General features: G+C 30.3%; 6 protein-coding genes and 1 long non-coding RNA gene across 11 annotated transcripts in view; 4 read left to right on the top strand and 3 right to left on the bottom strand.

The window, feature by feature from the left end:
• Positions 1-3,871: 3,871 nt before the first annotated feature.
• On the bottom strand, positions 3,872-5,372 carry LOC112705464 (uncharacterized; the record flags this gene model as incomplete). The annotated part of the gene is made up of 3 exons (XM_029288776.2): positions 3,872-4,455; positions 4,585-4,736; positions 5,159-5,372. Coding segments are annotated over 3 exons (705 nt in total), but the record flags the coding sequence as incomplete, so codon positions are not given.
• A 9,723-nt stretch (positions 5,373-15,095) lies between these two features.
• Positions 15,096-20,795, top strand: LOC112708000 (MACPF domain-containing protein At4g24290). Of its 2 annotated transcripts, none has more exons than XM_025760080.3 (7): positions 15,096-15,591; positions 16,713-16,951; positions 17,556-17,757; positions 17,851-17,904; positions 18,162-18,354; positions 18,621-18,787; positions 19,773-20,795. In XM_025760080.3, exons 1-7 carry the CDS (start codon positions 15,322-15,324, stop codon positions 20,457-20,459), a joined length of 1,812 nt encoding a protein of 603 aa, XP_025615865.1. In that variant the 5' UTR covers positions 15,096-15,321; the 3' UTR covers positions 20,460-20,795. The 2 variants fall into 2 exon arrangements, with proteins under 2 accessions (XP_025615865.1, XP_072057668.1); XM_072201567.1 differs by having other exon boundaries at positions 15,097-15,591; positions 17,556-17,733.
• An 8,048-nt stretch (positions 20,796-28,843) lies between these two features.
• Positions 28,844-30,810, top strand: LOC112707999 (large ribosomal subunit protein uL10). The gene is made up of 3 exons (XM_025760079.2): positions 28,844-29,360; positions 29,452-29,520; positions 30,266-30,810. Exons 1-3 carry the CDS (start codon positions 29,124-29,126, stop codon positions 30,512-30,514), a joined length of 555 nt encoding a protein of 184 aa, XP_025615864.1. The 5' UTR covers positions 28,844-29,123; the 3' UTR covers positions 30,515-30,810.
• Positions 30,811-43,835: 13,025 nt separating this feature from the next.
• LOC112707997 (isoeugenol synthase 1) lies at positions 43,836-47,099 on the top strand. Its single transcript, XM_025760078.2, has 5 exons — positions 43,836-44,197; positions 45,173-45,307; positions 45,848-46,082; positions 46,194-46,397; positions 46,761-47,099. Exons 1-5 carry the CDS (start codon positions 43,988-43,990, stop codon positions 46,958-46,960), a joined length of 984 nt encoding a protein of 327 aa, XP_025615863.1. The 5' UTR covers positions 43,836-43,987; the 3' UTR covers positions 46,961-47,099.
• Positions 47,100-51,606: 4,507 nt separating this feature from the next.
• Positions 51,607-57,681, bottom strand: LOC112707996 (protein PSK SIMULATOR 1). The gene is made up of 12 exons (XM_025760077.3): positions 57,236-57,681; positions 56,276-56,601; positions 56,076-56,168; positions 55,876-55,957; positions 55,284-55,362; positions 54,623-54,720; positions 54,420-54,489; positions 54,158-54,261; positions 53,241-53,357; positions 52,997-53,073; positions 52,442-52,486; positions 51,607-52,336 (listed from the first exon to the last, which is right to left on the bottom strand). The coding sequence occupies exons 1-12, from the start codon at positions 57,608-57,610 to the stop codon at positions 51,844-51,846; spliced, it is 1,959 nt and encodes a 652-aa protein (XP_025615862.1). The 5' UTR covers positions 57,611-57,681; the 3' UTR covers positions 51,607-51,843.
• Positions 57,682-63,001: 5,320 nt separating this feature from the next.
• LOC112707992 (probable magnesium transporter NIPA6) lies at positions 63,002-66,504 on the top strand. 2 transcript variants are annotated; one of them, XM_025760068.2, is made up of 9 exons: positions 63,002-63,489; positions 63,582-63,638; positions 63,732-63,822; positions 64,228-64,388; positions 64,518-64,645; positions 64,770-64,907; positions 65,420-65,512; positions 65,623-65,740; positions 65,839-66,504. In XM_025760068.2, exons 1-9 carry the CDS (start codon positions 63,369-63,371, stop codon positions 65,970-65,972), a joined length of 1,041 nt encoding a protein of 346 aa, XP_025615853.1. In that variant the 5' UTR covers positions 63,002-63,368; the 3' UTR covers positions 65,973-66,504. The 2 variants fall into 2 exon arrangements, with proteins under 2 accessions (XP_025615853.1, XP_025615855.1); XM_025760070.2 differs by lacking the exon at positions 65,420-65,512 and having other exon boundaries at positions 63,011-63,489.
• Positions 66,505-70,505: 4,001 nt separating this feature from the next.
• The window catches only part of LOC112707994 (uncharacterized), a 2,291-nt gene continuing 707 nt past the window's right edge, over positions 70,506-72,089 (bottom strand). The window contains exons 3-4 of one of the 3 annotated variants that reach the window (XR_003156183.2): positions 71,086-71,157; positions 70,506-70,838 (exon numbers count right to left, since the gene is read on the bottom strand). This is a non-coding gene — a long non-coding RNA (uncharacterized lncRNA). Of the gene's footprint in view, positions 70,839-71,085; positions 71,158-71,605; positions 71,925-72,089 lie in introns of those variants that run through there. The other 2 variants (XR_011864959.1, XR_011864958.1) reach the window with 2 other exon arrangements.

Genomic DNA, 72,089 nt, shown 5'->3' with positions numbered 1-72,089 from the left:
TTATAAATTATATATAGAGTGGGAAGGATAAAGAGAAATAGAAAAAAAAAAGAGAGGGTAAATAAAAAAATATAAGAAGAATTTTTACTAATTTTAGAAAAAAATATTTTCTCTATATTTTAATAAGAAACTGTCATGTGACACATTTTAGTTATTAAATTAGTTTGTAATATATAAATATAATATATAATATAGCTATATTTCAATTTTAGTATTTTAATTTTAATTTTAATTTAATTTAAATAATTTATCATCCGATTTATAAATGAATTAAATCGATAATAGGAGGACTAATACCAAAAAAGTAGATAATAGGACTAGAGACTTACAAAATCTTTTTTAAGTTCACAAAAAAATATTTACATTTGTGTAACATATAAAATAATTACCATATTATTATTATTATTATTATTATTATTATTATTATTATTATTATTATTATTATATGGGTAAAAAAAGTCCAACTGATTTAAAGTAAAATTATTTTTAATATTTGATTAAATTGTTCTTGTATTTAGTACATTTTTTTGGGACCTCCTATTAATCAAAAGTATAATCATTATAATTTTTGCAATTATTATTGTTAGGGCTGTTTCTAAATTAGATATAGTTAAAATTTTAATATAATCTACACTAAATTCATCGGATCGAATTCGATATCTGCATTTTTTATGTTTAGATCTAATATCTAATATATCCGTAAAATAAACAAAATTATTTTTAAATATATTTACTTCTATGAACACTTTTTATATTTATTTTTTTCAAATTTTTTAGAATTTTTTTAGAAAATTTCAATTTTTTTTAAATTAATTAATATTATATATATTTTATTACATTACATCTAATTATAAAAATTTTATTTATTTTTAGTGCTTATATTAAAAATAAAAACAAATTTAAATTAGTTAATTTTAATCTATAATGTAATAATAATATAATAATTATTTTATATATCGCACGAATATAAATTAATTATTTTTTTATTTGTAAAAATTTAAGAGATTTAAGCTTATTTTATATATATATATATATATATATATATATATTGATAAATATGACATATTTTTTTATATAAACAATTTTAGAAAAAATTTAATAGATAATCTATTATCTTTTTAGTTTTAGTCCAGTTTAAATATTTTTTATTATTTTTAAAAAGAAAATATTTTAAGAAATTTAATAATATATGATAAAGAACACTACTGAATAAATTATATAGAAATTAATTAAAACATAACACAAAAATATTTTTAGTAAAAAATGAAATAGACATCTTTATTTGAGTGATCTCCATACTATTTAAAATAGTTCTTAAAATTTTTAACTAGCATTAAATAAATTTTTTATTTTTTAAAATAACCAAATAGAGATCTCACTTTCAAAAATTAAATTTTTCTTGGTCTAAAAATCACCACAGTTAAATACCAAATTGACAGTCTGATATACATTGATATGAATACACAATAATTTCAACTTAAATTAGTATTTAAAATTTAATTAAAACATTTAAATTGATTCATTTACCCTTGAGAACAAAGAGTTATGGAGTTTCCCGTCATTGGATAACTTGAGTTATGGAGCTCCTGACGAGCTTTCTCCTTTGCCGGAATTTCCCGTCAATGTGCTTCCGCCGGAGTTTCCCGTCAATGGAGAACAAAGAGTTTGAGATGGTGATTGCTGAATGTCTTTCGGAAGCAATGCAGAACCGGTGGGAGGCTGTGGCTGCTTGTCTCACCGGAAAGACCCCATGCAGATACAGGAACGCTTCCAGAAGCTCATCACCGACATCAATCTCATCCATAAATCTTATATCAATCTGCATTACACCTCCATCGCACCTGCTGCACCTCCCACCACATTGGAACGCAACCTCCTCTCCGTCCTCATCAACAATGGAACAAGAGAACAAAACCAACCTGCCAACACCAACATAATCGAACACCAACCTTTACCTGAGACTAGTGATAGAAGAAACACAGGTCATTGGACTCAAGAAGAGCATGAGTATGTATTATTCTATTGCTTTTTCCTCCTCTTCTTTTTATTATTATTTATATCAACACAATTTTTTATTATTATTATATCAGCACAATTTTGTTAACAATTATTTCAAAAAATGTGTCTTGACAGCTTATTTCTTAGAGGGTATGAAGAATTAGGTTATAAATCTAAGTGGAAAAGAATTTCCCAAAATTATGTCAAGACAGGAACGAAAAAATAAGTTGTTAGCCATGCTCAGAAACATAAAGTGAAAGTAGCTAAAGAAAACAGAAGAAAAAATATTCTTAACGGATCATAATAAGTCATCTTCTCACTGTTAATTAGGTAGTGTAATCCAATTTCCACTAAATTAGAAAATATATAATTGATTATTTTAAACTTTTTAAATTATTTATGCACAATAGTTAAACTATTATAATTATTTTTCTTACAATCACGCTACGTTACCAACACCATTTCTACCAACATCTGCCAACTCTTATTTATAATTCTGTTTAATGGAAGTGTCTTTGTAGATGTGTCTAATAAAAATATATTTTTTATAGTTGTATTTTAATAGAAGTGTCTTTATAGATATATTTTTGGATGTGTCTCTTTATATATGTGTTTAAAATATAATAACTAATCATTATTGACAATAAGATAGCAGATAATATGTTGGTACCCTATACTTTTCCTTTTTCTTAATGTAGGAACTGTGCCATCATTTGAGTTTTTTAATGGATGAAGAATTTGTTTAAAGAAGGCTGCTCAAACAAGAAGAACACTTAAATGCATTGAAAATATTTTTTAAGTTGAATATATAGTAGGGTAATATATTTAGTTTGAATTAATTATTAGCTTAGTTTTCTTTAATTTTAAAGTATTATAATAGCGTAATAGATGACTTAACTAGGTTCGTAAAAAAAAATGTAGAAGTACGTGACAATAGAAAAATCGTAGATTTGGTTGTACTTGATATTTGTTTATTAATAATATTTATTTTTTAGTTTTTCAGTTTTGATGGCAGACTGGCAGTATTGAAGGAGACCGTGTCTTTCCTATCAGAATGAACACAAAATATACTAATTTAATGTCTCTAGACATATTATTTCTATTTATGTCTCTTTTCCTAAACACAATCCTATATTTTTGTGTTCCTATCTTAAATGTCTTGTTTTTATAAACAAATGCAGCCTAATAAACTATACCAAAAGAACTATGAATGGTGCTAATTAAATAAACTGAAAGAGCTTATTGAAAAGGGTTGAGTGCCACTATATGAAGAGTTTGATTAGTTCTTTTTAATATTTTATTTGATTAAATTAATTAGCAGCGAACCCGCACGTGGTGTGAAAATAATTTTTATAAAATAAACTTGATTATAAGGTTCAAAAAATCAGATTGGCTATCAAATCATTTTAGTTATTGGTTTATTAGTTTATTAGTCTAATCGATTCAATCGGTAATTTAATTAAAAAAACTGTTTTGAAATAAAATAATAAATAAATTATAAATAAATATTATAAAATATAATTATAATTTAATATAAATATTAAAATATTTTTTAAATTTAAAATATTACATAAAATGTCAACCAAACCTATATAATCTTATTAAAATACAATTTTAGAAATTAAATAATAAAAAAAAATATCTAAATATCATAAAAATTTATCGGTCATCAAAAATTAAAATTCATAAGAATTTGTTGTAGATTTGTTTTGGTAAGGTTATTTTCACTTTCATTTCTATTCTATTGAGCAGTTGAATCAAGAGATGCAGCATAAAGAGACGTTTGACAATTCCCATTGAAATTCGCTACTAATAATTATTCATAAGGAAGTTAAAAGACAATTAGTTAAAAGATTAGAATACACAAAGCATGAAAATTTAGAAGCATTATTTAAGTGAGAACTTCCTTTACATAGAAGACCGGGTATTTGTATATGTGCCCAAAAAGCAATGGCAAACAAATGAGAGATTATCTATTACATCATCAATCACACTCACTCTTAATGCTTAACAAATCTCTGCATCTGATTTCCCACATGCTTAACAAACAAACCGAATTCTTAGCAATATAATAAAAAATACAAACATAGAAAGAAAAAGATGAACCAAACTTTAAACCTAACATGATGAAAGAGGAGCACCATTCCACTCTGCAGTGCACTCTAGAAGAGGATCAATGATCTTCCCTTGGCACATTGCCGTGAACAATTTGTCACATTCTTCACCAGGTGACCTAACCTTCTCACCAGTTAGCATCTCAGTCCCCAACTCCTCCCTCACAAACTTGTACAATGGATAGGACCTGCACTCCTTGATCTTGTTTGGTAACACACTTTGTCCATTCTCATATGCAATTCTTGCACCCTTAACTTCTTTAGGCAAAAGGGTCTGCAATTCTTCGTCAAAGGTTGTTCCACCAAAACTTGCCTTAGCTTTTGCATCAAAGGGTATGTAGCACTGCAAGGATCGTCAATGTATGCAAAACAGTACTCCCAATTCAGCCAGATTCAGAAATCACAAATCACAGAGCATGCCATAACAAAACAGCAGCATAACAAAAGATGATGGAAATCACAAATCACAAACCCATATGACAAATTCTACAATTCCCCTCCCAGAATCATGAACAACAGCAGCAGCTTCAAGATCAGAGACACATGAGAAGCTGCAATCATCAAATGCTGAACCACCATCACCATGTGTTGAATAGAAATGAAAATGGATTGAACCACCGTCTTCTGCATCAGAGAAATACACGCTACCATCATCATCATCATCTATTTTTTGCAACAGCAAGAAAATTTCAACAAAACTTTAGGAAATTGAAAAAACAGTAGCATCATAAAATCAATGAGCAGAAGCACAAAATTTCAGTAATTATTTGATTTCCATGTTTAGCAGCTGCAACCAAATTTCAACAAAAATTTCAGAAATTAAAAACACAGCAAAAGCACAAAATCAATGAGTAGCAGGCTAGCAGCAAGAAGACCATCGAGCCATCAGCAACCAGCAAATACAAGACAGATCTATCAGCAACAGGCAATTACAAAACATTACAAAAAAAATGGAACAAAAATTGAACAACAATTTCAGAACTTTAAACGAAGAAGAAGACCGAAGCGGAGGCGAAGAATTGAAAGCACAAAGCAGGGCCACTAACCTGGGTTCCGTGCTGAGAAGCCAGCGAAGATGAAGACGACGTGCCGAACTACCTGGGTTCCGGACACGGGGAAGAAGAAGAAGCGGCGGCGCTGAGAACCTGGGGACGCCGGCGGCGCTGAAGGGCTAATCCGGCCGGTTACTAATCCGGTCCAACCGGCCGCCGATTCAACAGTTTTTTCTCCCGTGGTTATAAGCAGCAGATCGAACCGTTTTTATCCTTAGTTCCCGGTTCGACCGGCCGGTCCGATATTTAGAACCATGTTCATACGTATTTTTTATATATCATTACAATTTATATAAATTGTAACAAAACTAAATTGTAACATTTGTATTATATAAATTTCAAAGATACATAAAATAACTTTGTGTATATGTGTGTCATCTGTTTAATTAAAAAAATAAATTATATTTTCTTCTTCTCTTGCTCTTTTAATCTTAATTTGCATTAAGGTAAAAATGTTTAATTAATATTTTTTTAAAAATACTTAAAAAATTTAATTTAGAAAATATATATATATATATATATATGTATATATATTTGATAACTTTTATGTACTATTTCTTAATATAAAGCTTTTTCATTTTGCAAAATTCACGTAAAGAACATATATTATTTAAGACTATAAATTTGTTTATTATTAGTGCTGTTTCTATTATACAAAAATGTTATGTAATTCATCTAAATTACAATTTGAAGTCTTTGTTTTATTCATAGAACATAAAAATAAAAAAAATATATAAATAAAAAGTTAATACAGTTTCTTATTTTTTTAATAATTTATTGTATTACATGCTACCTAATAAGATATAGTCATGCTATGCTACTTGAAATAGTAGCATGAATTTTTTTTCTTTTTTCATTAGGAGCAACTTGTAAATTGATTCTAAATAAAAAGCAAACTTAATATAAGATATTATATAGCAAAAGGTTAAAAGATAAATATGACTACCCAAATTTTTTGTACTGGTCACCGATTCAATGAATAATTTCTAAAAATAAGAGAAAATAAAACTGTAAAAAATTACTATTAAATAATCAAAATAATAATTTTAAATTTATTAAAATGGGCTAGATTACTATTCTGAAAGTGACAAACCAATCAGTGCTAGGAGTAATATAATTTTCATCCAAATCATTCTTAACGATGTCAATTTCTTACAACTCAAATTAAAAAAGAATCTGCATAATTGATATAATTCTATGAATTTTTAAATAATAAAAAGAATGAATCCAATTTATAATGTTCTTTTATTTACATTGGCTAAATCTCCATCTCCAAACTTTTGCATCAAATTTTCATTGGTTGACACTGCTAATATATTGTATCTTATTATAACAGAATTAGATCAACAATAGGAATATTGATATACAACATGGACATTTCGCATCTCATAAAAATCTGGTTTAACAATTTCTGTTATCTGCAAATATCAAAGAATTGTATACTATTTACAATTGCTTGCATTGATCATGAAAAAGTCTTCATAAAAAAACCATTGCAAAAAAACCATGAATTACACGAAATTATGATGAAGTTACTTCATAATTATGGACCTGAACAACAACCAAAATCAAAGAGGTTTATCAGAATAACAAAAGGATCAAAAAGTCTTTTTTTTTTTTCTTGTACGTGCACATACCAAAAGATCAGAATTTCAAAATTTATTTAAAATAAAATAAAAAGTTTGACTTTTAATCACAATTTTTCGCCATCAATAAAGAGTAAATAACATGCTTCAATATTTGGATCTGTTACTTTGTCATTATATTTATCAGTTCTATCACAACAGTCTATACATTACGACAGTAGAGTAAAAAAAAAATTACTTCCTTCAGAAGCAGAGACCACTAATTTATCAATTTTAACTTTATTATGAAGCAGACAACACTTATAAACTAATATTAAAACAAAAGTAACAGAATCCTAGATGATGTACACTAAAATTAGAAATGATGACAAATTGCAATGAATTAGAGTGTTAGTGCACAATCAACCAATATATCATGCAAACATGCACTAGCAGCCATTATTCTTTATTACTTGGATTTATTTCGACAGTTATTACCACCAATGAACACAATGGAGATAGTAAACATGATGAGCACCTTCAATTTCTCCATAAGAAAGTTAGTCGAGTAAATACCTATAGTCGTCCCTGAGATTCACGTAATTACCCGATGTAATCCGTAAGATCCCGATTTCCTCAATGTAGTCCTCTAGATAGAGCTCCGAATACTCAAAGTGGTCCCTGGACATATTTCTAGTGATGAGTCATCACCGGAGCGCTGACGTGGACTCGGTTTGCCACGCTGTAGGGGCCAACGGCTAGCTGAGCTGGCTAATTTCCAGTTTGTACTCAAATTGGTCCATCTTATTATATGTAACCCTAAATCTCCAAATTCTCAGACACTTCATCTCTTCTTCTTCTTCTTCTTTTATATGCTTCTTCCTGTTCATACACTCATTGATAAATTAAAATCATTCATTCATAATTGAAATTCAGGACTTTATTCTAGTTCATTATTGGTATAGGGATATCGAACTAGTCTAAGGAATGAGGACTTACGAAATACCAAGATTAAGAATGTCCTCAACCCAGATGTCACCTTTCCTTTCAAAGCCACATCTATTCTGTATAACTCAGAATTAATCACAAAAAATGAGGTTAAACATGAAATGAATTTTTTGGCAATGTTAGATAATAAGCATAATAAGTTGTCATACAATCTTTTAACATGTTTAGATATGTGATGTATGTCCTAAGTGATGATTCTTGCTACACAGAAATTGGCAATTAAAGTGAACAAATTAAGAAATTACTGGATTGAACTTTGCGGCTATGGCTGTGACTCTATCAATATCTTCTTCTTCCAGGACTCCAACTTCCACTAGTTCCATAAGCTCCTTTCTTGATATGTAACCCCTTTTAATACATTCCTTTCTACAATTGCTACTCTAAGGCCTTTAGCACACAACACTGTTGCAATGAAGATTCCCAGAGTGCCTCCACACACCAACACATCATATGAGCCTTGTGCTTTGTCAGCCAGATCGGACTAGCGAAACGAGCTTGGAACAGTAGAGACAACTTGCTGAGGTTCTTGCACAACTGCAGTATATGTCACAAGCTAAAATCACCAATTATAGCTTCATTTCTTTTAATTAATGCAAGAATTTGAATGCCATGATGAAATGAACCTTCTTGAGCAGAGCATATGTTAGACCATAACTGGTCTAATCTTTTCAAAGCTTCACAAGAGTATACTTCCCCAGCACCACTAACCTCTCCACTCACTTAAACACTCTCCATTATCCGCTACAAAATAAACAAGTTTCCATATCAATTTTCAATTGGATTTCTTACAAAGAAAGCACAACATTTCATAACATCTAACGTAAAAAGTGTATGAAAATGTATGAACAAGAAAAAAATGTATGAAAGAAGAAGAAGAGATGAACAAGACGAAAAAATGAAGTGTAGGAGAATTTGGGATTTAGGGTTACATATAATAGGAGGGACCAATTTGGGTACAAACTGAAAATTAGCCAGCTCAGCTAGTTGTTGGCCCCTCCAGCGTGGCAAATCGAGTCTACATTAGCGCTCCGGTGATGACTCATCACTAGAAATATGTCCAGGAACCACTTTGAGTACTCAGAGCTCTATTTGAAGGACTACATTGGAAAAATCGGGATCTTAAATATTACATCGGGTAATTGCGTGAATCTCAGGGACGACTATGAGTATTTACTCAAAGTTAGCCTCACTGAAAACAACTCTAGGTTTTGAACTAGGTTTTCCCTCCAAATATTTAAAACAGGCATCATATGTTTCGATGTCTCTGTCAATATTTTCAATCTCCTTATCAAGAAGCTTATTAGACAATCATGCAGTCAAGACATAAAGGCTGTCCAACTTGGAATGGAACAATTTAATTACTTTTGACTTTTTTGGTCAATTTAAAAAAAAGTATATATGTATTTAAATAAGGATCATTTGATATGATAAATTTATAATTTATCAGATGAAATGAGAAATGTATCAATGACAATCACACAATACAAGACATTCTAAAATTAAATATTATTTATTCTTTATAAGTTTGAATAATTTCTAATTCATTTTTTTTTTCTTGGTGGAACTAATGAATTGGTACACTCACCTAATGATTGCATTTGAGAAAAGATCAAAATTATTCAGATGTTCAATTACAATAAACTAAGCTTTGAAGTTTGCAAACTTCTTGCAAAGAATCCAGTAAGACTCCCAATGATAGAAATGTAAGCTCTTATTTTCTAAAAAGCAAAAATCCCACCAAGTGTGCAGATTGCGACTGTATTTTTTATCACCAACATATTTAACGAAATCTAGATTTGGGGCAAAATTTTACTCTCTCTCTCTCTGGCACCCAAATATCTACACTATAAGAAAAATATTGAGTACCATCGGATTTAGCATTGTAGTGTAACGGCGAATTTACTATTGGATTTACCGGCAGTAACGGTATCAAATTCGTAAGGTTAAGTAATTACCGGCGAATTTTAGTTTCTGACGGTAAATCCGCCAGTAATATTTAAGGGAAACAAAAATAAAATGGCACGTTTTTTACCTTCGGATTTTTTCAACAATAAAGCCAATTAGTGAAACATTGCGTTTTGGTAACCCACAATGGTTTATCGTCGACACGATAACTGGGACGTAAATTCAAATCGCGAATTATTCGAGATTCTCTCTCTCTCTCTCACTAAACCATTTCCTCCCCTCTCCCCAAAACCACCATCTGCCACCACCGACATCGCCACCATCACAGCACCCTCTCCGTCGCCGTCAGCCCTTCCATTGTCGAGACCCCTCCATTCTTCTTCTCCTCCTCCCTCTTCTCTCCACAGAGCCACCACCGCTGTACCACAGCGCCACCACTGCTGCTGCTCAGCTTTGCCTCTCTCCCTCCTCACGTCTTTGCTCGACTTTACTTCCTGCTTGTGTCTCACCACGCCTCCTTCCGTCGTCATCCACCTTCTCGAATTGATTCTGCCTCTGCAACAATAGGTAATAGATTCATTCCGAATATTAAAATAGAAACATGTCTGCTTAACGTTGATACATGTTGAAATTCGATTAGATTCTACTTTGTTTTGTTAATTGAAATTTCTATATTGAGTTAATTGAAATATATCTATATTAAGTCAAAATGTTTTGTTGAAAATTGAAAAAATTATCAAGCTGTTCATTTTAACAGATCCAAAAATGATTGAGAAATTAAGTTATATGTTGCTTATTAAGGATGCATGTTTGAAAAAAAAAATTAGTTTAACCTTTTTTTGTTTGATGAAAGTAGAGATGGGTGTTTATGTTTGGTTGCTTATATCCAACTATTTTTCTTTTAATAGATTATATCCACATGTATGTAAACTATATATTGAATGAAATGTTATCCTAACATATTTTTTTTAGAGTGAAAAAATCTTTGTTTTTTATTTAATTGTCTTTTTTCTTTAGATGATGTATATGATGAGTATGAAGACTGTGTTTTTATATGTGTTTGAAGATGGCTGAATTTAAATTAATGAGAAAATCTAAAAATTGTATAGTTGTCATGGTTCTGAGAAATATTTGACTTAATTGCAGTATCACAATTTTCATTATCTTCTCCTTAGTTCTATTGCAGACTGTCTTTATATCTTGGAATGATAGATGTCAATTTGATGCATTGATTTTCGTTTACACAAGTGTCTTGGCATGGAGTGTTCAGAGATTTGATGAAAAGTGGAAGTTAAAAAAAATAGTAGATTTGATGTTATTGCTGTTAATTTTGTTGGTTTATGAATTTGTTTATGAATATGAATCTTCAGTAATTTTGTTGATTATGAATATGTTGAGGTTTTGTTGATTGCTAAATTGGTTTTTCTTATTTTGAATTTGAATTTCAACTTTGAAAGGTGTTTTAATTATTGAACTGAATTGCTGAATATTGTTGCTGAAGTTGTTTGAAATTGTTTGAAATATGTTGATTCACTGTGTTTACAGCTGGTTTTGATTTTTGCAGACATGACGATAGATAGAGGTGTTGCGGACCAGGCTACTGGTTGTGAACGTGGTCGTGTTCATGGTAGAAGGAGGATTTCTTCTAGTACCCCTGGGAATTCTAGATATTCTCCCTTTACTTCGACTACCCCGGTGATTTCACAGGTTGCGGATTTAGCGGATCAACCATTCATCATGGTCAATAACTCCAACTACGTGCCTCCGTCTATGGCAATGACGCTGCCTCCTACTGCTCAGCATCCCGCTGCCATGGGGACGCCGCCTCCAGCGACGAACGCTGCTACCCTAGAGTCCTCTCACGGAAGTGAGGCAACTGATGCCCCTCCACCACCTCCCATCGTACGGTTGACCATTTATCCTGATGGCGGCATGAGGTAAATATCACTTTGAGTCTTATATATTTCCTGTTTATTGTTAATGTTGAAATTGCCTGAAAATTGATTTTAGTTTAATGGGTTTAGGTTTGAACGGCTCAATGTATTTTCTGTTTACTGATTATGGTTATTGCTAAAAGTGCCTGATTATTGTTTCGTGTTTAGTGGATTTAGATTTGGTTTTCTGGTTAGTGTTTCTTGTTTACTGACTATCGTTATTGCTGAAAGTGCCTGGTTATTATTTCTTATTTAGGGGATTTAGGTTTGAATGGCTGAATGTGTTTCCTGCTTATTGATTATGGTTATTGCTGAAAGTGCCTGGTTATTGTTTTCTATTTAGTGGACTTAGGTTTGGTTGCCTGGTTAGTGTTTCTCGGTAACTAATTATGGTTATTGCTGAAAGTGCCTGATTATTATTTTTTATTTAGTGGATTTAGGTTTGAATGACTGAATATGTTTTTTGTTTACTGATTATAGTAATTACTAAAAGTGCCTGATTATTGTTTCTTGTTTAGTGGATTTAAATTTGGTTGCCTGGTTAGTGTTTCCTGTTTTATTGATTATGGTTATTGCGTCAAGAGCCTGATTATTGTTTCTTGTTTAGTGGATTTATGTTTGGTTGCTTGACTAATGTTTCCTGTTTACTGATTATGGAATTGCCTTATTGTGATGTTTGTGGATTGTTGTTGGGTTTGCAGCGAACAACAACGTGTGCTCAGGAGATGACCAATGTCATCAAATTGATGACGACTATCTCTGACCCAACTACAAGAAGATTCCCGCTGATCAAGCTGATGTACGACCATCCCTGGCCCAGCTACAAGAAGATCCCACTGAAACTAGAGAGCGATGGTTTCAGAAATGGGCGGTAAAATTTTTTTTTTAGTTTCAAGTCTTTTTAGCTAGTTTAATATATTCTATTTTAATTAACTAATTTTAATTTTTTTGTTGCAGCTGCACTTTTTTGGGACGTTGAGCACAATCTTACCAGCAGGAAGATATTCGACCATAGAATGGGTTGCGACTCCAGTAAATGTTGGAGGATGTTCGTGAAGAGCGGAATCACCTGACGACCTGGATTCAATTAGAAATAAAGAAGATTCTGTTAGTTCGTTGGGAGACCAATAAAGAGTTTAGACATCGTCATCTCACCATGCAACATGTATAGTTAAAGTCGTTGGATTTTTTGCAATTTAAATTTTGTTAATGGCCAAATTTTAAAATCGAAAAAATATAAAAATCAAATGGTTTGAATTTTTTATGTTGTACTTTCTAAAGAATTATATAAATATTTTAATAAAAATTTGGATTAGTCAAATATAAAATTTGTTTACCACTTAAAAATGAAAACAACATTTGAGTTTAATATTTTTATTATGTTTTTTAAAACTTTTCAAAATATTCCTATCATTTTGATTTTTTTAAATTATTTTTATCAATATCTAAATCTCTTCAGAAACGTTTTTAATAATTTATCCTTATTATCAGTACGAAAATATTATCACATAAATGAAACACGAGCACAACAGAACAAGTTGAAAACTCAAATCTGAAATCTCACATGCATTGGAAAAAAGGAGGAGAAAGAAAACTATTTTATGCAAAAATTAATTAAAAACAAATGCAGAAGGCGCGGACTATAACGACCAACTTGCTGTTCTGAGTTGCAGCACCCAACAGCCCTCAACGTTTGACTTTTTCTAGAAACTTCAATAAAAATTAAAAAAGAAGAAAGAAAACCACATTTCAATTAAATTTAAAATTGCTTACTAACCCTTGGATTGATTAAACAACCATGCTGCCAATATACGATTATAATTTTATATAGGACTTAGCCAAAAAAAAAAAAAACACATGTTAAATAAAAAAATTAATTTTTTATAATAATTTTAACATATATTAACTAAAAATAATATTATCTAAACTCTTATATATATGAATTTAATTTTAATATTTTCAGTATAAAATAATTTTATATGTATATCTAATTATGTAATATTATATCAATAAAAATAATTATTTTATATTAATTGTATAAACAATTATAAAAAATATGATCAAATAATTATATAAAATATTTTATATGATTAATATATTATTTTTATTCATAATACATGGATCATGATTTTCAATTCAAAATTACTCAACTATTCCAAAAAGAAAACATAAGTAAAAATGTACAACCAGGGACGGATCCAAAAATTTAGAAGTGAAGGAGAAGAAAATTAAAATATTGTATAATTAAATATAAATATTTGATAATAGATATAACTATAATTAATTTTTTAATTTAAAAATTAATAAATACTTGTCAAATAAAAGAATTATCTCAGTTTTTATAATTTTTTTATAATTTTTTATGGTTTTATATCTAATAAAATATAAAATTATATATTTTTAAATATTTTGTTAATTAATTTACTTTATTAAGTATTTATGTGACGGTAAGTTATATTTTATATTTTATATCATTAAGAAATATGACATAAAATAATATAAGTTAATTGCACTAACAATTTTGTTACGTGAATTTAAAATATATTAAAGTATTTTTACATAATAATAGGGTAAACATTAATTAAAAAAGAATAAAAACAACTAAATAAAATTAGAAAAAATATTATTATAAATAATATTAAAATATTTTTATATGATTATAAATATTAAAATTAATCTTAAGAAAAAAATATAAAAAAATTTGAATTAAATAAAAAATATAAATAATATAAATATATGTAGAAAAATTTAAACCTTATTACATAAAGAATAATAACTCTTTTTTTTTTACTAAAAATAGAGAGACTCGAACCCGCAACCTCTTAATTGAGTATGAAAAGATTATATCATTTAAACTATAATTCATTGACAAGAATAATAATTCTTTTTATTATCATTACATTATTAAATTTTATTCTATACAAAATATCTATTATAATAGTATATGAATTTTTAAAATTTATTGAGGGAGGAGTTTAGGTCACTACTTACCCCCTCAATCTGTTCCTGTGTACAACAATTAAAAATATCAATAATGACAAATAAGAGTTAATATTAAAATTAGCATATAAGATTCAAAAGATTTAAGATAAAGAAATGTTCAACAATAATAAAATTTATTGTTTTTGTTATTATTTTTAGCTGATTGATTCAGTTTTTAATTTAATAATTTAATAATATAATATTAATTAATATTTTTAAATATTAATAAATAATTATTAATCAAGATAATAAATTCTATTGGTTCTTACAATTTCTGATTAAGATATGTGTAGATTTTACCTTACACATCAATCATATGTCAACAAAAACGATAAAATATTCGGCAAACAAAGTAATTAAAAAAAAATGTACCCCAATGCAAGAAAACATACGAGAGTTGAAAGTTGAAACTCAGAAAGAGAAATGAAAACCTGACTTATTTGACCAGCACTCTAAATTCTAACACTATCATGTTCTACAATAATACTTTATTATTATTATTTTTTATATAATAATAATAATAATAATTAACTCATTAACTCATTTATTATTATTAACTCTTTCTTCTTGTTGCACTCTTTCCCTCCTTAAGACTGCGTTGTTTTTCTTCGTTCCTGAAAGCTTTCGCTTCCCTCCATTGAAGTTTTCCTTCGCCAAAGTCAAATAATAAAATTTTTTTTATTTTCCTCTTTATATTCTTCAGTTGTTCAGTTCTGGCTAAACCTAGAAGCTAGAGTTTGATTTGGTAATGAAATAGTGAACCATGGCTTTGTGGAAGGGTATGGATTCAAGAGAAGCCATAGAAGGTGCTGTGAAATCAATAGGGATGGGTTACGATCTCTGCAACTCTTTGAGGCTAAGACACTGCAAGAAGCAGAGATTGATAACAGGCATTGAAGAAAATGATGAACACGATGAGCTTCGAAGCGTTGAGGTTGCTCGTCGTGTTTTAATTCCAAATGTTCCGAAATCCATCAAGTGTGATAAAGGTGATCGCACCAGATTGTGTTCCGATGTTCTCTCTTTTCAGCAGGTTTGTATTTTTGTTTGTTCTTCATGCACCTTTCATTACTTGGAGTTAAGGTAATTATAAATTATTCAATTAACTTGGTTGAAGTTTTCTCCCTTTTGGAATGATGGATGTGTTTCTTTCCCTTAATCAATAGTTTCAAGTTTGAGTTTGGATAAAAATATCTTAGATTAGGAGAGCCATGATAATATGAGATTGCCACATATCTATATTTGATCCTAAAAATTTATGGAATTTGAACTAACTTATCCATTTTGTAGTTATTTAAAAAAAATGCTCCATGTACACAAAAAATCAGTCAGAGCATATATTTGTATATATATGTTCTTTCACTCATTTTCAACATGTATTTCGTATTTCTACATGTATTTTATAGCGGTGGCTGATTTGGTGACTTTTTTAGTGTACACGTGGCATGATTGTTTAAGCTAAAATAGAACATTAACAATGCTATGTGTACACTAAAACCAGTCACTAAAATCAGCTATCGTGTATTTGTGTATAAATACATGTGTTGTTTAATTCATTTTCAATATGTATTTTGTATTTCGACATGTATTTTATACTAGTAGCTAATTTTGGTTTACACCTAGCATGGTTGATAAACCATATATGATTGGAGAAGTTTCTAATGAAGGAGCTTTTAATAAAATCACCGTTGGATTGAATATTCATATTATGGATTATGTGTATAGAGTTTCATATTGATTTGAAATTGGTTCATACACTTTATACATTGCCTAGTTTGGTGTAATCGATACTTTTTACAGGTATGCAGATAAAAGTATTTGATGGTATCTATTTTTAATGTTTTCTAAATTTGCCACAAATGAGCACAATAATAGATAGTTCATACAACAGTTCAAAGAGTTGTATTTTAAAATGTTATCGAGTGGTGTAAGTGTACCGAGTCTTACATTTATGTTAACCCCTCTCCAATTGAAAAACATGAAAGTTATTTATGAATCCCATGATTGATTCAAGATGAAAGGTGAATGAATGGAGGGAGTAGCATCCTTGATTGGTTACAATTCAAGTGCTCTCGCTTTCTTTTCTGTGTAAATATTGTTTATTATATATAGAGTGTTGTTTGTCTAATGAAGAAGGGTTGTTTCAATGTGTAGATGTCAGAGCAGTTCAACCAAGATCTGTCACTTTCTGGTAAAATTCCGACCGGCCATTTCAATGATGCTTTTGAGTTTACAGGTGTTTGGCAGAAAGATGCAGCAAATACAAAAACTCTTGCTTTTGATGGTGTCTACATCACACTATGTGATATAGCACTTGAGAAAACCCAGGTTGTTCTTCAAGATTATGTAAAAAACGCAGTCCCTTCATCCTGGGATCCGGCTGCACTGGCGAGGTACTTCCTTGATTCTGCAAAATAATACTTCTTCTGTTCTCTTATATCTATCTGTGTCACTTTTTGGTATATCGTTGAATCAATGTATCTAAGTACAGTTTATCCGATGATATACCAAAATGTAACGGTGCTAATAAAAGAGAACAAAGGAAGTATCGTATTTGGAGATTCTTTTAGTGTTTGCATCTTTTGTTTACTAGTAACTATTGTTGGAGATTCTTGGACCCCTTGCCTTATATCTATGCAACCATTCAAGATGATGTTTATGTCTCAAAAGTATATCTAAGCTGCGAAGAATATGATAGGCAGTACTCAAGATGGTGCAATGTTGATGTGTCAAAACAAGTATCCCAAACCCCTAAATTCTAAACCGTAAAAACTAAAGATATCTTGAAAGCTAAATACAACAAGAACTAGAGTTTATGTTGTTGCATAGCAAGTTAGCACATCCTAGGCTTTTCATAGTTGCAATTTGCAAAACCTTATAAATAGTTGTTGGTTTTATTTAGCCAGCATCACCTATAGGATTCGGTGGGCTTAACATCTCAGCCAATGGTTGTGTTTCTTGTAGCTTAAGTAATGTTCTTTCATATTATAATTTCAGGTTCATTGAGAAGTATGGAACCCATGTTATAGTTGGTGTGAAAGTAGGTGGAACGGATATAATCTTTGCAAAGCAGCAGTACTCGTCTACTCTCCAGCCTGCTGATGTACAGAAAAAATTGAAGGAGATAGCAGACAAGTTTTTCAGTGATGGAGTTGGACATTATAGCACAAATAATGTGAGATTTCATGGGAAGGAAAAGGTTTGAAGTTTTCCAATATGTTTATTGTTCTTCTAATTTGCATCAAGCCACGTCTAATTTCTCTTCTCCATCGTTCTTTTTCTGATTATGAAGGAGAATGAGTTACCTCTCATGAACATTCGATCTCGTTCGTACTCCGAATTAGAGGTAAGTTTGTTTTATAACTTTGAATTTTTGCTGGGTTCAGAGTCTTCATGTTATATGACAAACATTTTTATGTTTCCTATATTACAGATTCTAATATCATTACCATGGATAATTTTCTTCCTTAATCAGCCACTTAAAGAACTTTTACACTCACTACTTATAAATTAACTTAATTTACTAACTAGAGCATATAGTTTGGCATTATGCTCATAATTCTCATTCTTTTTTAATTTATGGCTCTTCCTCAAACATTTTAGGTGCAAGATATAAAGTTCATGTGCAGGAGGAAAGGTGGAAGTGGGAAAAATAACTTGTCCCATAAGGAATGGTGTCAAAGTGTTTTATCTCAGCCTGATGTTATCTCAATGTCATTCATACCAATTACATCTCTACTTAATGGAATAAATGGGAGTGGATTTTTAACACATGCCATTAATCTATATCTTCGGTGTAAGCATGGCATGTTTAGTCGTCTACTTATTTAATTTTTGCTCAAAAGTCAAAATTTCATTTCAATAATGTCTTGAGATTAGGTGATATTATACATCACATTTTATAAAATAATAAAATACATGGTAGTGATGTCATATAACTTAAATCTCAGGAGAGGTTAAATCAAATTGATATATGCATCCCTTTTAATCCATACATATGGTAGGTCATAGAAAACATATAATAGTGAATTTAACCACATTGTGTGTTTCTTGTGAATGCAGATAAACCACAAGTTGAAGAACTGCATCAATTTCTAGAGTTCCAACTTCCAAGGCAATGGGCCCCTGTATTTGGTGAGCTTGCTCTTGGTCCTGAAAGGAAGCCAAGATCTACTGCATCTTTGCAATTCAGTTTCATGGGTCCAAAGCTTCATGTAAACACAGCAATGGTAATGCTTCTTCTATAATGTGGAACTTTTTCCATCCAAATGAATTAGGCAGATACTCCCATGAAGATGGCATTGCGAACCGTTAGATGGTTTGACATGTTTGGCTGAATTACCTAACGGTTCAAAATGACATCTTCATGTGAAGATGTCTTCATGGGATTATCTCACAATGAGTTATTGTCTGTCATCTATGGTTATTACTTGTTTATCTTCTTTACTACTATATAACTATTTGTAAACTGTAATACGACTATTTTCGGTAGACACAGAAACACAACTTTTCTGGCTTGTATCTATTTTAGTACTTGTTTGTTTTACTATCCCAAGACACTTACCAAACATAGTGGTTACAATTTTTAGTTTCCAATTCACTCATACTTTACTTGAGAGTTCCATCTTAAACACATGCATGTGGAACCACCTCCTCTCCTACCATGTTACTATTGCTGCATAGTTATTTGGAATTAGTTTTTGAATTGATTCTTTTATTTAAATTGCTGCTTCAGATTAAGTGCATGTTTTTTAATATTAGAAACATTTGAAAACTAGGCATAACGTGCCTGTCAATTTGCTAGTAGAGCCAGATGAACACCTGTTCCATATGTCTTTAAGATTAGTCAAATTAGGATCATGGAATTTTCTTATAATTTTCAAATTAAGACCTCTGAATTAAAGATAATGTAAACTGAAGTTGGAGGCCATGGTGTGGCCATTTATTTACAAATTGACTGAATTTACATATACATAGCACTTCAGCGGTACAATAGTTAAATATATAAAAAATTATTTGTTGTTTTTTTTCCCCCTTGTAGCACTGCCTAGAGAAAATCTCAGGAATAAAGGCCCTATATTTATGTAAAGGAATTGGCAAAACCCTTGTATAAAATTTATTTCTATTATATTGAGATGGTGGCAAGTCTCAGGTTTTGTGCGTTCTTGGATTAATGTGGTTAGTTTGAAAAGCTTTGAATTTTGCATCATGCAGGTTGATGTTGGCAAGAAGCCTGTGACAGGCCTTAGATTGTATTTAGAAGGAAAGAGAAGCAACCACTTGGCTATCCACTTGCAGCACCTTTCCTCCATGCCAAAGACCTTCCAACTTCAAGATGATCTCGATGGGAATGTATCCGATCACTCTGCGGAACGCAAGTACTATGAGAAGGTCCAGTGGAAGAGTTTCTCGCATGTTTGCACGGCCCCTGTCGAATCCTATGAAGACAATTCGGTAGTGACCGGAGCACATTTAGAAGTTAGAGAGACTGGTTTGAAGAAAGTTCTGTTCCTAAAGCTCCATTTCTCTAGAGTTATCGGAGCAACGCGCGTGAAAGCTCCAGAGTGGGAAGGATCTCCTGGTTTGAATCAGAAATCCGGAATAGTCTCTACTTTGATCAGTACTCATTTCTCAACCGTGCAAAAGCCGGCGCCACCACGACCGTCTGATGTAATAGTTAACTCTGCATTGTATCCTGGCGGCCCTCCAGTGCCTACGCAGATGCCAAAGCTTCTGAAGTTTGTTGACACAACAGAAATGACAAGAGGGCCACAAGACCCCCCTGGATACTGGGTTGTGTCTGGTGCAAGGCTTCTAGTGGAGAAGGGTAAAATATCACTCAAAGTGAAATATTCTCTTCTAACTGTGATATTACCTGATGAAGAGACTCCAAGTTATTGAAAATAAAATGACAAAGGAGAAAGATGTTTATATGATTGATGTAGTTTTTTATTCTTTTATATTGTACATGCATATTCTCTATTCATTAGAGCTTACTAGTTGATGTTTGCCATTATTTGTGCAAATCTTTGTTGGGAATCCTTGATGTGGTTTACTTTTGAGAGAAGCTTCTGTGGTGTCTTTGGCATTAAGGACTGCCTCACCATTTATTTGTTTGATCCTTATATTTGCTATATATGTAATGGTAGTTACTAGTTAGGTAAAGCATTTTTTTGAAGTGATTACTGATTATTCTAAGATTCAAATTTGTAATATTAGAAGTAAAGTTTAAGTTAAGTTCATGTCTTTTTGCCAGATTTATTACTAGTAGTCATAGCTATTCTTTTCTTACTATTACTACTATCACTAAGTCTCTACTTCAGTAAATATTCTCCGTTACTTAAATCATCATAGTTGAAGTTAAAAGATGGACATTCTTGTAAAATATAAGAATGTTAACCAACCTATTACTATAAGAGTGGCGAATTCAGTAGTGAGTGACTTATCAATATCTATTTATCTATTAGTAATATATTAAAAAAAAGTTAAAGGTAGTTCCATATTCATTTTTATTTTCTTAGGTTTCTAACATGATTTTACATCAATTTTAAGTGGTTTTAGATTCATTCTTAATTTTTTAGAATTATACTATTCCTTTTTAAGATTCTACTATTTTTAACCATTAAAGTGATCAAACGTTACAAAGAATAAAAACATCTATTACTATTTTTTATAATACCTTTTTAATATTATAGGATTTGTTTAATATTATTTTTCATATTCTCTTATTCTTTAATTTTATATAAATTATTCTATGGTTTCAATGTTTATAGGATTTTTTAAATATTATTTTTTATATTCTTTTATTCTTTGATTTTATATAGGTTACTATATTCTTTCAATGATAATAAATTCTTTTTAATAGGTATAAATTGAGTTAAATTCTAATTCATTTTCACATTTTATATTTACTCTTTTTTATATTACTATATAAATCAAACATTCACTTTACACACTTTTTTTATCCCTCCTCACATAATCTCATCTCTTTTTTCTTTCCTACCACTTTTGCTAAATATATATAGTAAGTAACTAAGTAATTGTATTTATTAGGAAAAAAGTAAAGAAAAAATGATAATGACTCAACCAACTATGAAAAAGAAGACTTGACTTAAATTACTTTTAATTCTTTTGTTTCTAATTGAATTATTTTTAACTATTTTATTTCTACTTCTCACGTGCCTCATTATTATAGCTTAAGATTTTTTTTTTCATTTTCCTTCTCACTCTCATGACATTTATTTTTCTTTAAGTTACTCTATAATTTCATATTCTCCTACTTTCTACTTTTATATAAGGTACTATATGTCTTCAATGTTAATATTATTTCTCTTTATTAGCTATAAACATAATTCATCCTCTTTTATACTCACTCTTTCTTAAGATTATTATATAGTGTTACAACTTAGAATTCTTTTTCATTTTTTTTACTTTTATATAAGATATTATATGGTTTTAATATTAATGTTATTTTTCTTTAATAAGTATAAATTAAGTAATAAAACATAATTCGTCATCTTCTTTCATACTTATTCCTTCTTATATTTTTTATATAAATCAACATTTACTTCATACATCTTTTTTATCTCCACTTTTCACATAATATCATGTCACTTATTCTTTTTCCTCTATTCTTACTAATATTTTGCACAAGTATTTGAAGATTTCGGTTAATGGCCACAATTTTTTTTTTTACTTTGATAAACATATGTATTAGGTAATATATTCCTAAAATACTATAGCTTTACAATTTTTTATTTTTTAAATTTTTTGTATAATTGTATTCATTAGTTATCTCATCTATATATTATTTTTTTATTTCAATAATTTATATTTTTTAATATCATTTAGTTGTAATATGTTAAAAATATATGGTATTATCGTGAGTCATGAAAAATAAAATTAGAAAATTGAATGTTAATTTCAATTATATATCATGTCTTTTACAATTTCTTTTTAGTTTTTCTATTTTTAGTTTAATTGTATTCATTAATTATATCATCCAAGTATTACTTCTTTTTTCTTTCGATTATTTATATTTTTTTAATATCATTTAGTTGTAACATTATTAAAAATATATAGTATTATCATGAGTCATAAAAAATAAAATTAAAAAATTTACCTACTACTTATCTAATTGAATTACTTTTAAATATTTTATCTCTACTTCTTATGTGTCTTATTATTATAGTTTAGAATTTTTTTCATTTTTCTTCTCACTCTCATGATATTTTTTTTAAGTTATTCTATAATTTTCATATTCTCTTATTTTTTACTTTTATATGGAATGCTACATGTCTTCATTATGTTCATATAATTTCTCTTTATTATTAGGTATAAACATAATTCGTCCTCTTTTATACTCACTCTTTCTTATGATTATTATATATAACATTACAACAACCTAGCATATTCTCTTTCATTTTTTTTCTCATTCTTAAATCAATTTTTTTTAATTATTCTATACTTTTCATATTATCTTGCTCTTTACTTTTATATACGATACTAAATGATTTTAATGTTAATGTTATTTTTTTTAATATGTATAAATTAAATAATAAAACATAATTCATCATTTTTTTATACTTATTTCTTTTTATTATTTTATAGTTTTCATATAAATCTACATTTACTTCACAGCCCTTCTTTATATCCTATTTTCATATAATATCATATTACTTATTCCTTTTTTCTTCATTCTTATTAATATTTGATACAAGTATTGAAAGAATTCGATTGTTAATCACAACTTTTTTTTTTTAGTTTGCTAAACATATATTAGGTAATAACTTCCTAAACTCTGTACCATTTAATTACTACATACTACAAAGTATATAGACGTATGTTTTTATAATAATGTGTGTTTCAGCTTTTGTATTTTTGGTCCTTTTTTTTTCCTTTTCAATATTATGTTTTTCATACCTATTGTTAGCCAATATTTTTTTAATGATAATATTAGTAAATACTATAATATAAATGAAAAAATATAGAGTAAATAGTCAAATTAGTCTCTAAAAGATTATTCATTTTTTAAATTGGTCATCGAAAGATTTTTTTAATCGAATTCGTCTTTTAAAGATTTTAAATTAGTCATGTTAATCCTTCCGTCACTTTATTTGTTGATAGTGTCAAAAATTATTAATGTAACACATTAAGTGACACCCCAACATACATCTAGGAGTCATAATTGACTATTAACATGATTAGTTTATAAAATTAGATCAAATCAAAACCTAATTAAGGAGAGAACTTGAGGCATTGAAATCCCTTAATTTACGGTTAATTTGATATAATTTCATAAACTAATCATGTTAATAGTCAATTAAGACTCTTATGTGTATGTTGGAGTGTCACTTAAAATGTTACATTAGCAAATTTTGATACTATCAACAAATAAAATGACGTAAGGACTAACATGACTAATTTAAAATCTTTAAAGAACGAATTCGATTAAAAAAAATCTTTCAATGAAGACCAATTTAAAAAGTGAGTAACTTTCAAGGACTAATTTGTCCATTTACTCAAAAAATATACATTAAGGACCTTAGGGTTGAGAAGTCGAATATGTCTATTTTAATTTATTATTGAACTTCGATTATGTATTCTTCCCCAACATTTCACAATATAATTGTAATTTTGTGACTTTACCAACTTCTATCATATTCTTTGTTATTTATTTGTAATTATAGAGGGATATAATTTGGTGATAAACCCATGATTAGATTATAGATACTCTTTATAGTTTCATCATGAAAGAAAGAAAGATTTATAGGCAATAATAAATATCATAGGCCATCAATAAGATGATATATGTATAAGATGGGATTCGAATTTTTGACACTAGATTAGTGAACTAAATTATTTTTTTATAAAGTTAATAGTTAAAAATTATTAGATAATTTATTATATTTAACTAAATTATTATTTATCGATTCTTAAGTATCAATTTTATATAAAAATAATTATATGAGAATTTTTATTATATTAGATGCATTGTGAAATATTTGTTTACATTCTTTTGTGTGTATATATATATATGTGTGTGTGTGTATATATATATATGCAGTTTTAATTTCCTATGTGCAACTTTTTTGTGAAATAAAGTTATATAGTATAGAGTACAAAGCTAAAAGTATGGTTAGAAATATGAGGTGTTATTTCTATTGAATTTATATTAAGGGAAGCTACATTAGGAAGAAATTATTAATCACCACGATAGCTAGTAATGTTGACGAGGGTTAGAATATACATATGAATATATGATATAGGAGTATATGGATAAAGTGATGGACATGCATGTTTTCCGTAAGGAAAGGAAGTGATTTGAAAGTGACACAATGAATAAAGTGATTATTTGAATGGATGTGTTATGTGTAAGTGATATAAGTAGAAACGTAATTATTTGTTGTAATACGATAACTATATAAGAAAATTATTTCTTCTTCTTCTTCTTCTTCTCACTCATATCATCATTATTCTCCTTTCCACTACAACACTACCCTTCTTCAATTCCCTCCTCTATTATTCTAATTATTATTTATCATCTCTCACCATTTCCATTACCCCCATTTTTTACTTACAAATACATATATTTATATTTCTCTAGAATTTGTTGGCAATAATTAATATAATCACTTTCTTTCTGTACGGGTTGATTAATTTGTATCATCGATTCATTTCGAATGCGAGAGTATTGATCTTGGATTAAGGGATTGGAATTTTGATCGGTTTGGATGTCGCTGTTCAAAAGGTTCTTCTACCGGCAGCCGCCGGATGGACTCCTTGAGATCTCCGAGAGGGTCTTTGGTACGCATGCATTCCCCTTCTTACATTTTTCCAATTTCTTATTAGGATGCATTTCCTATTCTTGTTTAATTTTGGAACAATGCATATGTATGTAGATTTATATACGTACATGGTAATGTGGTAGTTATAGTTATTACAATGCAGAGTCTTATGTTCCATTGAGTTGAGAGCTATTGTTATAATGTGCTTCTAAGAATGGAATGCATTGGATTTTGTTGCATTCATTCCCTCTTCTGTTTGGGTCAGCTGGATATGGGTTCTTCAGAGTGTGATAGATAGAATCTGGAATCGGATACTAATTAAGGGTTTATATATATATATGAAAGCTACTACTTTAGAGAACATATGATGATACATCAATTATTATTCATTGAATGATTCTTGCAGTATGATAGTAGAGTTTGGAATGAGAGTTTGCCTAGTGGCTTTGTAGTTGTAGATTTTGATAAAAGTCTTAAGGCACTGCATCTTGATATGAAATGTGTATTGTTCCTGTAAGTCTGTAACCATCATGTGCCAGCTTTTTAACATTTATTTATGTGGTGTTTTATACTTCCATCTCTTTCTTCATTGAAGGGTTTTTTTTTTTTTTTCTTTTGTGGTAATTTTGGAAGGCATTCTTTAGAGTGGAATATAGGTAAAAGACTTCAATGGAAATAAAATATTGAATGTGGATATTTGTTTCTTCTGGTTACCAACTACTTTATTGCCATAATATGTTACCACTGAACCTTCTCTCTCTTTTTTTTTTCTTTGTTTCTTCCCCATGGTGGTGGTAATTCTGGAAGATATGCTTTAGAGTTAAGACCACCACACATCAGCAAGCTATCGAACTCAATTTATTTTTTCTTTGTGAGACTATTGTTCCTAGACAATTATATTTATTTATGCTCTAAGATAACTGCTTCAATTAAATTTTAGTAAACTAAAGAAGGTGTTTGCCAGCTTGAATTAGTTAATCTGATATGCACTTAAGGTCTTTGGATTTTTAAGATTCTGATCATAATGGAAATAGAACTCTTGCTTATTTTTGTTATGTATTTTTTTCAGTATTTGACTGTTGCTTCTCGACGAATGTTGTGGAAAAAGAAGCGTACAAAGATTATATAGGGGGAATAGTAGCAGGTCTACAATATCACTTTCCAGATGCTTCAATCATGGTATGCAATTTCAGAGAATGGGAAACGCGGAGCCAGATATCAGATATGTTGGCACAATTTGACATGCCGGTTATGGAGTACCCTCAGCAATATGAGGGTTGTCCATTACTCCCTCTGGAGATGGTGCACCATTTCCTCCAATCAAGTGAAAGCTGGTTGTCTGTGGAGGGGCAGCAAAACGTCGTGTTATTGCATTGCGAAAGGGGGGGTTGGCCTGTCTTGGCGTTCATGCTAGCAGGTCTTCTCTTGTACAGGACGCATTATACAAGGGAGTTGAATACTCTTGAAATGGTCTACAAGCTAGTACGTAAAGAACTCTTATTTCCTTTTAATCCCCAACCTTCTCAGTTGAGATATCTCCAGTATGTTTCCAGAAGACATTTGGATTATGAGTGGCCTCCACAAGAAACACCCTTGCTTTTGTACTGTTTGATCCTCAGAGACCTTCCATTGTTTGGTGGTGGAGAAGGTTGCAGGCCTATTGTTCGTGTCTATGGTCCAGACCCTACAAGACCTGCCAATAGTAGCTCTAACATTCTTTTCCAAACTCCAGGTTCCCTCATTCGACACTACCCGCAGGTTATGTAAAATTATGTTATTCTTCAATTGATGAGAATTAATTCGATATCATGTCTTCTAAGAAATTTTAACCACAGGCAGAATGTAGGCTCGTGGGAATTGATATCTATTGTTGTGTTCAAGGGGATGTTGTTCTTGAATGCATACATTTGAGTGAAGATTTAGTTCACGAGGAAATTATGTTTAGAATAATGTTTCATACTGCATTTGTTCACTCAAACATATTGATCTTGAGTCGTGACGATATTGATGTTGCGTGGGATTCAAAGGAGCAGTTTCCCAAGGACTTTAGAGCAGAGGTAATTTTATTTATTGTCATCGTCATTTTCTGATGAAGTAGGAGTTTAAAACCACTCATATTTGCATCAGGTGCTTTTCTTGGACGTTTATGATCTTGTACATAATCTATCCAACGTAAGCCGAGATACAAGTGACACTGAAAGTGATTCACCAGATGAGTTCTATGAAGTGGAAGAGATCTTTACGAATGAAGATTGTTCAGATCCTCTTACTTCTCAAGACTCTACTTCAGATGATGGGAGTCACCAACAGGAAGTTGGAAAGGTAGAATCTTGTATTAACACAGTTAAAGATATTGCTGTTGATGATGTCAAATACAAGTTTCAAAGGATGACAGATTTGGATCCTCATGAGATTAAAGACATTGTTGTCGATGAAGTGGAGATTAAGTCGAATTCAATTGCAGACAATATGGATTTGCAAGATGAGGAGGTGACAATTATTATGCACAAGAATTTTGATGAAGGGGAGGAAAAGCATGATCTTTCTATGTCACATTCTGTTCATAAACTACATTCATCAGTTAGTGACCCACCTCTCGAGTCAACCACAACTTACTTCAAATCCAATGCTTCTGCCAGTACCTCCTCCACCCCCACCCGCACCTCCACCTCTATCTAGTAGACTACTTACAACTCCTCCTCCTCCCCCTCCACCCCCACCCCCACCCCCTTCAATATCATCTTTTGACCATAGAGACAAGCCTGTTTATTCATTCGTACCTGTAGTTGGAGAATTATCAAATGTAGTCTCCCTTTCTAATTCACCACCATCATCATTAACACCACCACTTCCTCCTCCTCCACCACCACCACCTTTTTCAAAATATGGAGTTCCAACAATTCCTCCACCTTCCCCTCTCCTTATTCCTTCTACACAAGAAGATCCACGATATCTTCCCTTGTCGACCCCCACTACATCATTTCAAATTCCACCACCACCACCACCTTTACCACCATCATCCTTGCCTTTACCATCCTTCACTAATATAGATAGTAATCCACTACCACCTCCTTTACCTGAATGTCTACCAACACAATCTCCATCTCCCTTGATTACATGTCCACCACCGCCACCGCCACCGCCACCGCCCATTTCAAGTAGGGCTCTACCGCCACCACTACATTCTTCTCCATTAAATGAATTACTTGAAACACCACCACCACTATTTCCTTCATCAAGTGGAGCACCACCTATACCACAACTTCCTCCACCAACACCAGCACTTCCTTCATCAAGTGGAGAACCACCTGCTCCTCCATCAAATGCACCACTATCAACACCACCATCCCCTCCATTATCAAGTGGAGCACCACCACTACCATCACTACTTGCTTCATCAAAGGAATAAAAAATATGATTTTCTTTTTAGATTTTTTTCCTTATTAAAAGAAACAATTTTCGTTCTTCATTAAAATTTTACTTTTTCACATTACATTTGTGTTGCCCATAAATCAAATGCTCCATTTCTGAACTTCGGATTAGGCCCATAAAGAGTTTGGGCCTGGGCCCAATTAATCACTTTTCAGTCCTTCATTCACTATTCCTTCCACTCTTTCTGAGCCAACCACCGCATCCGCACTACACAATTTTCCGGCACCTCGCCGTTCTACTCTGTCTCCGACGACCACACAATCCGCCACTGTTTCTTCTGTTTTAGAGTCCAGTCTTCTGCGTGAGCCACACATACTCACAGTGACACTGGTGACGGTAGTTGGCGATGGCGGGAAAAGTGTCGAAGGCAGCATTCGATGCGAAGATGTGGAAGCTCTTGAAGGAGTACAGCCAGGTGGTGGTGGTTACCTCCGATAACGTTGGTTCCAACCAAATCAATGGCATACGGAGGAGTTTAAAGGGCGACTCCATTGTCGTTATGGGGAAGAACTCCATGATGAGGCGCTCCTTCACGCTTCAAGCTGGAAACAATTCCTTCCTCAACCTTACTCCTCTTCTTAGGGTAAGAATTAAGAATTAACAATTTCAAGATTAAAAAGTTAGGGTTTTGAAGAGGATTCTTTGTGAGATTGAATTGGATTGAATTGAATCAGGGAAGTGTAGCGTTGATTTTCACCAAAGGAGATATGAAGGAGGTTAGCGACGGGGTTGCTAAGTTGAAGGTCAAGTTTACATTGTTCCTTGTTTTTTCTTGTCCTGTTTAGTCATTTTTGTTGTGCTATTTGCTATGTAATTGTGTTTATTTTTTCTTTTTGAGTAAGGGTTTTGCTAGTTTGATTCATCCTTTGCAATTCTTCTCTCTTTGTATACAACAATACTTAGCTAGTTGCCTAGTTAGATACTTAGATTGCATTAGGTAGCTTAGACAATAAGAAACATGTGAAACGAACGGTGTGTCGCAATTTGCTATGGTCTTTGTTTTTCTAAACTGAGGAGATAGAGGGATGATCACTTTGAATTTTCTTCAGCCATTCACTTAAGTTTATTGTCTAAGTGAGATTGATTAGGAGCCTTGGCAGTGAAGCCATTATTAAAGCTTAGTTCTGTATATTTCTGGCACAACTTATGAGTCCAATTCGAGATTATCCATGCCTTTGTGCCCTGCTCCTCAGAGCTTCCCAACACTTCCATTGCTTTTTGATTCTATACTCATAGATTTAGCTAAAACTTCTGTGTTATTCATTTGTGCTAGCGAATTAAGATACTAGTGTGTTTCAGTATCGTTTATGATGCCATCTTGTGGTTTGCATTAGAACTAACTAGTGAGAAATAAACATTGTCAACATGCCTGCTTTGTATTTAGTTGATTTACCTGCCATATAAATATTGGTCATGTTTTTGGTGAAGCTTTGTTTCCTTAGGAAGTAATCTATGATTCTAATGTATTTTAAGTAACTATTTCCGCAGGTTGTTAATCCTCTTCTCATGTGCTCCAAATACTTGTCATATGAATCGTACCGCAATTGTTCTTACATGCAATCTGGACAGTTGCCTTTGGGCCTCAAGTGTTGTAACCAGCAGTTGTTGCAGGATTCTGAACCTTTTTTTGTATGCTCAAAATTCATGCCACACCAGCATTGTTTAATGACGAGATCAAGACAGCTCTTGGCGATGAGTGTATGGTCTCCTCTTCTCCTTTTGGCTGGTCACTTGTGACGTTGAAAAACTTTTCCAATTTTTGTCCCATGTTTTCTATGAAGCATAACTTCCGCAATCATTTCCTTGAGCACTATTGACTTCAAGCTGAATCCTCCATTGTCACAATGTGAAGAAGAATGCAAATGATTTTGATCAGGGTCTCTGTTTGGGAATGGTGATAAACAATTTTTGTGCTCTGTTTTAATAAGAGTATAGAAAATGCTTTCATGTGATTGTTTATCAACTTTGTTCACAATCAATGTTTGTGTTAAAAGTATATACTTAGCATTATACAAAGTTCTCAGTTATCCCCATTTATGATCCATCAATTTTGTCCATGTCTTTTCTTTATTTATTGCGAAACATCTCTTTCATCATGCCAATGTGGTAATTACTAATTAGCATCATTTATCCTTCTTGTTCTTGATTTGAATTTCATGGGTTTCGGTTCTGTTCATTCCTATAATTGATTTCATTGTGAGTAAAGCATAGCTTCTTAATTTCGAATGAGTGACTAGAAGAGAAATATAGATGGAAATTGGCAAGAATCATTTTATACTTGGGGAAGTGCTAGTAAGTTTAATTAGAAGAACGATATTATGGTGTGATTATTATCCTTGAGTACATAAATTATATTAATTTCTAACGGAGAGCTTAAGGAGAACGAAAATGAAGGAAAATAATCTACAATGTAAACTTGACTTTTTAAATAATGTTGCTGACTTTAGATCCAATAATGAACTTCATATAATGTTTAATAATGCTCTTATATTTAAATTTGAGTTGCATCACAATCAATGTTATCAACTCTTAAATAACTAGTAAACATTTTCAATGGTTACAATTTACAAGTTTTGTTTTCTAGATCTAAATTGGCGACATTATGAATAAATTCTTATTACTTTACGAATTGAGATTTATAAATTTAAGTTAATCTAAATGCTAAGCTCTGGAAACTTATGTGAGTTTTAGATCTTTATTTTTATTTTTATTTTAGTTATGTTAGATCACAATTTGCATATCAGATAAGCTGTGTGTAGCATCAAAATATCAAATAGATTAGTGGCCAATATGTTGCATTTTGTTTCGACTTTCGACCCCACCACCAAATTTCTACCAACTTGTCTTGCTAACATCATGGGGTTAGACAGAGAAGGTTAGTGAATGCTCGCATTGCTATATATATACACACACACTAAGGTTGCGACTGTTTATGAGAACCGGACAAAACAAGACACTAAAAATAAGACATAAATGATAGAGATATAAAATTTATATTCTTGTATTTTGTTTGGTGATAAACTAGAACAAATAATAAAAATCTAATTTATTCTCATTTTTTTTCATTCAAAAAATTTGAGACGAAAAATATAATAATAAAAAATATAATTATGAAAAATTAACAAGAATAATAAAAATAAAATAAAAAATAATTTGTTTTCCTTGTTAGCGTCTCTATATTCTTTCTGTCAGGATGGACATAAAATATACTAATTCATTATCTTTGGACACATTATCTCTGTCCATATCTCTTCTGTCAAATACGATTTTATATTTATGTGTCTCTATCTCAATATCATATATATGTAAACAAACGTAATCTAAACACCTATTTTTATATATCCTCCTTTTATTTCACCTTTTCTTTTCTTAAAAAGAAATAATAAGGTAGAAATTTCAATTAAAAGAAGTTAGAATCACAATCACAAGAAGAAAGAAAGAAAGAAAGAATACTTGAGAACTTTGTGTGGTGTCAAATTTAGGTATTAAACATAGGTGTATAACATTATTCCTTTTTATTATTATTTAGAAACCTGTAGGTGTTTATGTATTCGATCTATGTATTGTATTGAAAACAAGTATTGTCGAGTATTTTAGTAGATGAGATGTATGAATAATTGAATACCTTAAATTTATTTTAAATATATTTTTAAATTTATTATTGAGATAAAAATCAACATCAGGATAAAGATTACCATAACGAACCCTTTTCATCATTACCAACGACCACAAACAACTTTTAAAATCCTATTTTTAGCAATAATTTTGCAATTATTTTTCTCCAACAAACCTATAGAGATCAGATTTTTTTGCAAATCAGAAATATATTTCACATCTTTTAAAGTTCTTACAATTCTATCATGCATCTTGATTCTTATAGTATCTACCTCTATAGTTTTCCAAGGATGATTGTTGCTCATCAAAATTGTGCTGCCATTAGTGCTTTGATAGGTATTAAACCACTTTATATTTGGATACATACGGTAAAAAGCTCTAAAATCAAGCATCCACTTACCGGATATCTCATAAGAATCATCTATTACACAGTAACAATCTTCATCATCATTTGAGACGTAACTTGCTTCTTATTTTTCTTTTGAGTTGTCATTATTCTATTTCTTGGAATTTATCTTCTTATTGGGACAATTTGCTTTAAAATGTCCAAGCTCACCACATTTAAAGCGTGTTCTCTCTGCGTGACGTCTAGATTTTAGCCTAGACTTTCCATACTTACCTTTTCCTCTTTCATTACTCCTCCCTCTAGCTGCAAACAATCTTTGTGTTTGATCATTATATTCTCTTCCATTTGAAGACGACATTATACTCGTAGCAACTTTACGTAGATCATCCGCTAAAAGTGGTGCTCTCGTCTCATCCATAGTCAGAGTGTCACCCACCAGCATCAAAGTATGCAACAGATTTTCATAGAACTTCGGTAATGAAAGTAATAATATGAGTGCCTGATCCTCATCATCAATCTTCACATCTATATCCTTTAAGTTTGATATAATCCTATCAAACTTATTGATATATTCTTGGATTGAGGTGCCTTCCTCCATCTTGCATGTATACAATTTGGATTTTAAGTAGATCCTGTTAGTTAGAGTATTTGTCATGAAATTACTCTTTAACTTTAACCAGACGCCTGCTGCAGTTGCTTCTTCATTCACCAAGAAAGCAACATTCCTCTCAAGACATAAGATTATCGCAGCCCGCGCTTTAAGATCTAATTCTTCTCAATCCTCATCCTTCATATCCTTTGGCTTTTTTTCTTTTTCCACCAGTGTCTTGCGCAATTTCTGTGATATAAGAAAATTTTTCATCTGCATCCTCCAATAGAAAAAATTATTTTTTCCATTAAACTTCTCGATTTTATATTTGCCTACTTTAAAATTTTCACTAGTAGAAGCCATTGAATTCAAACTTGAATTTTACTACTCAAATAATGAATAATATAATATTGGCTCTTGATACCAATTGTTGAGTCTATAGTAGAATTTGAACTTCTAATAGATACAAAGTAATATGAAATTAAACACTATCCACAATGTCAATAATGCACTAATTATAACAAAGCCAATATGAAAAAATATGATGTGATTACTCTATATAATATGAAGTGAATTAATTTTCTTTTCTTATTTTTTGATGATGTTTTAATTACAATGCTACATAAATATATATAGTATCATCTATGCTATAATTTCAATGAACAAAAATAAAACCTCCTATGAAAACTTCCTACAAGTTTTTTCCTATAAAAACTCCCTGAAAATCTTATTTTACTCCCTAAATTTGCTCTTAGCCTTCTTGTATTCTCACAGAACGGTTGATAATCGTTTATTAATATTAATAATAATATTAATAATATTAATAAATATTAATTAATCAAATTCATAAATATCTTTTAATCTCCCACTATTTACAAAATTTTAAATATCATACAAGTATATACAAAAATAATGTGTCACTAAAATTAATACTCTTTAGTGATAATTTTAATGTTCTAAAGAAGTAATAGATGTCTAATCGATCAAACTTATACTCCATATGCTAGTGTCAAAAATCACACACATTACTTATACCCTTTAAGTTCAAGAATCTATAATTGTAAACATTTATATAGCCTTGTACTCATCCTAGTTTCATGAATATTTACAAGAATAAAACTTCTAAAATTCTCGATTAGAACGGCACCACTCCTATAAATATAGGTGAAATCTTTTGATAAATAATATCATCATTCCATTAAGAGTTTTAATTCACCATACTAATTTATTGTAAATAACACTAAATCCTATACCTTGGTGCTCCAATTGTTAAATAACTTGTTATTACTCATTAAACCTTGAAACTAGTGGTCTACTAGAATAACGTTGGGTTTCCATCATTTAATAATAATAAATTTTAATCCCATTTTAGCAGTAGTCTCTTTGATTTTATCTCATAACAAATCTTTAGTCAAAGGGTCTGTTAGATTTTTTTGAGATCTTACATAAGTGATGGTAATTATACCATCATCTATTATATTTTTTTTTACCTCACAAACTCATGTCTCAAACTTATATGTCTAGACTTTCTATTATAAATCTTATTATATGCTCGAGACATGATTGATTCACTATCACAGAAGATTAAAACGGCTATCGTCAACTATGGCCACAACTTTATATCATATAACAAATTTCTTAACCATTTTGCTTCTTTATCTGCGGCTGATAAAGCTACAACTCAGCCTCCATAATAGAATGTGTAATACATGTTTGTTTCTTTGAGGCATAACTTATAGCTCCACCATCTAGGCTAAAAATCTATCCTAAAATAGATTTGTTATCACTAAAATTTGTAATCCAACTTGCATCAGAATAACCTTTTAAAACTGTGAAATAGTCACTATAATGTAATTCCAAATTTATGGTTTTTTTGAGATAACCAAGAACTCTTGTTATAACTTTCCAATGTTGATTGCTAGGTTTTTCCTGTAAACTTTGATAATTTACAGATAGTAAATGCTATATCAGGCCTAGTACAATAGACTTCCTATAACACTAGCATATTCTAATTCTGCTATAGGTCTTCTCATGTTTTCTTCTAATTTAAAATTAAAATCATAAGGTGTATTGGATTCTTTAACTCTGAGATGATTAAATTTTTTCAATACCTTTTTTGATATAATGAGATTGATTTAAAGTAAAACCAACTTCATTTTTATGCACCTTTATGCCTAATATTGTGTCAACTTTATTTAAATGCCTCATCTTGAATTTTGAAGTTAGATACTCCTTCGCTACACAAATTCCTTCTAAATTTGTTCCGATGATCAACATATCATCAATATATAGACAAATGATTATTCCATAATCTTTAGTAAATTTTGAGTAAATATATTTATCCGTACTATTAAGTAAGAAGCCATTTGATAATACACTAAATCAAACTTTTCATACCATTGTTTAGGCGCTTGTTTTAGGCCATACAAAGATTTAACTAATTTATAAATTTTCTTTTCATTTTCGGATAGCACATAGCCTTCCGATTGCTCCATATAAATTTTTTTATTAAGATCTCTATTTAGAAAAGTTATTTTAACATCCATTTAATGTATATGAAGCTTTTGAATGGATGCTAATGTTACAAGAGTCTTAATAGAAGTCATTCATGCCACAGATGCATAGATATCAAAATATTCTAGACCTTCTTGTTGGCTAAACCCTTTGGCCACTAACCTTACTTTAAAGATTTGTAATGAACCATCAGTGTTATACTTTCTTCTAAATATCCACTTACATCCTATAGGCTTTGATCTTGGAGGTAAATCAACCAAGACCCAAGTATTGTTTGATAATATTGAGTCCATTTCATCGTTTGTTGCTTCTTTCCAAAAAGCAAAATCTCTTGAAGTCATAGCCTCTTTGAATATTTGAGAATCACCCTCTATATTCATCACAATAGAAATTTTATTTGTCACATAATTCCTAGTTTCTTCTACCAAAAAGGTGATAGTTTGAGAAGAAATAAAATCTGGACCCAAGTCATTTTTTTTCTCATTCTGAAACTCTTCCTTGGTTCAATTAATTCTGTCACTTAGACGTTTATTATTTTGATTATTTATTTCTTGTGAAACATTAATTTCATTTGGGGATATTCTAAACTAGAAGTTGAATCATTGATAAATTTATTTTCAATAAATTCTACATTTCTTGATTCAACAACTATATTATACACTAAGTCTAATATTCTATATGCTTTAGAATTTTGAACATATCCTATAAAAAATGACTTTTATGGCTCTTGGCCCCAATTTGGTTCTTTTTTTTATCAGAAACTCAATAAAAGGCTAAACACCCACACACTTTCAAATAATTTAAATTAGGTTTTCTTCTTTTCTAAATTTCTTAAGGAAAAATATTTCTATGTCTTGATGGTATTCTATTATGGATATGACATAATGTCAATAATGCTTCATCTCACAAATTGTAAAGTAATTTTATATTTAGTAACATTGAATTAACCATATTTACTAATGTACGATTTTTTCTTTTGTTGCCATATTGGGTTCTGTAACCGTGCCAATATGCAGATTTTGTACTTTTTCTACAACCATAGCAATTAGATCTTTCTCTTACAGTAAGTTGATTTTTGATGCTTCTTTTTTTAGATGTCTACATTCTTTAATGTAATGTCCTTTCTTGTGACAATGATAACACTCTCTTTGTCTCTTCTTGTCTTGCTTTGAATCTTTTGATAACTTTTTTTTATTGGTTTGTCTTCACCAATATGATTCACTTTAGAACTTTGAGAGAGATACACAACATCATATTTTCGAGTTTCTTCCTCTATACGTATATGCCTTAGTAATTTCTCAATTGTGAAGTCCTTACCAAGATGTAAAAGTTTCTTCCTAGAACCATTCCAAGATAAAAAAAAAATTAAAATAATTATTCTAACTTGTAATGATTCAGGGATCACCACTTGTAGATCACAAAGTCTACTTACAAGAATTTTTAATTCATGAATTTGATCCTTAATATAATAGGCATGGTATCCTTCATAATAAATTTGAAATATTTCATCATAATAAACTTATCTATTCTTTATCGTTCAATGTTGTACTTTTTTTCCAAAGACTTCCAAATCTTCAATGATGATTGAATTGACATGTAGAGATCATAGAGTCGGTCGGATAAAGTGTTGAGAATATGACTTCGACATACAAAAGTATTTTCATCCCATTTCTTCTTTAATTGAGTAATCTTTTTCTTCTCTTCCGGTGTGGCATTTTCAGTGGCATCGACAATTAGTGTAGTCTTTGAGTCAATCACATATATAAGATTGAGAACTGAAAGAAGAAACATTATCTTTTCTTTTCAACGGTTGAAATTTGTTCCATCAAAGTGATCCAATTTGACAAACTCATGATTCATGACTTTGAACGTGGTGTTTTGATCTCGAGCCATCTTCAAATATCTCTCTAAAATTGTTGTATATATGAAGATGATTTCAAGGCATGATTAGTTCACTTTCTTTAGAGAGATATTTGTCCCCACACTTAATTGCTGTAGGGTTGCTAATAATACTTTTCCAGGATATAATAAAATCTAAAAATTTATTAATTAGCAATAGTAATATTCCAACTCAGGACAAGATGAAATTGTTGAAGAAGCACATCTCAAGATGAAATAAGGAGGTTTTTGAGAACATCAATGCAAGGATAAACAAATTTGAAAAAAAAATAGTCAAAGTGGAGATCAAGTTAGAGAGACGGGAAGAGGTACAGATCAATCTGAGTAGAAGGAAGGCATTGACGGGTCAACTAGAGTTATGGTATAAGAGAAAAGGGGAATATTGGAAGCAAATGTCAAGGGAGAAATATATTAAAGAGGTGGATAAAAATTCAAGATATTTTCACATTATGGCAATAATTAGAAATTGTAGAAAACATGTTGCGGAGCTAAGATGGGGTGATCGAAGGATAAGGGATCATAGAAGAATCAAACAAGAAGCTTGAAGGTTCTTTATAAACTTATACCACCAAGAGGTTATGCCAGAGATAAATATCAAGGAGGGGTTGATGAGTAGAATATCTAGTAAGCAGACGGATGGGATTGAAAAATAACCCACAATGGAAGAAATCAAAGAAGCGGTCTGGAGTTGTGACTCTACAAAGTCACCTGGTCCTAATGGTTTCAATATGTACTTTATTAAGAAAACTTGGAAAATTATTAGAGGAGAGTTTAGTGAATCAGTGATGGGTTTCTTTAGATCAAGCTTCTTACCAAGATCGCTAAACATAATTTGGATCACTTAGCAGTAAAAGTGGACGTCCGAGCGAGATAAAAGAGTTTCGATCTATTAGTATGATTGGAGGCATATATAAAACCATTTCAAAAATTCTGATAAAAAGGATGAAGGCGGTGTTAGAAAGTTTAGTGGGTGAAGTTCAAACAGCTTTTATACAAAAATAGACAAATCTTTGATGGAGTTCTTATTGCGTGCGAAACAGGTGCATGGCTGAAAAGGAAGAAAACAAAGGAGATCATTGTGAAGTTAGATTTTAGAAAAGCGTATAACATTGTTAGATTGAGCTTTATTGATCATGTTCTTGAACGCATAGGATTTGGTGCCATTTGGAGGAGATGGATACAAAAAGTATTCAAAACAGCAACAATGTCAATACTTGTCAATGAAAGCTCAATTGAGCCATTCCAAATGAGGAGAAGAATGCACTAAGATGACCCTATCTTACCCTTCCTTTTCGTTTTAGTAGCTGAAACGTTGAATAGAATGTTGTGCTTGACAAGGGAAAAAGAGTTCATTAATGACTTGGAAATTGGGAAAGAAAAATTTATCTTGTTCCATCTCCAATTCGTTGATGATATAGTGTTGTTTTGTCATCCTGATCGTGATACTTTAGAGAACTATAGGAGAATTCTTGATTGCTTTGGTATGATATCGGGTTTGCAAATAAACTATCATAAATCTACTTTGATCCCGGTAAATATGGTGGTATCGAAAGTAAAACTCTTTGCGGACGAAATGAGGTGTTCCGTGGACAAATTACCTGTAATTTACTTGGGCATCTCTCTGGGTGTTAATCCAAAGAAGTTAGCAACTTGAAAATTGGTGCTGAAAAATATAGAAAAGAAATTATTCAAATGGAAGGCAAGGCTTCTATCTAGAGCTGGAAGGCTGACAATGATTAAAGCGGTCTTAAATAATCTCCCAATATACTATTTGAGCCTCTTTAAGATGCCCAAAGCAGTGAAAAAAAAATAATTACACTCCAATCAACATTCTTTTGGAATGAGAAGGATGGTAAGAAGAAGATACCAACAATCAGTTGGAGTCAGATTCAAAAATTAAAAGAACGTGGAGGTTTAGGAGTGGAGGACATTGCTATAAAAAATGCAGCGTTACTTTTCAAATGGTAGTGGAGATATGTGGCGGAAGATAAACCCTTACAGAAGCGGATCGTGGTTTCTTGCAATGATATGAAGCTAAATAATCTCTTCATAACTTTAAGGTCCCAAAAAACTCTGTTGGACCATAAAAAGACATAATTAATAGGATAAAGCAAAATGTCCCTATGAAAACTATTGCGGATCACAGATTAAGCATGTGTGTAGGGAATGAAAATAAAATAGAATTCTGGGAGGACAGGTGGCTAGGGGACTTTACCCTCAAAAATAAATTTTTGAGACTCTTCGTCATATCGAGTAACAAGAATGATGTGATTGCAAATTGTAATTTTTGGAATGGTCTCTTATGGAATTGGAGCCTTCGGTAGAGGAGGAATTTTTTTGAGTGAGAGCATAAACATTGTGGGAAATTACATTCTTGTTTACAAAATATTTTCTTAAATGTAGATACAGAAGATAAAGCGATGTGAATGTTCACAACATATGGAAGCTTCACTATCAAGTCAATGATAAATGTTACAGAGGGGAAAAAATTTTTGGTTTTTCCAAATTTAAACACTTCTTTGATAATATATGGAGAGGAGTTGTTCCCTCAAAGGTGAAAATGATGGCTTGGTTTGTGATTTTGAGAAGGCTGAACACACAAAAAGGTTAGCAAGGTTGAATATTATAAGAGAGTGCGAGACTACTTATGGGCGGTGTGAACCACATGAAAAAAACGAAAATCATCTCTTTATTCATTGTAAGTTGGTGAAATTTTTATGAAAAAAATTATTATTTTTTCAATAAAAATATAACTTATTTCTGTATACTCTTGTGTATTCCTATGTACTTTGGAGACGATGATAATGGTTGCCATTATTCATTGTAAAACTTAAAAATTTGAGTTAGCCATTTTTTTTATAATTTGAAGGGAGTTCGCCGGATTTAGGCGAACTTTATAAAAAAAAATATAGAGTTGGTCGGAGGTGTAGCGAACTTGTTCTGAAAAAAATCGTATTTAAAAAATTGAAGTTAAAGAATGGGATTTTGGAAAATAATAATTTTCTTGTTTTATTTCAAAAAAACAAAACCTCTTTTATAGTAACTAAATTTTTTCCTTTACAAAATTAGTTTAATATGTTTTAACATTATTCATATATTAGTAATATTTTTTTTAATTCACACAAAAATATAGAATAAAATAAAAGTAAAACCAAACAAAATTCGATAGAACATATATATACTCATGTTTTTTTGTTATTTCGAAGAACATTATTTTTTTAGTTTATCTTTTTATTTTTTTATTAGATTTAATCATATTTATGAGATTTTTTTATTCTTTTATTTTTATTATATTTAATATTAAATTTTGAATACTAATTTTTAATACCATGAAGAGGATGATAATACGAGTGATTGATATCTGAAATATATGTTTTTCTGATTTAGATTAAGAAATTTTTAGATAAATTAACGAGTACATTTGATTTTATTCATAAAATTTGATCTTTTTAAAGGCTTTTTTGTTTAGTTTAATTATTTTTTTTAATTTTAGTTTGATTACATTTATGGACAAGTATTTTAATAATAAATATTTTTTTAACTCTTTTATGGTAATTGACTTTTTCATAACTTTATTATGTGTTTATAATTTCAATGATGTAATATGAGAAAAATGATTATGATAGTCTAATATAGAAAGGAGATCGAATACAATTTATTTTCTAAAATATTTATATATTAAATAGCAAATTATTTTGTATGAAAATTATTTGAAATATTATATTAAATTTGTAGAAAATCTGTGCAAAAATATTTTTTTGTTTTGTATGAGATTTGTTTTAAATACATAAATTATTTTAAATTAAATTTGTCTGAAATTTAATTAAAAAAAATATTTGATTTGTCTAAAATTTTTTCAACAAAATCTGTTATATTTGACTAAATTCATTAGAAATTTGTCTGAAATGAAGTATATTTTTTGTTTGAAATTTATCTAAAATAAAATCTTTTTACGTTTGAAATTTGTCTGAAATATATTTTTTTATGTTGGCTAATCTGTCTAAAATTCATCTAAAATACATCATAATAGTTAGAAATATAACAGATTACCTATTCAAAATCTGTCACAAAATCGTCAAAAAAAATATAAATTAGCAACAAAGCTTTTTAGGACAAAAAAATTCATCCTAATTTTATTTTTTTAAAAAAATTGTCTCTAATTTATTCGAAATTTATTTTAATTTCTTCTCAAAATCCATATGAAAAAATCCTATTTCTAGTAGTGACCATAACAATAACTCCACTTTCTTCATTAATTTTGGCAACGTAACAATAACTTCAGATATAGCTGGCTGGACCATCTCATCCTTTGTTCTAAGAGGTGGCAAAGCGGGTCGACTCGTTCCAACCCGTCACGTCCCAAAAATGAGGCGGACTGGCCCACCCCACCAACTAAAATGGGTTTAAAATGTTAGCCCGCCTTTCTTTATGGCGGATTGGCGGGTTGGTTGGCTAGCCCGCTTTGACTTTTTTTTTTTTTGAAAAATAAAATTTATTAAAAGTAACCAAAAATAATAATTACAAATTTATCTTTATAATATAATTTTTTAATTATTTTTTTAATTTTTAACTTCAATAAAATTGTTCAAAATAATATTTATTAACATAATCATCTTTATTTTAAAAAAAAGTCACATAATTTGAACATATATACGAAATTGTAAAATAAAATAAATAAAGTTAATAACTAAAAGAAGAATGAAAACAAAAAATGAAAAAAAAAATGTTTAAAAATTCTATAATTATTAATTTTATGATAGTAATTACTCTTTTATTTAATAAAAATAAAATAAAATCTTCGGCCCGCCCCGCCCCGGCAAAACCTGCAGATTTAGCGATTTTTTTAAATTTGACAACCTCCAAATTCTAATCCAACCCGTCTTTTTTAACGGATTCAGCGGATCGACCCGATGATTTCGGCCCGTTTTACCATCCCTAGTTCTAATAACTTAGTGTGAATATATATGATGATATACGATATTGTTTTGTGACGTCACACTTTAGTCAGTTTTCTTATTTAGATGATTATTTAAAATTTTTAATTTAATTAACTGAAAATATAGAATAATGTCATCCTGTTAGTTAATTCAAACTTCTATTCAATTTATTTTCTCAAATCTGCCATCATAGTTTTCAGGTTTAAATAATAATGATCAACATTGCTATTAAAACAACTCCTAATTATCGCATCCGGGTGAAATCTGCATTATGGAACACCTTTATTATTATTATTATTATTATTAGTGTTATTATTATTCAAATTCAAATTCAATAATTGATGCTCAAACATGAGGAACACATGCATGATAATAGAGAAGTACTTTGATGACGAGTGGTGTATATATGCCCATTTGGCAACAAAGAAAATATCTATTGCTGTTATATTTCTAAATAAAGAAAGAAGTAAATATTTTATATGTTTTTGAAAAATATTTAATCTTAATGCGTCATTCTTTCATCTTTTTCAACTAAAATTTACGGAATCTTTTTCAAGATCAAATAATAGCTATCCAATGGAGTGAATGGACAAATGTTGCAAAGTAATATATATTAGTATATTAAGGACCAATTAAACCCTAGAAATCCTTTTATATTTGACTATTAACTCTTTTTAAATCATAAAAGTTCAAGTAAAACAAAATCATTTATTTTCATTAAAACTCAAATTGATATATAATCTTGACGTATTTTTTTTATTATTTTAACCAATATCGAGATCATGGTGTATGAATTAAATAATATAATATAAAATAACTAATATAATAATTATACTTATTATATATAAAAGCTCATTAAGTAAACTAAAAAATAAAATAAAATTTGACAATTTAGTTATTGTCTTCTCACCAACACAAGTTGGCACTGATAGATGAGGAGCTGTGACCTTAAACTATTTTTTTTCTTGTTTGATACTCACTGAAGGATGATAATGGAATTTGTTTGCTTGGGAGAGTCACCCACTTTATATCTCTATAATATCCAAAAGATTAGTCATTGAACTTTCGACCTGATAAATACCTTAGTGTAAACAAAAAAAAAAGTTATTGTCTCCTCCAAAATCATATAATATAATATATTTCACACCATTTGTTGACCACCATGCATATACCTCATTTTCTATAAATAGGACTTCGTTCTTTCCATGAGAATCATCTATCTATAATCAGAGAGATTTTCAGATACCTTAAGCAGCAATAGTATTATTATTGGTGAAATCAAATCAAGAAGGTATAATTAAAGAGGAGCCATGGTTCTTATTAATTATGATGATAATGAGAAGAAAAAGAACAAGATCCTCATCTTTGCTGCAAATGGGTATCTTGGTAAATTCATGGTGAAGGCAAGCCTTTCCATGGGTCATCCAACTTATGTTTATGTTCGTCCTTCCAAACCAAACGATTCTTCCAAGCTTCAAGTCCTCAAGGATCTTCAATCCTTGGGTGTCACCATATTCCAAGTAATTAATAATTTAATGTATATAATCTTAGATACATATAATATTTTTTGGTTTTCTAAGAGCATCCTCTTCTTTGTTATTACTTCCTTTTTGAGCGTCGACCAATTAGCGACGGTATAAAGTGTCACTATTATTGATAGTGAGAAAATTTTCCTTCACAAAATTTACTTACGTACTCTTTTAATTGGCATACATGATCTTTCAAAGACACTGGTCCTAGTGGTTTTTTTTTTTTTTTCTAAAATTAAGAGTGAAATTCGAATTCAAGACTTTTAAATAAGGAGAAGAGACTATACCATATTATTATTTAAATTATAATTCGTTGACATTTTAATGTGTTTTTGCTATTACGTAAATACGCTAAATATTAATTGATTATTTACACTCTATATGGTCTTCAATATTGGTTTATTTTTTTAGTTGAATTATATGCATATGTTAATAATTATACACTACAATAAAAATTATTTTTAGTGATAAATTTTTAATAACAATAACATAATATATAATTATTATATGTCTATTTAACTTATATTTTTACGATAATTATATATTTGTTATTATTATATATACAATAATGACAATTATATATATACCTTTTGTAGTTATTAAAAAAAATTATTAGTAATTATATAATTGACACTAGAATCTTTTAGCAACAAGTATAAGACGAATAATATTTATTTATCAGTAAATATATTAGTAGTTATTTTTATTATTATTATTAAAAGTGATTTTTTTAGTAGTAATATCTTGTACTTATAATTATTCGCTTATTTTAGTTTTAAAAGGAATACAAATAATTTACATGCACTTTATCACGCATTTTATGTTGAGAACCGAGCAATTTTTTTAAGAAGTATGAACAGAAATCAGGCAGAATATTTACTCTATTGTTTGTTGATTAAGTCACCTCATTTTATTATTGTATGGTAATAATGAATTGAATGGTGAAATAATTAATAATAATAATAGGGTGAGCTTGATGATCATGAGAAGCTTGTGTCGGCTCTAAAAGAGGTTGATATTGTCATTTCCACTTTGGCCGTTCCACAACATTTAGAGCAGCTCAAGATAATTAGAGCTATCAAACAAGCCAATAATATTAAGGTGACTCTCTCTCTTCTCTAAATACACTCAACAAGAAATGATGATATATATTTAAACTGTTTATGATGATGTCCACTATTTTTGGTGTGGACTCCACCCCACATTATTAGAGTTTATTTTTTTAATTTCTTTTTCTCTCATATATTCTTAATCATTGCTATTTTTGGTCATTATCTCCTCTATATGCATAGGTGTTCATTAGGTTTTAGCCTTTTAAGTGTTATCCATTAAAGATAGTAGTTGTTATAGTGTTTAAAAGTGTTTCTCTAATTTATTAAAAATTAATATTTAATTTTATAAATATAAAAATAAATAATTATTAAATATTTAAAATTTATCATAAAAATAAACTAACTAAAAGTTAAATATCAAATTATAAACACCATATAATTTACCGTATTACAAAGAGTTCACATAGCAAAACATATATTAGATAAAATTTTATAATTTAACTCAATTTTAATTATTTTAAAAATATTGTAATTAAGTATGTATTATTAGAATGTACCTAATAATAACATTTATATATATGTGTGGCAGAGATTCATTCCATCAGAATTTGGAAATGAAGTTGATAGAGTGAGTGGGCTTCCACCATTTGAGGCAATTCTTGAGAACAAGAGGAAGATAAGAAGGGCAATTGAGGAAGCAAACATTCCCTACACTTTTGTCTCCGCAAATTCATTTGCTTCTTACTTTGTTGATTACTTGCTTCATCCAAATGACAAAACTACCCTCCCTCACATTACCCTTTATGGCACTGGCCAAGCCAAGGGTAATAATAAAAATATTTATCAAATAAAATTTAATAAATATTCTTATATGTTTAATTTTTCATGAAATCGGATTTAATAATAGCTTATTGTATTAATTAATTTGCATGCAGTTGTATTAAATTATGAAAAAGATGTGGCTGCTTACACTCTCAAAGTAGCAACAGATCCAAGAGCTGAAAATCGAGTAATTATATATAGACCCGAAGGAAATATAATTACTCAGTTGGAATTATTATCTTTGTGGGAAAAGAAGACTGATCAAACTTTCAAAAGAGTTCATGTTCCAGAGGAAGAAATTATCAAGCTCACTGAAAGTAAGATAATAAAAAAAAAATCGTTCCAATTTTCATATATATATTTTCAATAGAAGATACAATATATAAAGATAAAACCAACAATATAATGGTTTTTATTACAAAAAAAAAGTTAAATAAATTATCTTATTATTTATTATACATGTATATAATTTATACAAATAAAATCTTAAAAACAAATTACCTTATTTTATTTATTTATTTTTTAAATAAAATAATGTTACAATAAGTTCTTTTGAATAGTGTTACTAATTTTTTATAAATTAAATTAGCATGCTTACTAATTTAATTTGTGTAGTTCAAAGCGCAATTTATTTTTCCTCTCATATATAATTCTTAATAAATTAATTTATTTGCATGCAGCACTACCATTTCCAGATAATGTACCGCCAGCAGTTCTACACAATATATTCATTAAAGGAGACCAAATGAGCTATGAAATTTCCAAAAATGACCTTGAGGCTTCAAAGTTGTATCCTGAATACAAATACACTTCTATTGATGCCTACCTTGATCTCTGCTTGGTTAATGCTCCAAAACCTAAATTGGCCACATTTGGATGAGTTATTATTTTTGTGCTCTTGAGTTTCATCACAATTAAGAAGCTGATCAATTACTGTATCAATATATTATGTATTTTATACATCATTTACTAAATGATGAGTTACAATAAAATAAATATGAGTTGGAGTTCAAATTCAATGGTATTATACTATTATCATGTGGTAATTCTAAGTAAAGTTACACAATTTTGTTTTCTTTATAGAAAATAATTTTTATTAATCCAACCTGCCATTGAATTACAATAATCTATATATTGTCACTATTATTTGTAATGATTTTATGAAATTTAAACAACAAGAAGCTTATATTCCAAAACTCATACTCATATAGTTTACTTTTCAATATTTCTATAACCGTCAATTTTAATTTATGAATATAATCTACAATGCATTAATTTCTAATAATTCTACGCCTAAGCTCAATAGATCCAAAAAATAAAAAATTAAGATTGTGGGAGTAGTAACAAGCTAAAGAGTAGGGAAGCTGGTAAGGGATTTAAGAAAGTGGAAGAAACCGAGTTGAAGAGTTTAAATTTTTTAAAAGAGAGTTCTCTTTTTCCTTTGGAATATCCCCTTTTTTTTTTTCTTCAAGACAGCAGCCTCTTGAGCAGCTTTAAGCTGTCCTTTTGTGATAAAATTACTTAACTTAAAAATTTAAATTGATAAAAGGAGTATCAACTTTTGCGCTATAGACAGGATGCCACATCTTGCGCGCAGATACTCAATCCAGTCAAGTAGAGTTGGCCGTTCGATCTGCAGTGGATAAAATAGGATACGAGTTGAGTCTCAACTCTACTTTTTAATTTGTATTTGAGCCTCAACTCTACTTTTTAATTTGCATTCTATATAATTCTACCCATCAATCTATACCCTATATATATAAATATATTTTAAGTAGATGTTGAACAAAAAAATTTTTATTAAATAAAAAAGTTTTTAGCTATTGAAAAAAGATCATTAATTGTTAATTTAGTACATTTTTTTGACATAAAATTTTCAGTTTTATTTTAAATTATCATCAAGTTATCTCCTGAATTCCAACACTTGCTTAAGTACTAGTAGACGATTAAGCTGATCACTCAACTAATCCAAATTAATTATTTTTAGATGAATTATTATGCACATTATTTGAATAATTATGTTATTTCATGAAGATGCATGGTAACTGCATGTGTAATACTTTGATTATTCTTATTCGGGATAAATTAAACTATTATTTTAATTCTTAATATTTAGATCAAATTTTAATGTAGTCTTTAATGTTTTAAATATTTATTTTAAATTTAAAAATTTTAAATAAATTTAATATTATTTTATTATTAAATTTGACTCAAATAATTAACCAAAAAATATTTATATTAGTGATTATTGGTAGATCAATTTTATTTACGTACTAAAATTGAAAATTAAATGTTATATTACCGGTTAAATATGTTAATTGTTCGAATCAAATTTAAATATAGGATTGAACAATATTAAATCTATTTAAAAAATTTTTAAATTAAAATAAAATATTAAAATTAAATAAAAATTTGGTCCAAATATTAAAAATTAAAATAATTTTTATTATTTTTTCTGAATTAATTAGTCATCTTTCCATTCAAATTATGTATAATCATTACTCATTGATCCCATTATGAAAATATATTTTGGGAGCTGTGCTTTTTAGAAGAATAGTTAATAAATTTAAAAGAGGAGTGTTAGGGGTCAGTAATTTTTGTGTTTTGTAATTATCAATTGGTCATCAATCATATTTTTAATGGTGTGAGATTACATTAATTGGCCATTTAATAGTGAGAGATCACTCATCTTTTTTTTGATAATTAAGTGTTAGTCACAAAATACAAAAATTACTGACTCCTAGACTTTTTTAATTTAAAATATGATTTATTATTCACGTTGTTTGTATTTTTTATTGTTCACCTAACGAGATAGATAAACTATTTATTTGACTATGATAAAAAATTATGATACCAAAGTCCAAAAATAATGATAAGGGAAGGTTGCTGTTGGGGGTGCACATGGGTCGGGTGAAGCCGGATTTGATGAGACCCGGACCCGACTCGAAATATACACTGGGTCTATTTATTAGACCCGAACCCGACCCTAAACCCGATGAAATCAATACACTTTCGAGCCACAATTATACCGGGTGAAAACCGGGCCGTTAGCATTACATTACGTTGATACTTTCTTGTAAGCTAGCATGTAAAAATATCCAAATTTTCAAGACTCCAACTATTATTTAACATGGTAAAATTCACTTAGAAAAATATAACAAGAACCAACCCTTCTTTAAAATTAAAGCATAACCACAATCAATACTAATGCAAAACCACAATCAATACTAATATTGTCTAATAATACCAAATATTTAAATCAATACGAATAACACAATATTATGCATTAGTCTAAAATCTTATGCATTCTAAACATAAAACATTATCTTATAGTTTTATAATGACTAATAACACAAAATATTAAGATTTACAATACTTAAATTCCACATAAGAATAGTCATGATCCATCACTAATAACACAAAATATTAATTGTGTATGATGACCGGGCCACCGGGCCGACTTCGGGTGACCTGAGCTATGGCGCGGACCCGACCCGAAATAATGACCGGGTCTATTTTTGAGACCTTTACCCGACCCTAAATCCGATAAAATCATACCAAATTAACCCTTAAAGTGTTCGGAATCGGACCGGACCTTCGAACCGGGTCGGGTCGTACACCCCTAGTTGCTGAATTTGAAAATAGTAAAGCATTGGAGTCTAGTAGATAATCATATACAGAAGTGGAAACACCTAAATTGACTCTCTAGCATTCTATGACAAAAAAGAGAAAAAGAAAAAACTAATAAGGAAAAAGACTATGATCTCTAAAAACAATAATTTTCTTACACGCTCAAAGAATGTTTAGAAGTTTCAAATATTTTAGTACATACAGGATTGAAATTTGAAAATGTCACAGGCTGGGTCCATTGTTCTCGAAGATTTCATGCTCTTTCTCATGTTTACTTTATTTTCCTTTTTGTTAAATAAAAATAAAATAAAATAAATTTTTTATTCTTAATATTCGTAATTTTTTTAAATATTTTTAGAGTTTAATTTTATTTGATTTTGTCTTTAACGCTTTTAATTTTATTAAAATTATCCCTGAATGTTAACTATATCTAAAATATTAGAAATAAAATAAAAAATATTCAAAAATAATTTTGACACAAATAAAAAATATTAAAAAATTGAATGAAATTAAAAGTTAGGAATATTTTTAAAAAAATTACAAATGACAGGGACAGATTTGTTTGGGTGAGTTTTTAAGAAAAAAATTTTGAATTATTTTTTTTAAAAGATCTTATAGAAAAATAAAAGTAATTTTATGTTTGGATATCTCATACAAAAAGATTTTTTTATCTATCAATTATGTTTGGATATAACGATATAAAAGTATTTATTTATTTATTTATTACATGAAAACATATTTTTTTAAGAAAAAAAGATCTTTTAAAAAAAAATGTAAATTATAGTTTCTCAAAAAGATTTTTTTTTCTAGTATTTTTATTTTTACTACTAGAAATTTGTTAAACACGCTAAAAAATAAAAAAAAAATCTTTTTTCATTGAAAAAAAATTTATTAAAATAATAACGCCCGATAAAGCACAAAAAAAAAATACACCTTACTCTAGAACAAATTATTCAAGCCAGTTCCTTTCCAAACTCAACGAATTAAACGAGTATTTCAAGTCATTATAATATATTAGTTGAATTAAAATTCTTTCCATCTCTCAACTAACAATTTGAAATTTATTTTCCATTATTAGTACTTACAATAATTAATATTTGATGGATCATTATTTATTATTTTTTATAAAGAATATATAATTATTGTTTGGATTCTCTTTTATATTTTTTCTTTTTTATTTAATGATTGATTTGTAAATATTTTTCTGAAAATTGGATGCGGGAAAACTACTTTCTCCTCGAGGTTTTAGTTTTTTTTTTTTTTTAATCAGCGTACAATTCCGCTTTTCTTGAAATGTTTTTTTTGGCATAAACTTTATTTTAAGCTTTTGGTGGTCATTTTTTTGTCCATTGTTTTGTAGGAGAGGGTATGGATCTGGGGGTACTGAGCTTTTGCTGGGTAAGGCCCTTAACCATTTCATATTTATGAGTTTGAAAAATGATATTACGTCCCTGTCCAAAAAAAAAATGATATTAGGCCTCTGAACAAAAAATAAATAAATAAAGTTTAATTCTTAAAGAAGAGTTTTAGTCAGATATTTTAATCTCTTACAAATTTTAATTACAAAATCAGTCTTTAATTTTTTAGGATATGTTTTAAAATTAAATTTATTTCAATAGTTCTTATTTGTATAATTGTTTTTTAAAATAACCGACTGTGGTAATTTAATTTTGTTTTAAAATAATCTGTGTTTGAAATGTATGAAAAAAATTGTTTTTAAGTGATAAAACTACAAATATATGAGTATAGAATGATTTTTCATAGTATTTAATGTTTGACACTTGAGATCAAATTGGTAAAATCATCACTTAGCTTAAATTTTTTAAGTTTCCAATTTTCCATTGTAACTTGTTTTCAAACCTTAACCAAACATAAATGTTACACCTACTCTCTATATTTTGTGAATTGTGATACCTCAACATAACTATAAATATGAATCTTAGTAACCATTTACAAAGAAAATAGACAAAAAATTGTCTAATCTAAGGGGAAAAAATAATTGACACCCTTTTGAGAAGCTCAAACATACCAAAAGTGCTACAAAATTTTGGTATTCAACTCTTACAACATGAACATGATATATACTTACACAAAGGTCCAACTCGTCTATCCATATATGTAATGTGTGTGTTATTACACCTTTTCATTTCTAATCACATCTACTCTATCAATCACATCCAAAGCTCTCTCTTTATCAATATCAAAATCAATCACAGGAAGAAGCTTAGAACAAATCCTACTAAAACTCACTTCACTGCTTCTTCTACTGCTTCTTGATGAATAACTATAACTCCTTGTGATTCTAGTCTTCACTGTGTCAAAGTCCAAGCTCTTACTTAACCTTCTCATTTGTGTCTTCTCGCTTATGTTCTGCAGCATGTTTTGCTCGTCCATTGTTAGCGACAGCGGCGACAGAGAGTTCGTGGGCTGATCAATTGTCTTCTGCTGGTTAGACTTGGTTGCAGGCTTCGCTTTTCCCGGATCGTTGTTGGTCTTGCTTCTGATGGCAAGTTGTTGAAGCCACAAGAGAAGTTCGAGAATGTAGCTTTCTACTTTGTCTTTATCTGCATGGTGGAACGTCTCGATCCGCATTACGCCGGCCTGAAAAGTCTTCCTCACCTCGGAGCTTCAAGAACCGAGCAAATATTCGATATCAGAAAAGGGTATAATGCTGAAAAGCATACAAGTTTCTAGTTCACAAAAAAGAATATACTTCCTACTTAGTACTCACCCTGTGTTTGCCCACTCTCCTACCCAACCGAAACCGTGATGCGCTCTGATACAATTTAGAAACAACCAAAACAGAAATAATTAAGAGTTAGCTTACATATCAAGTAAATGAAAACTGGGTTAAATATGTTTAATCGCTATAAATATAAGTCGTTTGATTTTGGTACTAGCAAAAATTTTTTGCCTCTTTCTTTTCCCTTTTGTTGTTTTTAGTCCCTGTTCCTTTAAACTTTGGTTCATATAAAAACTTGAAAAGCAGGTAATTAATCTTAAAATTATTACAAACTTTGGTTTTGCTGGTATACAAATTTTCTACATCATCTTGTCTATAAATATAACCATTTAACATTAGATCTAAGCAATAAGGACCAGAAACCTAATAGCTACAAACAAAGGGACCAAAACCTAATAAGATATTTTAGAGGTTTCCAATCAAAATTATTTATATTTATAGAGACTATAAGTCTATAAACATATTTAAACCATAAAAGTATGATGAAAGCTTCCCATATGAGCACAAGGAGATAGTTGACAAATAAAAAGGAAGACATCTTACTTGGACGTGTTTGTGGCGATCGGAACCAGCCAATGTAATGTTTTTTCCATCTCATCCTTGATATCTGCTACAGTTAGCTGCAAGAAACAGAAAGCATCTATGACAAAAGAGCACGAAATCCAGGGAAAAGATTAAGGAGATGAAAATTGAAATGGAAAGCTCAATAAAGGGGAATCAAAATGATCTTTGAAAGCGGTAAAACTAAAAATAACAAAGTAGCTGAAGGAAGCAGACATGAACACACCTCTTCTGCAACATGGAAAGACGATAATTTGGATCGTAGTGCTGATTTTATATTAGGAGGCAAGCCTTGATATAATGCATCCCTTGTATTTGCAGGCATAGAATTGGATCTGGATACCTGAACAATTTCAACAAAGTTGAAATTCTCTTAAAACTTAAAGCATGGAAGCAGTGAATAAATGTACAAGCTGACTTAAAGAATATAAGTTCTTGAATTAAGCAAATAGATACCTAGCTCCTTTCATTTTAATCAAATGATTCTACCAAACCATAGTATCCACTAAGATTGGAAGTGAGTCAAACTACTTAGTGAGCTAATTTCCAACTTTGTGTGTTACCAGCTCAATAAGTTTAGATTATAAGCTTAGGGATTGAGTTTACGATACAAGTTCAGCTCGTTTATTGAATGAATCAAACCTAAACTAGGCAATATCCAATTCAATAGCTTGTGAGCTATTTTATTATTAATTTTCTGGTACATATATTATCAAATATTGTAATTAGTATTGCGACTGATTTTATGACTAAATGCCTTAGCTAATTATTAAACTTAGGCTGGGCCTATCATTTTGAACTTGTGTCGAGCCCTTGACAATTTTGAGCTTCGACTAAGCTCAGCTAACGATATGCTCCAAACAAAGTCACAAGAACTCAACGAGTGCAATCAAGAGATGAACATATAGCCAATGCTTTGTGAACCAGAGAATTTCAATAATAGCATAGACTAGCTTGTTCTTTTAACTCTAGTGAAAGCTAAGTAACACTGATAACTTTTTCATTAGAAAAAGTTATGCTTTTCATGTCATCCAATTTCACTCAAGAGAACTATAATTAGTTATATCTAAACACAGTTCAACAGAAGGCACTAAAGAGAGCAGAACTGCAATGAAGTAACTACGATAAAGACCGATAACTTACAAGAGTATCGATTTGGAGCACTATGTTTGCATAGTGCAAAGCAAGGCCTGCAGGGCCCAATCTTTGGTGATTGTTCTTGTGTCCAACTAATGGTCTATGGCCATCTGCAGGTATCCATGGATAAACAAAAAAGGAACTAACTTTTATCAATAATGTCAACCAAGTTAATCATGTAAATAATAGAAAAGTATTAACATTAGGTGCTACAAAATCATAATAAAGTGAATCAAACAAGATCTAATAGCCTTTAGCAGGTACATACCTGAAGCGCCAAAGACATCGTTTATCTCCGAATTCAAAAATTGCACCATGTCTACAAGCATCTCCATAATCTGCAATACATTAGATTATGAATTATATACAACTTATCTCAATTCTCTAGTTATGCAGAAAATGAATATATAAATAGAAAGTTTTCTTTACTATCTCTGAAATTATAAGTGGATCAAATACAATAAAAAATACCTCCTCCAAACTTCTAGACCAAAGTGACCTTTTCTTTATATGCTTAATTTGCTTCTTTTGAGTTTTAACTTCTGCCTTCAAGAATGCAAGGGTATCGCCTACACAAAAATATTGAAGGTCAAATCTACATCTGTAAGAAAGAAATACCGCTAGATATATAACATTTTGCAAGGTGAAACTTGTGGATCAAGTTGACTATTTCTTCAAAAGTGTGCAATGTATTATAAGGTTTAGGGCTTCAAACACATTCCCAACAATAATATATAGTTTCGGCTCCATAAAAGTTTGAGAAATAATCAGAGAAAACCCAAAGTACGTGATTTGGCAACTATGAATTTTTTATGAGACCCAAAGGCAGATGGAAAAGGAGTGTAACAAAAGAGGGTACATTTGAAGCATAACATATAGATTTCTATTTCAAATTTCCACTTTAGAGTCCTGCATATATCTTTCTCACTGTCTTAGATCCAATTAATTGATCAATAATTCAGTGTTGAATAAGTCTTGTCATCAAGTTGTGTGCATTGCAAAAATAAGGGTCTGATTTGTATTTGATCAAGACTCTTCCAAGATCTTTGGATTTTAGGTTAAAAATTTCTTGTCAAACTTTTCAGATAAAGTTTTGCATATTATTCAAAGGGTAATAACACTCCATGGTTACCTTTTTGATCTTCGTCTGTACATTTATGCTGATAATCTTGTTCAAATCTATTCAAAGCATGTAATTCATGGTATAATTCCTGTGGCCAAAAGCATAATCCAATTTCTCTTAGGATTGAATATCCCTTTGAAAAAAAGAAAAAAATAAAGAAATAAAGAAAAAGCCACTGTATCCAACAGATAACTAAACAGCTATAGTGGTTAAAAACAGAAATTCGTCATTTGACTTTAAGTTTAAATTAAATCCCGATGTATGTAAACGGCATCAATTTTCTGCATGTAATACAACAATATAAGAAAGCTAGTGAAAAATCTTCCAATCAATGTTCCTGATAAAACATTTTTGGGAAAATTATGGAAATGGAATCCTCATGGGTAAAAAAACAATATTCATTCAAAAAACAAGCATTCCCACAACTGGTTAACAACATAGAAACAGTGGTTATTTAGCAATAATTTTTAAATTTAATTAGCCACTGACTACATTGTTACTAAATTGCATATACTTTTACACAGAGTCCCTTCTTCTTTTATTGCAACTTCCTTATATTTTCAGCTTCAAAAGTATCAAGATTCAAGAAGGATACACTCACAGCTGTAAATTGAACTAAAGTCATCAAGTGTTCCATCGTTGATTCTGCCTCGTCTCTTGACTGTCTTGGAGCATTTGCTTCTCTGCTAGTTCCAAAATTTACAACAAAAAAGCAGCTAGAATAAATATATGAGGAGCTAAACATATTTGGTTTGAATGAACGAAAGGCTAGAAGAATTGAGTGAGTACAATTTATATTACTTCTCAAAGTAACGCTCTAAGTTGTGCCACTGAGGATTTTTCGATCGATTTCCAAAACGAATCACCTCATCAGAGAACACTTTCAACTCCTGCCTGAAAACAAGATCCAAAATCATACACAGGTACATAGGTCATAAAGTTGAAAGTGAGGTTCCTAATGAAACATAAGCCAAATAACTTCGACTAAATCTTATGCTTACCTCTTGTCAGAAGCAACAATCCATAGGAGTTCATCTGTATCTTTTGACACTAAATCTTGCACAGCCTCTGAAAGAAGCACCTCTTCTTTCAAATGTTGAATGTTCTTGCTAGAAAGAAATTGCAGGAGATTATAGCCTTTGACAATAGTGTTTGCCACCTCAAATGCCAAGATAGAAATCTCGTTCCCCTTTATGGCTGACGCAGAAACAAACCCACTTCCGGCATTTAAATTTGTCATGCTACTCCCAAGTGTGTCCAAAACCTCAACTGCCTTCCCAAATCCAATTGTACCAGCTTTACCGAGGCGTGAACCCACCTCTGAGACCTGAAATAAGAAGACCCTTTTTCATTCCTCATACATTACAGATTGAAAAGCAAGTCAATTGAGTCCAGAAGTACAAAACCACAAACCAAACCTTTGTGATTGGTATGAGTATTCTAATTTACTTATCTAAAGCATCAACTAATCGAAAACTAAGCTTAAGGGTTTTGATTCTCACAGGGCTAGTTAGTTTCAACCCGAAAACTCACTAATCGAAAATAAGTGCCGAACTACTTAAACCAATCAAGCATTAGTATTGTTATGAATATTTTGAGATACCAATTTCATCATAGAAATAAATCAATCTTTTGTTCCCTTTTCCATGTTCAACAGTATTCCACGAAAATTAACCGCGAAACTAAACCAACAAACTAAAGATTTTCTTCTCCCTTTCATTCCTGATTACATTATATAATAACCTAAAAGACTCTGAAACTACTAACACCTCACCTATCCGCTAGTATAGTCCTACAACTTTCATTCCAAACCCTAATAAACTCACCAGGTTAAATATTTGTGAGCGAATTCAGCAGAAATTGAGATTAAAAGCATCACAAAATACATAGCAATCAACATTACTAACAGTAATACATATCTAAAAACCAAAAATTAGAGAATTGAAAGTTGAAAACCAAACCTTAGACCTTCCAGACCTAGATTTGTTGTGTGAACAAGTATCACTGAACCTTGGAATTCCATCATAGAATTCCTCATCATTAGTATTGCCACTAATCTCAGCATGCATATTCATATTCCTCTCCATTGTTTCACCAACAACAGGTGCAGTAGTGAAAGAGGAACCACCATTGGTGCTGCCACCACCACCACCACCACCATTGTTGGTGGTACCACCAAGAATAACATTTCCACCACCACCAGTCTTGGAAACAAAAACCATGTCATCATCTTGTGAAGAAGACCTTGAACAAAGACCTCCCATGACCTGAGATAGCCAGATCAAAAACTCAATCTTTGAGCTTGAACCACCTTCCATCTCTCTCCCATGACTCATTTGATCTTTGTTTACTTTCTTTGTGTTGTGTTTTTGTGTCTCTGTGTTCCTTTGGACTTGGTAGTTGTTCATTAATTATTATTATTATTATTATGGATTTGTAGTCATTAATTATTCAATGATACTAACTAAGAGAAGTGAATTATTGCTCCCAATAATATTGTTAATTATTTTTAAATTATTCTTCATCTTTATTATTTTTTGTAATGATAAGAAAATTACTAATACTAATTTAAAATAAAAATATTAAATAATTAATATTTTTATATTTATTTTACATTTAAACATAATAATAAAAATTTTAATTTATGTCTTAAGATATTTTGACATCATAATTATAAATGTGTTCGATAAAGCGAAATATTTTATCATTTAAATTTTGCAGAATTTAAATTTTATGTATTTAATTTATATTTTTAATTATATATAAATCTTGTTTTTTTTCTATTTTACTAATTTTTTATTTTTCTCTAAAAATATTGATCTCCTAATTTATTAATTAAGAAAAGACAATAATACAATTTCTTAGTAAGATTAGTGTTGGAAAATAAAAAAAATGAAAGAGAAACCATGGGAAGAAGAAAGAAAAGTGATGAAATGAGACAAATCAAATAAAAACAAAACATCATTTGACAACTTGAGCTGGGAATACCGGAAAAAAAGTCTACCTACTTCTCAAACGGTGCCAACAAAACAATATTTTATTAATAAATTAATTAATTACTTAGTTATTAAGATTTATTTTTTATACTTAAATGAGGCCAGAGAATTTTACTTTACCACTTTTTTAAATTGGATCAATGTATCTTGTTGTACTAAGATCACATGTATCCCATTTTAGCATCCATTTTCTTTTTGAGTCCTTTTTAGTTTTTACCATTAATAATTGCTCAATTAGGGGAATAAGTAACTTATGAAAGTTCGACGATAATTATAAATTATTTAAAAAAAATTTACTACTTAATTGTATTTGCAAATGAAGTATTAAAATGGTCTTTAATTCTTTATATCGATATATAATATAATTGATAAGTAAAAAAGTGAGCTAGGATGAATTTTTTTTATTTGATATTTTGTGATTTGTGTAAATCAAAATTATTTATTTATTTCTCTTTTTACACAAATATTTTTATAGTAGAAGCAAATTAAAGTTAAATTAGTTATAAGAAGAATATTAGGGACACTTGGATAGTCACATTCACATATCTATTTCCGTGACTTAATCAGTTAATCCCTATTAAAATATAAATGCTTCTTTTAAAAAAAATCAACTTGAATTAACTTATTCTAGTCAAAATTGAGTGGAATCTAAAATTCTAAATATTAATGATTAAAGAAAAAGAAGAATATGAGAGTCGATTAGAGACTAAGAAAACCTTGCAATGAAATAAATTGGTATTTTGACCATTATTATTTATTAATAACAATATTCGGTCCAACCATTTCTTAGCGTACAGACCAGACCGAATTTATGAGCCATCTGAAGGGGCAAAGCAAAACGGTTTGAAAACAAAGAAAATTAGAACAACCCACCAAAAACACAAGGACAAAAAGTCAAAAACTCTTCAGAATTTTGACCAGAAAAAAGAAAAAAAAATCAGAGTAAATAAACCACTATTTTACTCTAAAGATTAAATTCTGAAAATAAAATAATTTGCTAAATTCTAGTTGAGTTGATCAATCAAATTAATCGATCGAATTGTTAGTACTAGATTCTATATGTCAGTGGTTTAATCGAATTTTAGAATAAAAATGATCAAGTTTTAGAAAATTAGTTTATTGGAATAATTTCTAAAAAATTGATGGACTATATTGCCTTATATTTGAGTTTGGTCAGTAACAAACGGAGATAATATTGTGTGGTTACCAAATGACTCTACATCTTTTGTAGTTATTTAAATGAGCACTTTTTATAGTTCTTATGATGAGTAAATTAATAAATGGAAGATGGCAAAATTTTATGGTAGATTCGTAGTTTTTTTTTTTTTTAAAGAAAAAGCTCAACACACATGTAGAACATGAAATACAAAATACATTAAAATAGTTGTACAATTCTTATGTCATCTCTGGCATTGCTATCAATAATATGAATTATTTACAACACCATTTTCTGACATATGAAAAGGATTGATCCATGCAGTCTGTAACCCCTATTTTCTTGTTGTGAACAATGACATCATTTCTACGTAATCATATAGTCCATATTACTGAGAAGAAATCAACTAGCCAATACCTGCGTATCTCTTTTCTCATTAGGACAGCTCTCCAACTCTGAAATTGTTGTTTCACAGTACCGGGCATAATCCACTCTTGTCCAAACGCCGATATCCAACCACACCACACCTGTCAAGAGTATTCACAGGTAATAAACAGATATTGTATATTTTCAGCATCTTTCTTACACAGCATACACATAATGTCATTCTGTTGTAAGACACCCAATCGACTAAGCCGATCCTTTGTATTGACTCGGCCTACGAAAACAAATCAGGAGAACAGTTCCACTCGTGGCAGAACTAGGCCTTTCCAAATGTCTTTTGTGAACCTGTAGCTCAGAAGCTCCTCATCCATAGTCTCTTCCTGCAAAACATGCACAAATGAGTTAGTTGAATAAACGCCTTTCTTGTGAAACCTCCACACCACTCTATCTTGCACATCTGTTATCAATCTAACAGATTGCAGGACAAGTAGTAACTGGTCCAGTACATTTGTCTCCCATTATTGGAGCTCTCTTCTCTATTGGAAGTGCCACACCCACTCTATCCCATCCCAGAACCCACAATCCCCAATAACTGATTTTTTTTGTTTGAAATCAAGAAGAGTCTCGAAAAATTGTCTTTCATCTTTCTCACTTGGAGCCATTTATCTTCCCAAAATCTGGTAGCCCTACCATCTCCTACTTCCATAGCAAGTCCATCAATCATCTTCTGTCTGACATGTTGCTCCTTTATTTGCACTTGACATATGTCTCTCCATGGTCCTCCCCTCTTTGGCAATATCTGAGTGGACAGCAGGTGATTTGGGTTCAAGCTATTACAAGAGCATACAATCCTTTTTTATAGGGGACAATCCTCTTTAGAGAACTGCCACCACCATTTAGACAATAAAATCGTATTCTGCACCATCGCATTACCCACTCCAATCCTCCTAACTTCTTTGGTGCCTGAACCATCTCCCATTTTACTAGTGGCATATCGTCCATCATCCTTTTTCCAAAAGAATTTTCTCTATAATGAGATAATTCTTCATGCAACCGTGTTTGGCATCTTGTACAAACTCAGATAATAAATAAGTAAGTTGTTGATAACTGATTTGATAAATATCAACTTTCCAGTTTTGGTAAATTCGTAGTTATATTTATGGTTATTACAATTCTATATTAACGATAAGTTAATAATATTTTTAACTAAAATTCATGATGTAGCAAGCTTAAAGTTACTAATTGTATAATGAGTAATTTTTCCTGTTTGATAATAGCTTCAGCGATCTCATTTTTTGTGGATATAAGATCATAACAATAATGATACTAGAATAGACAAATTTTAATGATTATTAATTAGAACTACAATAGTGGAGATAAACCTCAAATTAATTTTTAAAATTGAGATGTTTATTAAAATTATTTATGAAATTTTAATTGTATTAATTATATTTTTGATATTGAAAAAAAAAGTGTATTATATTAATCTTTGACATATTTTTTATTAACGGCAAATTAATGTGGTTTACAAAGTGGATTATTAGTGACATGTGTCACATAATAATTTGGTCACATGCAAAGATAAAATGATAAATCGATAAGTGACACGTGACATACTGACGTGGATAATTGTGCCACATATCAAAATATTATTTGATCAGGTGTCTGTTTGTGCCGCATGTTGTAACATTATTCGTTCACATATCATCCGTTATGTATCAGTATAAATGTACCAAATCAGTTCCTAACTTTATATTAAAGAACTCATTCTAGTTCTTAAATCGTGTACTAAATTAGTCTATTTATCATTTTTTTGATTTTTTTAATTCAAAATTTTTAATATCTTTAAATGCATTAATTTTAATTTTTTACATATCGTTTAAATACAAGTATTTTTATAAAATATTTTTAAATTTTTATTTTTAATTATATATTTTTTTTATAATAATTTAACATTAAAAATTTTTATAATATATAAATATGTTATTTAAAAAAATAAAATTATATGATTGATTAAACATATTTTTTTATTTTCATCCAAAACTTATGAGTTTTTAATAAAAATTCAAGAATCAAAATAGAATTTTTTTTTTCAATTTCTATAAAATATACTGTTTTTGGACTTAAAAAAATATATTTTTTAATCAATTATATAATTTTTTTTATTAAATAATATAATCATTGTTACGAAGCGAATCTAAAACTGGTTGTATGTAGGGGTGAAAAAATGTAGGTGGTCTGTCAAGGTCTGTTTAGCCTGGTCTTATCTGGTCTGTTATAAAATAGACACAAGTTTCGACTCTTATAAAACCCTTAATATGTTAATAAGCGAGGCTGCGAGGCCCAGGTTTACTAATTAGCTTTATTGGCTTGTCAGGTCTGACCTGTTAACACATAATTAAATATATAAATAATTTTTTTATTATTAATAAAATTATGAAAAATTTTAAATTTATTATATTTTATTATAATTACTTTTGTAATATGAGAATTGGATTGAGAAATACCTGAGTTTATTGGACTATTTATAGAAAAAGATAATGACTTAGTGAGTTGATTATCTTATCTTAAGTGAGTGTGTGATTTCTTCCCTTATTGCATAAGAAGTTAGCCCACGTCGCGTAATTATTCGTATTAAATTACTGTGAAAAAAATTGTATAATTAAAACTAAAATTTAAAAAATATATATTAAAGATACTTGTATTTAAATACCATGTAAAAATAAAAATAAAATTAGTGCATTCAAAAATATTAAAAATTTTTAATTTATAAAAAAATGAGAACATACAATAAAATTGATAAATTTTATTATTCTTGCTCATAAAAATATTTTTATATTAAATTTTAAATTCTAATAATATAAAAATAAAATATTAGCCTATAGTATTAGTCAAATAAAATGGTAAATTAATTTGAATTGATCGAGTAATTAATTTATTTATTCATTTAAATAAGTATTAATCTAATTAGAATGTTAATTATAGTATGCAGTAATTCATTCATTCACCAGCTGTAACTTCTTAAATGAAATTCAGATATGTGATAAATTAAGGTGTGTTTAGTTTGTATTTTTATTTTTTATTTTCATTTTCAATGTTTTCTGTTTTTTAAATTTTGTAAAAAAAATAAAAACAATAATTTTTTTTATTTTTATTTTTTTTACAAAATAAAAAATATATATTAGAATGGGTTGTATGAGGGAGTCCAACTGGGCAGGCTAAGAAGGTTGCATAGTTGGTTCCTCCATTGAATACCACCAAAAGCCGGACGCTTCACAAATCCCAAAGCAGCCCTGAATAACGACACAGGACACACACTACAGCACAACACCACCATCAGCAGTTACACACTAAACACGAAAAAAGAAAGCGCGACACTTTTTTAACTTTTGATTCCCAAAAAAAGAGGGAAAAACCAAACACCAACACCACAACACTTGCAACCAACTTTCAACTTCTAACTCCAACTCCAATTTAGGGTTCCATTCCATCCGTACACCTTCATCTTCTTCTTCTTCTTTACATGCAAGCTTCGAATTCACCCATTCATCCTTATCGATGTACTCCAGCAATTTGACTGGGTTCGTGTTGGCGTTGGTTTCTAGCGCCTTCATCGGTTCCAGTTTCATCATCAAGAAAAAGGGCCTTCAACGCGCACGCGCCAATGGCCCTCGTGCCAGTTACTTCCCCTTCTTCTTCTCTAATTCACTCTAATTACTCAATTAATTAATTAATTAATAACAATTTCATTGTGTTGATTTCCATTCGCAGGTGTTGGAGGCTATGGTTATCTGCTTCAGCCTCTCTGGTGGCTCGGAATGATTACTAGTTAGTATTACACTGCGCCATAACCTTTTATGATTTTAATGTTCAACCTTTTTTGTGTTTTCTTAGCTGATTTTGGAGTGTGTTTGATTACAGTGATTGTTGGAGAGATTGCTAATTTCGTAGCATACATTTATGCCCCAGCTGTTCTTGTTACTCCTCTTGGTGCTTTGAGTATTATAGTTAGGTAAAAGCTCCGATTTTTTAATTTGAGTAGATTCCCAATTTGGTAAACTAAAATAATGAGGAATCAATAAAGTAGAGTTATTGAGGATTTCAATGTTCTAATTCTTTTATACTCAAGTATGTCTGCATGAGTATTTACATCAAATACTGTTGTTACCTTAAACTTCTTGTCTTTGTACCTATTTTCCTTTCATAAAATTGAGTTTTTGTGTATCATACCACATACTTGTATTCATATTCTGGCACCCTTTTTTGGACAATGGAAACAAATTTGCCATTTTAAAATTTTGAGAAACGACTTTATCCTACATGTTTCTGCCATTTCTGCCATTTTTGTTACAACCTGTTGATAGATATATGATTATGTAATTATAATATTTTTTTGTGGTTTGTGGAAATGGGACAGTGCTGTGTTGGCACATTTCATGCTTAAGGAGAAGCTGCAGAGAATGGGCATGTTGGGGTGTCTTATGTGCATTGTGGGATCGACTGTTATTGTACTCCATGCGCCTCAAGAGAAGTCTCTTACTTCTGTTCAAGAAATTTGGCTATTGGCTGTTCAACCAGGTGTGCTGCCCGTATATCTGTTCTGTGGTTTCTTTCACTCAGTTATATTCACTACGACATGTAGACTCTGGTTTTGTTGTCTCCATTTTTGCCCCTCATAGTGGTCCTGATTTCTGTTATGCCATGCAGCATTCCTCTTGTACACTGCCTCTGCTATGGCTGTAACATTATTCTTGATCTTATATTGTGTTCCGCGCTATGGCCAAACTAATATTCTCGTTTATATTGGAATATGCTCTGTCATTGGATCCTTGACTGTAAGCGACTCTTCCAACCCAATCTACCTTACATTTTAATGGTTGGCAGAATTCTATACCTCGTGTCATGTTTTGCTTTACACTTCTGATAAATGTTTTCTTTTCTCTTTTTTTTTTCTTTCAGGTCATGAGTGTTAAAGCAATCGGAATTGCTATAAAACTTACATTAGAAGGTGCAAATCAGCTTGTCTACTATCAGACATGGATCTTTCTGATGGTCGCTGTTTCCTGCATCATTACTCAATTAAATTATCTTAACATGGTTAGTGACTTAGTATCACTATCGGTTTTGTTTCCTTTAAAATGTGAACATAATTTTTGATATTTGAAATAAAAACTTAGAGCCACATAAGTTTGTATTCCTTTTGTAAGAAATGATATGCTTTCATGTTTAGACTTTCTATTATATGTTATCTGCTTAATATGAGGAAACACCTCTCTTTGTTGGAGGTGATTATAGTTTTATGGACCACAAGTCCAGTTTATTTTTCTTTGATCACCACTGATTATCATTCTTGCATTTCTTTCTGTTCCATGTTCATATTGAAGATTTTAGTTAAAGTCACTTTCCAATTGAAGAAATTATTTGAAAGCTAAAAGCTAATCTAGAAGTTTAATGTGTAATCTTCTAACCCAAATAACATCTATGTCATGCTTGACCTAGACTAACAATTGATGATCTAGAAGGCTGGATTCAAATTTTTTATTTTCCATAACTTTTGTTTGCATTATTTGCGTGGAGTTATATGGTGAAAAACACTTTCATATTTGCAGGCGTTGGATACATTTAACACTGCAGTTGTGTCTCCAATCTATTATGCCTTGTTCACATCTTTTACAATATTAGCTAGTGCAATCATGTTTAAGGTTAGTATTTACTAAAACAAAACAAAAAGTGTGCCCTAAAAGAATGAATTATCTGACACATCAACTGTTTAATTATCTGTTGTAATTTTTTATCCTCTTTTTCTTATTAGGACTATTCTGGTCAAAGTATAAGCAGCATTGCATCAGAGCTATGTGGTTTTATCACTGTATTATCTGGCACAGTAGTATTGCATAGTACAAGAGAGCCAGATCCTCCAGTCTCTACAGGTAATGCCTCATTGTTTCATATTTTCTTATAATGTTTCAGTTAAGAAACTTCTGTTATTTTTGGAAATGATCATTGCCTAATTACCCTTCCTGTACAGATTTGTATAGTCCGTTGTCCCCGAAAGTAACATGGTATATCCAAGGCAATGGTGAGTCTTGGAAACAAAAGGAAGAAGACGGGTCACCACCTTTTAACTTAATTACGGTTGTACGACAAGATCATTTCACGTGATACTAGATTATTAAGTGGTAGAACTGCAAATTACAATCACCTAATGCTGCCGTTGAGTTAGACACAGCCCCATACTCCAATGACATTTTTCTTCGGTTTATTCTATATTAAGCTACATACATGTGGCAGTGTTACTCTGTGACTCCATCTATCTGGTTTTGCAACAAGTTTCAAGAGGCTCCTATCACATTGTTTTGGTAGATAAGTCGTGCTTCCGTTTTTCAGAGGATGTTTGTTTCTGTGGCAGCGTGTGAAATGAAAGCTCGTGCGCACAACCACCAAAAATTCTTGGGTGGTTTTTCTCCTAGTTTGTATTTTTTGTTGTATTGTTATTATTTTGCATTATTTTTACCCTCTTGTGTTCTTTTCCCAAGTTGTATCCCCCTACTTAGCTGATTTTTGTGTTCATATTCTGGTGTTTCTCTGATTTTGGGAGCTAATCCATGTAAATTAATTAGTGTAATTTTAATTATTTAACTAGTTATTATTGGAAATTTATGAATGTCTATATATATATTACAATTTTGATTCATTTATGGTTTAACACCATTAAGATTCTGAACGAAAGTAAAGTTACTCACTCAGCCTTTAATTGTTTGATCTGAGTTGAGCTATGTCTTGGAGATAGGTCAATGAACTTGCTTGGCTATCTATACAAAATCATTGATTCAATTATGGAAAATGCTTCGAAATGTCATCTTAGTTAGTATTGATAGCATTTTGAATCTTAGTTTAAATTCTAAAATTGTGGTTTGAATGAAAGTTACTTTGGTTATAATAGTGATTATTGTATATCACAAGCAAGTGCGTTATTCTAAACTTGAGGAGAAAATGGTTGCAATTTGAATAGAATTTAAGAGAAATGTCAAATCACTGTGAATAACCATCTCCGGTAACTTGTAGCTATTATAAATGTTATCGTTCTGACTTTATTAGTTAGCGTTTAACAGTATATAATTAATATGTTTTAAGAAGCAAAATTAAATCAGACAATATATGTATTTATATATAATATATGATGATTAATTTAGTCACTAACTTTTAGTATGTATATAATATTTTTGATAAAAATTATACATAAATATTCTATATTCTATTATAAAAAATTTTCAAAGAGTTCTCACTTAAATTAATATATTTTAAACTAATAATTATTTAAAAAGATACCCTGTTCCCACCTAAAGTCCCTTCGGCAAAGCCATTGAGGCCTTAGATAAGGCCTAGCCCACCACTCCTTCGGCATTGCCATCAGAGCAAGAGAGCTAGGGGATCAAATATTTCAATGCTTACACCATTGTTCTATACATACCTATATTTATACACCATTGATCAAACTAAGCCATATGCTACCCTCTAATAATGTCAAATTGGCATAATTTACATTTTAGAAAAAAAACTAAGGTAATAATTAAACCAAACTAAATATATTACTAAAACAAATATTCAGTCTATTATTTATATATTTTTCTTGCTTGAATAGTTTCCTCCTCTTTTCGTAAATTCTCTTTGGTCCAATAAAACACATATATTATGTTATAGTTCCTACATAAAACATTAATTAAAATAGAATAACTACCATGATTAAATAATTCAAAGAGTTGAGTAAAAAATTAAATAATTTTTAGAATGGTGAAAAAACCACATACGATAATCAGTTATGTCCAGCATACTCTTTCTTAAATTTTCTCCTTTAGCTCTTCTCTCTTGGCGTTTAAAGAATTTTTGAGAGTGACTAACAACTTGTGAATAAGTTCTTGTTTTAACATATTCACTTGAAATTCTTGACCATTGTTTTCCTAATTCTTCGTATCCTTGGAGAAACAACCTGCCAAAGAGATAGTTTGATATAATGAATGAATAGCAAATTTTATAGCCGATCACAATTAAGGAGATGAGAGAAATGTGCTCCTAAAATTTCTCCTAATGTTTGCCATTATCAAGACAAGCTAAGTAAACTAATAAGGTAACAAATTCTCAGCGTGCATGTACTTTTTAAAGTTATCTTGTCATCTTTCATCAATAATAACAAAAGTGTTATCTTGTTTAAATTTATAGTATTATACATTGTTCATCCATATATGTAACATTGTATTCTCCCCTCAACACACACACATAACAACCTACTACCATTAAAATCATTATATAGTGGTAACAATTACTTCCATGTCCTTTACAATCTTTGTGTATTGTGGCATGTATCAAAGAGTCTCGCCTTTACTTAAACAGGTTATGAAAAGTAAGAGATAAAATGACACGGATAATTAACAAACGACAAACATATAATTAATACATACTTGTGCTCTTGTAAAGTCCAATGAACTGTTTGTTGCCGTTTATTGTTGTCACTAGAACTCGCAGGTAAAGGTTCGTGTTGGATTATGTTGCTGTTGGCATGTTGGTTTTGTTCCCCTGACATTGATGATGACAGTAAGGTAATATGCATTGGCACTGCCATGTCTGCTGCTGGCGCCATTGCCTCCATCCTACCATGATAAATTACCAAGATATATTTACATAACAGAAAAACAGAGTATCCATATATCTATATAAAAAAAATAAATAAAAAAATAAAAAGGGAATGAAAATATTTAGAGGAGCCACCTGTGATGTTGATGATGAGTCCAATGAGGCGGTGGAGGTGGTGGTGTTGCATTGACCATAGGAATGAAGAGAGGGCTGTGTTCCAATGGAGTAGCAGGCAAAGGTATCATGATGTTCATGTTGTTCTCAGGATAACCATTTTTGATGGCATTAACTTCAGTCATCAGTTTCAAGAAGCGTTCTTGCAGCTGTGCCGGAGTCTTTCCGGGGAGGCGAGCAGCCACGGTTTCCCAGCGACTGTATATAGAATCCTGGAAACAATTGGCCATGATTCAAAGGCTTTGTTCTCCTCCCAAGTCCAGACCTGGGTTGCTGTTGAGATTGAAGTGGTTGATGACCACCCACTGCTGCAATCATCTCTAAGGGTGGTTGATAACCCCAAGTGTCATTGAAAAACTGATCTGTCATCTTGCTTATATCCGTTTGCGACTTGGATTGATGCTGAGACTGAAGCGGAGACTCTAGCCGAGGCAGAGGCAGAGGCAGAGGCTGGGAGCAAGGCTGAGGTGGACATTCTAGATGAGGCAGAGGCAGAGGCAGAGACTGACAGCAAGGCTGAGGCGGAGATTCTAGCTGAGGTAGTTGATTAACACCGACTTCAATAGCACATTGCTCTTCAATGGTAGTTGTATGCGGCTGTAGCTGAGGCTGAGAATGCTTGGTAGCTTCCGTCTCCTCCATCATGAATAAAGCATCCAGTTCCTCTTTCATCTTTTCTGGGTTATCCTCCATATCCATGTTTGAAAGAGTGTTATCCCAAGAATGCTGTTGATGATTATCGTCCAAGTCCAAGGGAAACAGATCTTCCATCATCTCCTTGGTATCCATCATTAAAAGAGCATTTAGCTCCTCTTCAATTATTGCTGCGTCATCTATTTCCTCTGCAATCATTCCTGCGGCGTTCTGTAAGTCTTCCCTTCTTCTTCTTAATTTCTTGGTTCTTCTTCTTCTTGGTTTCTTGGAGAGTTTCTTTCCTTTGGTTTAATCCTTTATTAGTTTCTTGGTTCTTCTTCTTCTTAGTTTCTTGGAGAGTTTCTTTCGTTTGGTTTAATCCTTATTAAACACATTTATAGAATCCTCATTTTAGATTAGAGTTGTTTAAATTAAATTAAATTAAGGGAACTTCCACAAGGATTACATTCGGTTCGAAGATTTTTTCTCTTCACATTTAATATAAACTTCACTTTTTAAATTAAAGTGGTTTAAATTACATTAAATTATGAATAAAATCCCGAAAGATTTCGTCTTCAAAATTTTATTTTAGAATCTTTATAATGTAAATTTGGAAACTTTTAACTAAATAAAGAAAGTATTCTAATAAGATGTGGAGTTTCTTTCCTGGCTTGATGAAGTGAAGTTAATAGCAGCAATTCTTCGAACCCGAAAGAGATGAAAGCCAATAAAGAAGCGTATGAGTTCAAAGCAAAGAAAGCTTACAGGTACTTAGGTTGAGGTGAGAAATGGCTTGATGAAGGATTCCGTTCTTGACAGCTATGAATTTAAAGAATGATAATGTGGGATTTGTTGTTTTTGGTAGTTATTTTTTAGTTCTTGATTTGATTATGAAACAAGCTCTTCTGTGACTGCTTGTCTTCTAATAAAAAATTGATTTAAATTTGTTTTTTAAAAGATATATTTCTTAATGTAAAACGAAAATTTAAAGTCAAGATTTTATTAAAGAAATCACATTATTAACTAATTTTATTAAGTTTAAATAAATAAAAAAAGTGAGAAAATAAATAAATCTTAAAATAATTTAATTTTTATGCACATGTTTTTATATTCAATTAGAATTTATTACTACAAAAAATCACTCATTCAGTAACTCTTGAAAAGTATAGCTAAAAATTAAAAAAAATGCCTTTGTCAAAGGCTACGTTTTTGTGTTTTGGAGAAGCTTTAGTGAAAAATGCTTACTAATATAATTCTGTATTTTTAATTAAATTAATCAAATATTATATAATAAAAATAAATGTATAATACAGAATGCGGTTACAAACAAGCTCTTCTAGCTAACTCTCCTTTCCGCTACTGTGTTTGGACTAGAACTTTACAAAGACAATTTAACAGAGGTTTTGCGAGCAAATAGCCATTCGATCAGTTGAGGGACCGAGTCCATGGCTGAGACAAATCCTCCAATCCGGTAACAAGGTCAAGAGTAGCGCGAATTGGTTTTGGTGCAATGATTGCAGTGCCTTGACTTCCAAGCACAAATGTATTTCTTCTGGTCTTCTCAATGACCAATCAGCATTGAGGAAGGCATTTCTAAAAAAATAATACATAAAAAGTTCATAAAAGTTTAAATATCAAAGTTTATGGCTAAAGAAGAAAAATAATAATCACTCATGTAAGAAAAAAGATAACAAAACTTAACAATTAACAATGTTTATATTTCATTGATACATCATACATGAGATAGAGTTTCACATGTAACCAATTCAGATAATTCTGAAGCAAGGAGATAATTTTGTATTAGTAAAAATTTTTTTAGAAAAATTGAAGCTGTTAATACTTGTGTAAGCATGCACATGTTTTGTAGGAATTTATCAAAAACAACCACGCTCCTTCTTATGATGAGGAACACCTGTAAGTGGTAAAAAGAAAACAATATCAGGTTTAGCATGAGTCAGATCATCAAGGAAATTGAGCTTCTTCTTATCTTAATAATTAATATAATCTACTTTTGTTAAGTTATGCTTAGCCAATTGGCTCATCATCCTCAAAATAATTATCCTATTGAAGCAGTCATCAGCATATATAACAAGAAATAATATCAAACAATAAAAAATAACTCAATTAATTGAGAAGTCATAGAGTGCAAAAAGACAAAGTCAAAGTGCATGCAAATCCAGCCTTTTTTTTTTATCAAGGATCATTTCAAGATATGATTTGGTGATCCAAGGTCCATTGATACCAAGCCTCATTGCTTCTGTTCAGTCTGCAGAAAATTATTTTTTCCCCACTTTTGGATAAGTAACTCAGCATATTATTAATAGAAAAATGCATAATTGGAGTAGGCAGCAAGGATATACATAGAAATCCCTAGCCAAACAAGGTTTTTAATATAAAGTGGAAGAGAAGGTAAGAAAAGATACAACAATGAAAATGAGAATAACACAAGATCATAACTGACAGTTGAAATTCCAACGAGCTAATTAGTATCACAATTGACACTAGGCCCAAGTTGTAAGACTAATGGCTTCCACAGAAGTGGCACACATCCGAGTGAATGCAGCTAACAGGATAATTTTACAAGTGATGGGGTGAAAACTTCAACAAAATACTTAGGAGAAAACAACAAGACTTTATGATCACTGATAAACCTGAACCGAACTTGCTCTTCAAAATCTCCTGAAAAAGTAACACATACAAGATAAAATCCCAAGGACCATTTATCAAACAGTGGAATAGAACTCATTCGAATTTCAGGGGAAATTACATGAGAAAGCTGCCAAGAAATTGAATAAGTAAACAGCTCTGGTATGCATTGCTTATTCACGTTTCTGATAAAACTTG

The sequence above is a fragment of the Arachis hypogaea genome, chromosome 8 (genome assembly GCF_003086295.3).
Source record: "Arachis hypogaea cultivar Tifrunner chromosome 8, arahy.Tifrunner.gnm2.J5K5, whole genome shotgun sequence".
NCBI lineage: Eukaryota > Viridiplantae > Streptophyta > Magnoliopsida > Fabales > Fabaceae > Arachis > Arachis hypogaea.
Note: the sequence above shows the minus strand (reverse complement) of the source record. Positions and strands in the feature narration are given on the sequence as shown.

Coding starts and splice junctions, on each gene's coding strand:
- LOC112708000 (XM_025760080.3), top strand. CDS start 15,322: ATGGCTTTGTGGAAGGGTATGGATTCAAGAGAAGCCATAGAAGGTGCT. Junction 15,592..16,712: donor ATGTTCTCTCTTTTCAGCAG/GTTTGTATTTTT, acceptor TTCAATGTGTAG/ATGTCAGAGCAGTTCAACCA. Junction 16,952..17,555: donor GATCCGGCTGCACTGGCGAG/GTACTTCCTTGA, acceptor TTATAATTTCAG/GTTCATTGAGAAGTATGGAA.
- LOC112707999 (XM_025760079.2), top strand. CDS start 29,124: ATGGCGGGAAAAGTGTCGAAGGCAGCATTCGATGCGAAGATGTGGAAG. Junction 29,361..29,451: donor ACCTTACTCCTCTTCTTAGG/GTAAGAATTAAG, acceptor GAATTGAATCAG/GGAAGTGTAGCGTTGATTTT. Junction 29,521..30,265: donor ACGGGGTTGCTAAGTTGAAG/GTCAAGTTTACA, acceptor CTATTTCCGCAG/GTTGTTAATCCTCTTCTCAT.
- LOC112707997 (XM_025760078.2), top strand. CDS start 43,988: ATGGTTCTTATTAATTATGATGATAATGAGAAGAAAAAGAACAAGATC. Junction 45,308..45,847: donor AACAAGCCAATAATATTAAG/GTGACTCTCTCT, acceptor TATGTGTGGCAG/AGATTCATTCCATCAGAATT. Junction 46,083..46,193: donor TGGCACTGGCCAAGCCAAGG/GTAATAATAAAA, acceptor ATTTGCATGCAG/TTGTATTAAATTATGAAAAA.
- LOC112707996 (XM_025760077.3), bottom strand. CDS start 57,610: ATGAGTCATGGGAGAGAGATGGAAGGTGGTTCAAGCTCAAAGATTGAG. Junction 56,169..56,275: donor ATTGTTGCTTCTGACAAGAG/GTAAGCATAAGA, acceptor TCTTGTTTTCAG/GCAGGAGTTGAAAGTGTTCT. Junction 54,721..55,283: donor TACAGACGAAGATCAAAAAG/GTAACCATGGAG, acceptor ATTTTTGTGTAG/GCGATACCCTTGCATTCTTG.
- LOC112707992 (XM_025760068.2), top strand. CDS start 63,369: ATGTACTCCAGCAATTTGACTGGGTTCGTGTTGGCGTTGGTTTCTAGC. Junction 63,823..64,227: donor GCTTTGAGTATTATAGTTAG/GTAAAAGCTCCG, acceptor GAAATGGGACAG/TGCTGTGTTGGCACATTTCA. Junction 64,646..64,769: donor CTGTCATTGGATCCTTGACT/GTAAGCGACTCT, acceptor TTTTTCTTTCAG/GTCATGAGTGTTAAAGCAAT.